The sequence below is a fragment of the Callospermophilus lateralis genome, chromosome 12, assembly GCF_048772815.1.
Source record: "Callospermophilus lateralis isolate mCalLat2 chromosome 12, mCalLat2.hap1, whole genome shotgun sequence".
Taxonomy (NCBI): Eukaryota; Metazoa; Chordata; class Mammalia; order Rodentia; family Sciuridae; genus Callospermophilus; species Callospermophilus lateralis.
The window spans coordinates 80485754-80557842 of record NC_135316.1 but is presented as its reverse complement, the minus strand read 5'-3'; the positions used below and the strand labels follow the sequence as shown (position 1 = coordinate 80557842).

General features: G+C 38.5%; 1 protein-coding gene and 1 pseudogene across 4 annotated transcripts; both read left to right on the top strand.

The window, feature by feature from the left end:
- Positions 1 to 22346: 22346 nt before the first annotated feature.
- Sertm1 (serine rich and transmembrane domain containing 1) lies at positions 22347 to 42656 on the top strand. Of its 4 annotated transcripts, none has more exons than XM_076872148.1 (2): positions 22347 to 22489; positions 39753 to 42656. In XM_076872148.1, exon 2 carries the CDS (start codon positions 39940 to 39942, stop codon positions 40261 to 40263), a length of 324 nt encoding a protein of 107 aa, XP_076728263.1. In that variant the 5' UTR covers positions 22347 to 22489; positions 39753 to 39939; the 3' UTR covers positions 40264 to 42656. The 4 variants fall into 4 exon arrangements, with proteins under 4 accessions (XP_076728263.1, XP_076728262.1, XP_076728265.1 ...); XM_076872147.1 differs by having other exon boundaries at positions 22347 to 22513; XM_076872150.1 differs by lacking the exon at positions 22347 to 22489 and adding an exon at positions 22729 to 22885.
- Positions 42657 to 63480: 20824 nt separating this feature from the next.
- Positions 63481 to 68957, top strand: LOC143411485 (proteasome subunit alpha type-2 pseudogene; annotated as a pseudogene).
- The last annotated feature ends 3132 nt before the right edge of the window (positions 68958 to 72089 follow it).

Below are 72089 nucleotides of genomic sequence, written 5' to 3'. Positions count from 1 at the left end.
GATTGACACACACATTGTCATAATGCCTCATTATTTCACCTCATCGTGTCTTTCTTGTCCTTAGAGATCTCTCTGAGCCATTCATTTGTTACCCTCCAACTTCTGCCAGGGCCTAGCATGGAAATTACCTTATAATTCATAATAAATACTTGGGAAATTTAAGCCATGCTTGGGAAATATAAAATATAAAACACATTTTCTATTAGTTACATTAAGTAAACTATAAAATCATCTTTAAACTTCTTTAAAAACAGACATTATCTATCTAGGAAGTTTTAAGTATAATACTATCTGCAGACACAAGTATATAAGGACGAGCTACAAACTTTCTCAAGTTGGAGCCTTGTAATTCTGTTATCATCTATATATATTAAATTAGAAAATATGGAAAATCTCAAATATATTTCATTAAGAAATGAATGTAGAAGTTTCAGTGATTTCTCTTATACATTGTTGGTGTCTGCAAACTGGTGCAACCAATCTGAAAAGCAGTATGGAGATTCCTTAGAAAACTTGGAATGGAACCATCATTTGACTCAACTATCCTACTCCTCAGTTTATACCCAAAGGACTTAAAACAAGCATACTGCAGTGATGCAGCCACTTCAATGTTTATAGCAGCACAGTTCACAATAGTTAAACTGTGGGACCAACCTAGATGCCCTTCAATAGATAAATGAATAAATAAAATGTGGTATATATACACAATGGAATATTACTCAGCATTAAAAGAGAATAAAATATGGCATTTGCAGATAAATGGATGGAGTTAGAGAATAGCTAAGCAAAATAAGCCAATCCCCCCCCAAAATGGGGTCAAATGTTTTCTCTTATAAGTGGATGCTGATCCACAGGGGGAGGCATGAGATGAGTGGAGGAACTTTAGATGAGGCAAAGGAGAGGGGGGAGGGAGCATGGGTGTAGGAAAGATGGTAAAATGAGACAGACATCATTGCCCTAGGTACATGTATGATTGCACAAATGGTATGACTCCATATGTAACCAGAGAAGTGAAGAATTCTGTTCCATTTGTATACAATGAATCAAAGAGCTTTCTGCTGTCATGTATAACCAACTAGAACTAACAAAAAATAAAAATTTTAAAAAGGAATTTTCAGTGATTTCTGATGTTGATTCAGGCCTTGAGAGTCAAACTATTGAATCACTCCATTGAGAAGATGTTCAGAATGATCTTCCACTGCACCTAAATAAAATAAATGACTGAATGGTTGATTAAATGGCTATATAATCACCAGGACACTATACACTACTAGTGTCCTGGTGATGAGAACCATATGCCAAAAGCCACAAGCACCGCTCTGGGATCATAAAAGTTGTGTATGAGCCAGGTGTGGTAGTGCATGCCTGTGATCCCAGTGACTCATGAGGCTGAGACAAGAAAATGAGGCCAATCTCAGCAACTTAGTGAGGACCTGAGCAACTTAAAAAGGCCCTGTCTCAAAATAAAAAATAAAAAGGGTTGGGATCTGGCTCATGGTTAAGTGCCCCTGGGTTAAATCCCCTGTGCCAAAAACAAACAAACAAACAAAAAAAAAAAAACACCAAGCTGTGCTTTATGATTTGCTCTTTCATTAGCATGTAAATCTTCTAATAGAATAAATATGTTAGGATAATTAATCACCTGTTATTAGATAGAGCTCATTAAAATATTGCTTCCCAAATTGCCTTCTTGAGAGGCACACTTTTTTAAAAAACTAATGGGGCCATGAATTGTGGTTGTGAGCTTTGTAGCATCTCCTTATAGTAATGATTATAACTTCATACAAATAAATGTGGGATGTTTCCATACATAGTAATGTTTAAATATAATTTTAAGATAAAGTCATATATCATTTAAAGTAGGACACAGATTCCTGAAAGGGAAAAAACAAAAGTGTTTTTATGGCTTCAACAAACTTCAGACATGACTCAGTATGACTTGAAAAAGAGACATCCTCTTCAGCAGGATTTGAGAGACTGGCTTGTCTGGAACTGAAATTTCTCCAAAAGTACAGCTGGGTTCACTGTAAAGCTAATGAAGCTGGTGCCTCAGTGTCCCTCCCTTGCTAAGCCACTGACCATGAGCGAGTGCCCAAACAGCTGGACTTTGGAGCATAAGAAAGAGAACCAGCCAGCTTCCTATCTGGAAGCATTTCTATGTACCCATCTCTGGTAAGTTGTCTAAAGAGATCTCTGAGTCTTCAAGGCTCATATAATTTGTTATGATCTACTCACTCATTTTAAGTAAGATCATTTGTAAATCCCACCCCCTATTCATGAATCTCCAAATCATATAAATTTCAGAATTCACAAAACCTGCCCCTGTCCCACAATAAAAAGAACTTCTTTGGAAAAGGAATTGAAATGTTTTGAGTTTCATTAGCTTCACCAAAGCCCTTGATGTAATTCGTGTTAAAGTGGGCAAATGGTCTACGTAAGTCATCATCTGGAGATTGGCGTTTAATGAAGTGAACACTAGTCTTCAGAGGCAAATGAGAGCTCTAATTTAGATGTAGCACCACAGACCCTCATAACAACAAGGGGATCGTTGCAATAAACATGACAAGGCAGAGGCTAATTCCAGTCTCATTACTAAGCAGGCTCCTTCCACAAGGCTTTGAAGGAATCAAGTAAATGTCATGGCAAAAAGGCATGATTTGCCCCAAAATCTGTCACCAAAAGCTGAATTGAGCCCTGAGAAATCTCTGCAGCCGGCCCACATCATGATGAATAATGTGGTACAGAGATTCAAACAGTGTGAGAAGAAGAAATAAAATTAAAGAATTTCAGGGGCCTCTGAACACCATGCCTCAGGCAGGCTCTACTCCACTGAGCTAATGCATCACAGCTTTAACACAGATCCAGTTCTGATCCACTGATGTTCACCAATTACCCTGAAAGAGAAAGGCTAAGAGTTCAGAACAATGTTCAAAACCCAATTAGCAAATACATTTCCCTCACTCTTCATTTCATGACTCACTAGCATGCCCTGTACTGTAGACAATTCAACAACTTTAATAACAAGGGTATGGCAGACTTCTAATGCAATCAAGATAGAGTATGTGAGGCTTTGTTTTGTTTTTGTTTACATATATATATATATATATATATATATATATATATATATATATATTTTTTTTTTTTTTAAGTTGTTGACAGACCTTTATGTATTTATTTTATTTATTTATTTATATGTGGTGCTGAGAATCCAACCCAGTGCCTCACGCATGCCAGGCAAGTACACTACCGCTGAGCCCCAACCCCAGCCCCAAGTATGTGGTTTTAAAAAATTAAAGTAACTTCTATCATCCGCACGAAATATCTTTTAATATTTAAAGTAAATATTTTCAGAAAAATTCTCCACAGAATTTAATAAGTCAGAGGATAATCTCTCCTTCAAAAAGATGTAAATCCTTCCATATTTGATAATGTTTGATAACCCGAAGGACATTATTCTAAGTTCAATCAGCAGTCACAAAGGACAAATTTTCTTCATAAAGAATCTAAAACAGTCATCTCATAAAAGAAAAGAATAGAACCATGTTTGCCAGGAGCTGAAAAGAGGGGAAAGGAGAAAATGCTAATCAACACATATAAATGATCAGTTGTGCACATTCTTTGAACTTTAAAGATTTGTTGTACAGCATGGTGCCTGTTTCATACAGTATACTGTAATGTACACTTAAAAATACGTTAGGAGGGTAGAGCTTATCATAAAATATTTTTACCATAATAACATAAAATAAAGAAGAATAAGGAGGAAGAGGAGGAGAGAGGGGGAAAGAAGAAAAGGAAAAGAAGGCAGGAAGAAGAGATATTTCCCAAGAAAAAGAATATAGTTACTTCCTCAGCTGGATGGATAGAGGCATTGGTGATTGGGAGCAGGGGTGGGGGATGGGGTGGCAAAGATGAAACAAAGGTTCAGGCTTATGAGAGATTAATTCACTTTCTCAGGAGAAATCGGCTACTAGCCAATACCTTAGGACCCCGAAGAATTCCACATGTGGCCCATGGACCTCTGAGAGTCCCTGAGACACCTTCAGGATACTCTAAAACTCAAAATAATTTTCATGATGAACTCTTTATTTGCCTTTTTTCATTGTGTTGATATTTGCATTCATGGAACAAGGACAATGGTGGGTAAAACTGTTGGTGGCTTAGCACTAGTCAAGGCGGTGGCCCGAAACTCTATAATAGTGAGTTACTAGTACATGATACATTGTGCTTCACTGTCACTCACTGGTGAGGGGTGGGGAAACATCATAGAAAAGTTTCACTTTAAAACATCCTTGATGAAGCAGTATAAATATTAACTTTATTAAATAAATATCAGCCCCTGTGTATATATCATTTTATGTATATTCTGTATTGACAAATTGAGGACTTGCAAGAAAGTATTTCTATGCCTCTGAAGTATAATGGTTCTCTCAAGGGGAAAAAAAAAGTCCCCCATGGAAAGTTCCAATCACAAAATTCCCCTTGCAGGTTGGAAGTAAAAATCAATACAATCTGTTAGGGACCAGGGAACAGTAATCTAAGAATTTAGCATCAGGTGGTCCTGACCTGGAAGAAATAAAATTAAATTGCCTCTGAAAGGATGAACCCTCAATCAAGTCCTTTAGATTTCCCCAAGAGGGAGCAAACCCCCAGAAATAAGTCAGCATAAATGAGAAATAGTAGAATAAGATTCCCATGTAATTCAGATATTTGAATTATTATCCAAGGAACTGAAATCATTAAGCATGACTGAGCAGATTAAAGCCAGAAAAAAATAGAATCTCTATAAATGAAACAAGAATATGTAAAAATAAAAACTCAGTGGATAAATTAAATGCAATACTGGATGAAGCTTATGAGAGAACATGAATAGATAATAAATTCAAAGGAATTATTTGTGGATAAAAAAGACTCAGAAAGGCAAAAATAGAAAATATTAAAGAGTTATGAAGAAATGTGAATAATAGGGATAATAGAAAAGTTTGAAAAAAGAAAAGGGAAAACATAATATTTCAAGAGATACTTACAGAGAATTTTACAGCACTGATGAAAGACATTATTTTTCAAACATAAAAATCATAAATCCCAAATAGAATTTAGAAGAAATTCATACCTAAACACATCATAATGAAATTGCAAAGTACTAAAGAGAAATAGAAGACATTAACACATCTAAAGAAGAAAGACCAAAGGTCTAAATAGCAATTAGACTTATAGCAGCATTTTCAATATCTTTAATGGAAGCCATCAAACAGAAGAATAAAATCTACAAAGTACTGGCAAAAATGTCAGGCTAGGATTATTTCTATACATATTAAAGAAGGGGGAAATTAAAACATATTTATAAAACCAAAAGTTAAAAGTTTAACACTAACTGATCCTCATAAATGAAACTCATAAAAGTTGAACTTCATTGTATTAGTTTCCTAGCCATAAACTAGGTGGCTTACAACAGAATTTTATTCTCACACTTCTGGAGGGTAAAAGTCCATACCTTTCCAAGCTGGTGTGTCAGCAATCCTTGGAATTCCATGCCATCTAAATGCAGTCATCCCTCAGTATCCATGGGGGATTTTTTAGGACCCCCTCATTGATACCAAAACCCAAAGATACTCAAATACTTTATTTAAATTGCATGGTATTTGCATATAACCTAACACATCCTCCTGTATACTTTAAGTTGTCTCTAGATTACTTGTAATGTCTAATATAATGTAAATGTTATGAAAATTGTTATACTGCATAGTTATTCTGTATAAAGGAATAATGTCAAGAAGAATTCTGAACACATTTAATATAGATGCAATTTTTCTTAGTACATTTTGTCCCCAGTTGGTTGAATCCATGTAGTCAGCACCTGTGGGTATGGGGGCAAGGGGACAATGTACATTACCCAAGTTCTGCCTTTGCTGTCACATGTCACTGTGGGTCTCTCTGTCTCTTCTAATAAAAACATCAGTCATCTTGGAACCCTCACACCAGTATGACCTCATTTTAAATTATTGCATCTAATAAGGACTCTATTTCCAAATAAGATCACATTCTAAAATACTGGGGATTAGGACTTCAATATATCTTTTTGGCAAGTGTAATTCAGCCCATAATATTCATCCATAAGAAAAATGACTTGAAAAGGAAAAACTGAAATGGAAGAAGGAATTCTGAGTGAAGAAATTGCTAAGTATGTGAGTAAAACTAAAGAAATACTGACTGCATAAAGTTATTATGAAGTAATTTCTAAACTGAGTATTAAAAATAGAACTAAATCAATAAATTGGCTAAGAAACTGAACAGACACTTCACAGAAGAATAAATACAGTTGATCAACAAATATATGAAAAAATGTTCAATATCTCTAGCAATTAGAGAAGTGCAAATAAAAACTACTCTAAGATTTCATCTCACTCCAATCAGAATGGCAATTATTAAGAATATAGACAACAATAAATGTTGGTGAAGATGTGAGGAAAAAGACATGCTTGTACATTGTCGGGCTGCAAGTTGGTGCGGCCGCTATGGAAATCAGTTTGGAGATTCCTCAGAAAACTCTGGGTCAAATGGTGGTCCCATTCCCACTCTTTGGTTTACACCCAAAGGTCTTGAAATTGACATTCTGCAGCAACACAGCATGTCAATATTTGTGGCAGCTGAATTCACAGTGGCTAGGTTGTGGAGCCAACCTGGGTGTCCTTCAATAGATGGATAGATGGGGAAAGTGTGATATGTATATTCAATGAAATATTGCTCAGCTTTAAAGAGGAATGGAATTATAGCATTTGCTAGTGGATGGATGGAGTTGGAGAATATCATGCAGGGTGGGGTGTTTTCTCTGATACACCAGTGCTAATTCACAGTGATCAGTGTGGGCACTAGGGAAGAAGAGAGTTACCTTAGATTGGGTAGACAGGGGTGAAGGGAGGGGAAAGGAGGGGATATGGGGCAGAAAGAATAGTAGAATAAACAGACATTATTACCTTATGTATATATACAACTGCATGATTGATGTGATTCTACAACATGGGGGGGGTTATACCCCATCTATGTATGATACATCAAAATACTAATTAAAACAAACTGTCATGTATAACTAATTAAAACAAACTTTTAAAATTTAAAAAATAGAACTGAACAGGAGAAAAAGCCAATGGAAAATAGGGTAAAAAAAAATCAAAGCTTATATTATCTAAGATATTCAGAAGAAGAGTAAAGATATGGAATAGTTTTAGACCTTCAGTCAGTATGCAGTTTAAAATTTTAAGAGTAATCACTGAGAAAATAGAAATTGAGGGTTTATCTTCCAAATACTAATGAAGTAAATAAGTCAATTTAAAAATGCTAATCTTAAAAGACTTAAAGAAAGGAAGAAAAATAAATGACATTAAACAACCATGATAAGAATTATAAAAATAATTCCAAATTTTCAAAAATTATGTTAAATTTAAGGCACTCAACTCTAGTTGAAAAGCAAAGATCGTCAACTAAATAAGAGTTATTACAAGACATATCTATAATAAATTATATCTAAAACAAAATTATATAGAAATCTTCAAATTAAAAGAATAAAAGAACTATATTAAAATAGTTCTGATGCAGATATATTAATATCAGAAAAAACAGATTTTTGAGGCAAAATTGTTATCAGACATAAAAAAGAGTCACTATATAATGAGAAAAAAATTAAAATTAATGAGGATAGCCAATTCTAAATTTATATGTACCCTAACAACATGGTCTCAAATATATAAAAGCTAAAATTACAAGATTTTCTACAAAAAAAAATTGTGGAGAGTTTTAAGACTTCCCTCTCAAAAAAGTAGTTGAGGCACAAAATTCATGAGTATAGATTTAGTATGAAAATACATTTTAAATTGATCTCATAGACATCTTACTAATGAAAATCACATTCTTCTTAAGTACCTGAGATGAAACATTTCCAAAATTAGTCAATTATTAGACCACAAAACAACACAACATATTCAAAGAAACAGGATCAGAAAGAACATTTCTCTCTTAACAAAGTGCAACTAATTTGGAAATCAATAATAAAATAACTTTTTAGGACCTATTTATCTGGAAATTTTTCAGTTTTTCTTCTAAAATATTAGCCGGAAATCAATAATAAAATAACTTTTTAGGACCTATTTATCTGGAAATTTTTCAGTTTTTCTTCTAAAATATTAGCCATTTTATTAAATATTTTAACGGTTGGAAGTATATGATAATAAGAATTAAATGGGGACAATATAGATTCCTGCTTCCAGGAGAGTGGAGGAGATGTGCTTTGTCTATTTCTCCTACTAAGCACAGCACAGTTGACTCCTTGGGCATCATACATAAAATGATAAATATAAGAAGAGAGAAGAAAGTAGAACAGCTTCTGAACTCAGGACTCCAGGAATGATTTTCTTTCACTTCATAACCTAAAAATCCCAAACCAGGTATTAGAGATGTACTACCAGGAAATGCTAGGGGAACAGAAACAAATGAACACAGAGACAAGAAAAGTCTGTTTTCTTTAGCCACAGGACCAGGCAAAGAGGAAACCAAGCAAGACAGAAAAGTTTTCAATGATTTCCATTCTACTCCAACCAAACATCATGAGAAAATCTTTCTGTCTGATCTCTGCAACTTTCTATGAATCTATAATCATTTCAAAATAAAAACTTTCTTAAAAAAGAGGAAAAGATAGTGATATAACAAGGAGTAACTGAATGGTTAATTTATTTTAGAAGTTAAAGATGGACTTTCTGAGAAGATAACATTTTGGTTGAGACCCACATAAGAAGAAGTTAGCCGCGCTGTGGAGATAAAGATCTAATAACGGAGGCTGAGGAAACATCTAGAGAAAAGCCCAAGATGGAAATGAGTTTGGTGTGTTGTAAGGAAAGAAGAAAGTTCAAGATAAAAGGTATACAGGGACAGGTGGAAAGTAGCATAAGATGAGTAATGTTAAAAGAAAAAAGATAGACAAATTTTGCGGGGTTTAATAGAGCAAAAAAGAATTGATGAATCAGGCAACCCTCAAAACCAAAACAGGCTCCAAGAACTCCAGTTTGGAATGTAGTCAAGCAACCTTTATGGGCAAGAAATGGAAGTGAGGAATAGAGAGAACTAGACAGGTTACAACTCAGTGTTTGCTTAATTTGGACATAATCTGATTAGTTGGCTGCCAGCTATTAACTGACGGTTAGATGCTGTCATTGGCTGACACTCAGCTATTTATTACAAAAGTATACATATAAACTAGATTTTCAGTCAATTTACCTAGTTTGTTAATGGATCAAATATAAAGGTCTCCTCAAGTCAAATTTAGTTTGACCTAACAGTAGGAATATCAAGGGGACAGGATATAGGATTTTGTATGTGTAAGAATTGTAATGCAAAAATAAATAAGTAAATAAGCAAATAAACGCCAAGAGATGCTAAATTAAAAAAAAAAAAACATTAAGTAGCTGAATGAGATAGTCTCATTTATTAAAAGTTTTCTTTAATCACTCAAGTTTCTAAGTGGAAAAGGTTTACTGTCCAAAGTGCAAGAAGAACAATTTATTGTAGGATCTCATAAGGTGGTAAGAGATGGTAAAATTATCTTTTATATTTTCCAAGTTGCCCACAGTGTGTGGCAACTTGGAAAATATAAAAGATAATTTTTAATGTATTAAATGTGAGAATCAAGGATAACTGCTTAGTTTGACTAAAAACTGGGTGGATATTCATGCCTTTAACTGGGGCTATAAATACAGGATAAAATTGAGGTATGGGAACAGAAATCCAGAGTTCTATGATAAGCAAATGGATCAAAGATTGTATAGATATAAATGAGGATTCCAAGGAGGCCCTTCTGGGGAGAAGTCACGTTTGGTATACAGATTAGAAAGTCAATACCATAATAAAAATGAAATTTCAACCCCAGGATAAAAATCATCCAATGAAGGTATCTACTGGTAGAAAAGAGAAACTAAAACTAAGCCAGAGAGAACTCCAAATTTATAGGTCAGGATGAATGGAAGAATGGTGCAGGGGATTGAGAAGGAACAGCCAGTGAGGTAGGAGGAAAACCAAGATATCATAATGCCACAGAGACCAAGATTTGCTTTTCTAGGAGCAGCTGAGCAAGTCCTGGCATATAGAGAATTATGAGTGATGATATAGGTGAAAGGGTATAAATAACGTCATGAAGCTGGGAGAGAATGGAACCCTGAGCACAAGAGGAAGCACTGGGCTCCCAGAGGAATGATGTCCACCCTGGTAAAGAGAGGGAAGGCAGAGTTTGGGGAGCAGTGCAGGCATGCTGAGAAAGTTCTTATTTTATTTCAACAGCTTTCTCAAGGAAGTGTGAGGGCAGAGTTTTAAGCTGCAAGTTGAGATGTGCAAGAAGTAGTATAGGATTTTTGAGGAGAGAAAACAAGGTGTGAAATAGTTGTTTGGAGGTGAGAGCTTGAATTTTTCAGGGAGGACTGGAGGATTGCTAGGCAGCATGGCGTGCCTTCTACGTGTTGTGATCATGGCTAGAATATGAAATCCATCAGTCTGGTGTCACTCCAGCAACCTTGAACTGCTGAGCGCAGGCATGGGGACTGGGAATATTTTGATTTAACCAAGGTTGGGTTGCTGAGTTGATTGTCTAATGAGCACAAAGACAGGACAGAGGAACAAAAGATTTGAAGGTGTTTGGAAAGAAGTGACTACCATGTCTTCAAACTCTTTTGCTTGCATAGCCCCTAAAAATAGTTCTGAAAAACTATGTGCCCTCCACACATTTTTAAGGTAACATCTACACTTTTCATTGTAAATTTAAATGTGGTAGACTTTTTGACATATAGTGTACTTTTATGTGTCACTTTTTAAGAAATGTAACCAATGAATTTAAATACCATATAATTTTGGTACCCACCATCATCCATTTAAAAATACATCTCAAAGAGCTTCTTAAATTGAAATTTTACATCTTTTTCTTTCTATTTGAGCCTGTACTTTCAGTCCACTCCCTTCACACCCACCCCCTCAACTGAATTTTATAATATATTTTTGTACTCATAAGATTTTTATTTATCACCCTCACATTCCTCTGCAACAAAAATATGTATATAAACTAAAGTTGAATGTGATTTTTATATTTGCCATGAGCATAAGGTTCTAAGTCCTAGAAATTTTCTTCTAGACCAAGTTACTATTACAATTATTATTAAGTGCTGATGATGTTGTTTACACATCTGAACCTTTTGTCAAAACATTAAAATAATAAATTTTAGTAAGTAGCTGTCAAACATAAAAACTAAGATTTTATTTAAAGTTCTTTTAACAAGAACTAGGATAGTTAAGATTAGTGAGGATACTTTTTGCCAATTATTTCATCCATGGGTACATGCTACACTTTTTGGATTAAATTACAGAAAATATAAACTAGTAACAATATTTTTACATTGTATTTACACATATGTGCTGAGAAACCACTTTCTCATACCTAAGTGGATAGGAATGGAAGATGCTTCATAGTAATGCCACTTGGCTCTGAATCCTTATGAGTTGAAAGTTTAAAAAAAAAGTGATATAAGGAATATGTTAATAATCTATCAGCTGACAACTCAATTTATTAATGGTAAGGAATTAGAAGTTGAATTTGCACAATAATTTGTTATTCAGTTAGTATCATTTATTTTCTCAATTTCTGAGATGTATACCAAAAACTTTACTAAGAGTTATCTGAATATAAATTTATACCCGCTATTCTGTCACTTAGAGGTACTTTCTTTAATCCAATCCTTATGACGAGGTGTGGAAAACAAAAGAAAGGTTATGTGAGTTCTCCCTGTATTGTTTCTTACAACTGCATGTGAATCTTATCTCAAAATAAGACTTTTAATATAAAAAATTTGATGAAAACATTCATCCAACTTACTGTATTGACAGAGTGAAAATGATTTCTTTGCCCACTCAGCCAGGTGGTCAGAGTTAGTCTCTAGTAGCCATCAGTCATATTGATAGCATGTACCTGGATACGATGTGACAACAGCACTTTCCCTTGTGGTCTTTCTCTCTGAAGCCATAACCTCAGCCTAATCATGAGAAAAACTTCAAACAAATCCAAACAAGGGACATTCTACAAAATACCCAGGCAGTACTCCTTTAACTTGACAAGGTCATCAAAACCAAGAAAGTCTGAGAAGTTATCCAAGCCAAGAACAGACTAAGGAGATAAGGTGACTAACTGCAAGGTGGTCTTCTGCATGGGCTTGTAGAACAAAAAACAAACAAACAAAAATGTTAGGTAGAAACGGAGAAAATTTGAATCTGCTATGGCCTTTGGTTAAGAATAGTACATCAATACTGGAACATTAACTTGTTCATTAATTGTGACAAACATACCCTAACAATGTAAGTTGTTACTAATAGGAGAGCTGGATATACAATATAGGAGAAATGCTGTACTGTCTTTGCAACTTTTCTGTAAACCTATTATTTTTCTCAAATTTCAGTGTTTATTTTATGTGAAGTCCTATGGCTAAGTACTTTGAAGAGCTGAGGTAAAATTTCCAAATATATAAAAATATGTATTTAATTTTCAGCATTTCTTGAAGAAACCACCTTTGCTTTGTTCTCATATGAGTTTCTCTCAGAGAAATACTTTCATTGATAACAGGCTGCAGATGAGAGTCAAAGTCATTAAACAAAAACTGTTATGTTTTCTTCTACCATACCACTTCATATCTGAATTCAGAACATACCAACATGGGGAAAATATACTACTTATGAGACCATGTTGCTCTTTAACTAAAATATATAAGAGGACAGGGAATTGAGGAAAATCCTGAGCTTTAATTAATCATCAAGAAAAATGCGCCCCCCAATAATATTTTGACATTGCTTTATTTGGCACCCTGAAGATGTCATAGTCTGGTTGAGCACATAATGGTAAGATCTGGGATGGGGAGGTCTGTACCTTTCTCTGGTAAAGCAGGAAAAGGGCACTGTAAATGACTGAGTTCTCAGGTGGATCAATTCAAGAAAAATACTTGACATGAAGGTTGAGGGTTTTCCTTACAACTGTCTTTGCACAAGTCCTTCCTTGGCCAAGTCTTGCCATACCTATGGGTAACTAGTTTAAGGACCACTGAGGTGATGAACCCTGGAATCTAACTTTGGTAAGGAGGGAAGTGGAGATGCAAGGAGATTATCAATTGAGAAAAGCCATAGGGTCACTGGTTGGGTGGGTCTGATGAAGTTGAAGAAGCACTGGTATGAAAGTACCTAGAGAAGTAGATAAATAAGGAAAGAGAATAAGAAGATGAAAAATTAAATTTTTAATTTTTTTAAGAAAGAAAATAAGAAAAGGTAAGACCAACTTGGGTGTCTGCATGCTACCTGGGGGTGGGGCACAGTGGGAAAGTGACACCACATCCAGTATCATTTTCAGGAAGATCTGAAGTGTTCACGATGACCACACGTCCTCTCAGCAAGCCTGTCTTGTTCTTGACTTGGTCCCCTAAACCAAGAAGAGTTCCTGACATGTGAAAGGTGCTCCATAAATATTTGTTTATTAAATGACTGTATTTATAAAATATAGACCATGAAGCACATTTGGGGATAATTTTCTCCACCTACCTGCCTTGCATATCAAAGCAAGAAGTGAAAATATCACTATCACTGGGTCTACTTTTATTGCATCACTTCCCCAAACATTTTAATTAGATGCACTTTGCATAGAAAGACCTCTTTGAATGTTTTAAGAACATTTTTAACATGTGAAAAATATAGTTCAATATTCAATCATAAATCTCTGAGGTATGCAGCTCCCTCCTTCCCCTCCCCTGCAGTGTTTATGAAAACGGCATGCTCTCTTATTCTGCACACACAATACACTGCTAATATTTACCGACTGAAAGAGTTAGTGTCCAATTCTGTTTTCTTCTTTCCTAGAGGTTGAGCACATTGGCTCAACATGCATATTTTCCCAGGCTGCTGATAATTCATTTATTTTTACCTGTGTGTCCAGGAGGAGCTACCTGTACAACAGCTCCTCAGTTGAAAGTCAATGCCATTTAGATATGCACTTCTGGTGAGAATCCCTTCATGAAAAGCCACAAAATAAGGCAAAGAATAGAGCAGAGATGATGAACATTTTTTCATATATTTGTTGATTGATTTGATATCCTCTTCTGAGAAGTGTCTGTTCAGGTCCTTGGCCCATTTATTGATTTGTTTTAGTGGTGCTTAGCTTTTTGAGTTCTTTATATAACCTAGAGATTAGTGCTCTATCTGATGTGTGAGGAATAAAAATTTTCTCCCAAGATGTAGGCTCTCTATTCACCTCACAGATTGTTTCTTTTGCTGAGAAGAAACTTTTTAGTTTGAGTTCATCCCATTTATTGATTCTTGGTTTTAATTCTTACACTAAAGGAGTCTTATTAAGGAAGTTGGAGCCTAATCCCACATGATGAAGATTAGGGCCTACTTTTTCTTCTAATAGATGCAGTGTCTCTGGTTTAATTCCTAGGTCCTTCATCAACTTTGAGTTGAGTTTTGTGCATGGTGAGAAATAGGGGCTTAATTTCATTTTGTTGCATGTGGATTTCCAGTTTTCCCAGCACCATTTGTTGAAGAGGCTATCTTTTCTCCAATGCATGTTTTCGGCACCTTTGTCTAATATAAGACACTTGTAATTTTGTGGGTTAGTCTCTGTGTCCTCTAAGATATCATATCACTCCAGTCAGAATGGCAGCTATCATGAAGACAAACAACAATAAGTGTTGGCGAGGATGTGGGGAAAAAGGTATACTCATACATTACTGGTGGGACTGCAAATTGGTGCAGCCAATATGGAACACAGTATGGAGGTTCCTTGGAAAACTGGGAATGAAATTACCATTTGACACAGCTATCCCCACTCCTAGGTCTATACTCAAAGGACTTAAAAACAGCATACTATAGGGACACAACCACATCAATGTTTATAACAGCACAATTCACAATAGCTAAACTGTGGAACCAACCTAGATGCCCTTCAGTAGATAAATGGATTAAAAAAATGTGGCATATATATGCAATGGAATATTACTCAGCAATAAAAGAGAATAAAATCATAGCACTTGCAGGTAAGCGGGTGGCGTTGGAGAAGATAAGGCTAAGTGAAGTTAGCCAATCCCCTCAAAAAACAAATGCTGAATATTTTCTCTGATATAAGAAGTCTGACTTATAGAGGGATATGAAGGGGGAGCATGGGAGAAATAGATGAACTCTGGATAGGGCAGAGGGGTGGGAGGGGAAGGGAGTGGGCAAGGGGTTAGCAATGATGGTGGAATGTGACGGACATCATTATCCAAAGTACATGTATGAAGACATGAATTAGTGTGAACATACTTTATATACAAACAGATATAAAAAATTGTGCTCTATATGTGTAATAAGAATTGTAATGCATTTCATTATCATGTATTTAAAAATAAAATCAATTAAAAAATAGAGCAGATGTGCTCAGCTCATAACCATCTCACTGGCACTCTTCCATTTTCATATAGATCAACTCTACTATCATTAAACTTTTGGGTTTTTAACATTTTTCCACAAGAGAATATTTTTTGTTGCACTGAAGGCTCAAAGTACATTTCTCAGTAGTATTTGAGGGTTAAATGGAGGAATCCATAGTAAAACTATTGTCAGACGATGGAAATTCTGAGTACACACATTTTGGAGAATTCAGCTTGAAGATCTCAACCCCTTTAGCTTTCACTTTTTCACTTGACCCCATATTTCCTGCTAATTCTTTCAAAGTTGGTTTTTTTCTATCCCAACACCCCAAGTTGCTCTTTTGCTTTATGAAATTGTAAACCACATCAAAGAAAACCTATCTTTGAGAAGTACCTAAGTGGCACATTATGAACTGCAAAGCTCCCACAGAGCAATTTAAAATGATGAATATCCTTTTCAAACATCCTTTTCAAAACTGCACATGGACTTCAGCCAGTCACAAGACAGCGATGTGGAGGATGCATTAAAGTCCCCATCTGCTCTTCACATTGCTCATCATTGATTTATAATCCACAGTAAGTCATCTGGCCACACAGGCATTGCAGAGACTGTTACCTTTGAGAAGATTTGTCCGTGCCTTAGTAATTTTCTCCTACCTGCACCCTGATGTGACTCATTGCTATTCCAGGAACAGTTCTTCCCACTATTCTCAAAGAAGAAGAAGAAGAAGGGGGAAAAAAACCTGTGGTACATTTTAAACTTTGAGAAAGTAAATAAAGCTCTTTAGGGATTACTTCAGACTACTGCTTTCATTAAAGGAGCTTCGACTCATCTTCGCTCCTTTCAAAAGCAGCAGTCCCTTCCTGCTTGAATTCTCATTAACAAAATCACCAATATTTTTCATAGATCAGATATCATTTGCTCACTGGGTGACATATATAGATATTTCCTTTTTCACAAGCCACAAGAGAACACACTGTTGCAGGAGATAAAAATAAAGATTAGAGTTTCAAGCAAATGACCTCAAGCCACAACTACTGCTGGTATAATTCCAAGCAGAATCTCAAAGTGGACAGATGTGATGTCCACCGGGACTCTGACCACTTTAGCCCAGCTTCCTCTCCTATAAGAGCTGAAGGGTAAAGGGAATTATGCAAGTTCACGCTCTGAAGGCAGGTTGAAAGGTAAGACTGTCTGGCATCGGTGTCCATCATGTTACAGCCACCATCTTGGCCATGTTGGACCCTGGCACTCTTCATACTGGGATGACCACTCATATACCTTATGGGAATATTCCATAAGACATTCCCTTACAATGGTCCCCAAAACCTCTCATTGTCATTTTCTTTTATCTACTATATATCCTCACCTGCCCTGTGCCCAATTTTCCTGCCCTCTAACTAGGTTCATCTGCTAAGTATCAGACATCTGGTAGTTAAAGAATCAAGTCACATGATCTGCTTAGATGCTAATGATTGGCACAAAGAGAAATATCTTTGACTCTTCATCCCCTTCAGGAATGCACTTTAGAGCTCTCTTACAAAACATTAACTTTTCAGCTTAGATGAGGGGCCCCTCCTGCTTGGAATTTGAAGAGAAGTAATATCTTGGGAAAGGCAGGCCAGTGATTCCCGAGTTACACTATTTGATGGTCATTTACTAGTTCCCAGTAATCACTGTAATCTTTGGGTCATATAGAATAAAGTTTTAGCTGGTTGCCTCAAATAACAGGAAGCAGTATGAAGAAGACATATCCAAATAAGAGCCACTGAAATTTCCAAGGAATCTATGAATAGCTAAGGTCATTCTACTTCATAGAAATGGAAATATAGTTTGGAAATATGAAAATAGTTGAGTCTTCAAGGCAGAGCTAGTGAGTGTGTTGGCTTTATGTTCCTGAAGAGCATGAATTCATCACCTCTCCTGCCATGATGTTCCTCTTGGTTTCTATTTGCCTGATGCTATTGGCCAATCACCATGCTCTCTCTCTGCTCTGCATGGACTCTGATTTCTGCTTACTCATAATTTCAGCCTTTGCACAGCTCCCATGGTCTCGGTCTTTAGCTTTTTGTTTCCAACATTTGTTCTGGATTCTAATTGTTCCATTCTAGTATTTCTAAAGCAAATGCCCCTAAAAGAGAAGTTACTTATCTGTTAATTAGCCATCTTCTTGTTGGGGAAGAAACATTTCCAGGCTTCAGCCAAAGTATTCTTCATTGCCAGCAGCAGAAATCAATTTGGCTGGATTAAGCAAAAAATAAATTTATTGAAATGATTAGAGAGATACTTAGAAAATGAATGTAAACAAATGGAGGCAGAGAAGCCAAACCACACCACTAAATCGGCTGAGGGAGAACTCTTTGCCATCAACCAACTGTAGGAGCTGTGACTTATAACTTACACCTGAACACTGGAAACCAGTGTCACTCCTTGTTCCCCTGACCATGCTTAGTCCTGGAAATTGAACATTGCTGCAATTACCACCGCAAAGACCTCTCCCCATCTGAGCTTCCCTGTATCACCAATCACCTCCCAACTCCAGGGCCAGACTTGATTGCCAAGTCTGTATTACAAGCTAAGGTGAGAGGTAAAGAGTATATGGCCTTTGGAATTTCATCAGCAAGAAATAGACTCTGTCTGCCTCTGAGTTTCAAACGGTAGGGAATATGGTAAGAGGGCTAATTGATAGAAAATCAAGAAGAAAATGCAGGAAATGATTGCACTAACTCATGATCAGCTGCCCTCCCATTACAAATCCATCTGAGCCAATACTCCTGCTTAGGAAGTCAGGATGTGGCTGCTCACTTAGAAGGACCATGGGAAGGGTGGTGATCTTGACTGGCCAGTGCAAAACTACAACATAACCAAAAAAGTGTGGGAATTTCTTTCATGTACATTAATGATTTCAAGGCTTAATTTTTCAAAATATGAATTTATGTATATGTCAGTTTTCTTTATTGGACTGTACATATTTTAGGGCAGGGACTTTGTCTTATTTGTTTTTATATCCCCAGTGCCTAAGACACTGCCCAGCATATAGCAGATACCTATTAAATAAGATTTGTGGCCAAGAAATTTTTCTGTACCATTGGATAACATAAATTTCTCCAAGCTTTTTGAAGGATCATAATTAAACAAACAAAAAATTCTTATTAACACATCAAGAAAGAGCTAAAGAAGCAAAAATGTTTTGATTTATACTCTTCCAGAGTAATTTTCTTGGATTTCCTCTACAGAGCACAGATCTTTGAAATTGTGGCTGATAGAATGAGGGAATTGCTTGATAGAAAAGAGGTTGAAGAAGAAGCGAGAAGGTAGATATTGAAAAGGAACATCAAAAGGAGGGCAGAGATGAAGGAATAAAGAAAACGAGAGAAGAGATAGTCCAAGGAGTAGTAGCAACAGAAGTTTCCTGATAATCTAGAAGAAAATTAATAAATGCAAAAAGGATTCTGAATACTGCTTTGAGAGCAGCAAGGTGACACTAATATTTTAAAGTATATACTACATGCAAACATTTACTAGAAACTGGATGGTGTGTGTGTGTGTGTGTGTGTGTGTGTGTGTGTGTGTTTAACATTTCTGGCAACCACTAATATATATGGTGGACAAAATCATTTACACTTTGTAAATGAGGAGAATGAGGCTCAGAGATGTTATATGATGGGTTTCAGTCACACAAATATTAAGCATCAGAGTTTATTGATGCTCTATATGAATCCAAATTCTACTCTTTTTTCAACAACCTATTTCTCCCTGAGTAAGACTGAAGGTGGGTGGGGAGGAATAATCCTGCTCACTAGAATCTCTGACTTCAAATTCCCCAGCCTTTGAATGGTGTCTGAGCTGCCTTTGAAAGGACCTGGGCAATGCATCTATCTATAAAAGAAAATCTGACATTTAAAAATATTTAGATGTTTGGATATGAAATTTTTAAAGGTAACAGGAAGTTTGTTTCTGATATCAGCCTAACTGACCTCAATTCCTCATTGTTCTTGGAAGCAATAAAGAAATTTTATATAGTCTCAAATAGAAGATGACATTATTATTCCACTTTAACCTAAAAAAAAAAATAAGAGGAGTTTAATTTAATCTCTGAATTTACCAAGATCTCAAAACACATTTACATGCTTTCCCTATGCCACATTTGAGTGATCAATTTTTTAAATTTTTTTAATAGTTACAGAATGACACTGCTGACTTTGACACTACCCAAAAGCCTAACATCACTAAAGTTTACCAGTGGTCATACTGGGGAGGTAGAATACCCTGACTCAAAAGCAGAAGGATTGCACAAATGCTAACACTACATCAGGTTGAATGGTCCAAAATGTACGTGTACGTAGAACCTATTAATGTGGACCTGGTGGGGAGAGAGGTCTTTGAAGATATAATTAAGAATCTCAAAATGAGATCCTGTTGGATTAGGGTGCACCTTAACTCTAATGAAAGTGTCCTTAAAGAAAAGGGAAACATATCACGAGATGATTTGAAGACAGAGAAAGGACCTGGGCAATGCATCTATCTATAGCCAAAGGGCACCAATGACTGCTAAAATCTATGGAAAGGTATATAATGGAATCTCTCAGAGCCTCCAAAAGGAACCAAGTGATGTCTTGATTTCTGCTCTAAGTCACCTAGTAATGGTTTAGATGGTCATTTGTTACAGAAGCCCTAGGAAACTAATACACTAACAGAGTTCAGAAAAATGTCAAGAAAATTCTTGCAGAACAGATAACAAAGACAAGGAAAAGAAAACTCACTTACCTTGTCTCCAAAGGTAAGACAAGGAAAATGAAACTGCTTTATATTAATCTGAATGAAAAGTCTTGTCAGGCAATGAATAGTTCTCTTTCCCTCTCTGAAACTTGCAAGACATCTGCAGGGTTTCTCTATAGACAAAATGCATTAGCATTAAGTAGGGTGTGAATGAACCAGACCATGGGGCTGAGGCTAGGAATTTTTTGGAGGGGGTGGGTACCAGGGAGGGATTGAACTCAGGGGCACTTAAACACTGAGCCACATATCCAAGCCCTTTTTGTATTTTATTTAGAGACAGGGTTTCATTGAGTTGCTTAGGGCCTCACTGGCTTTGAACTCTTGATCCTCCTGCCTCAGCCACCTGAGCCACTGGGATTACAGGCATGTGCCACTGAGCCTGGCTTGAGGCTAGGAATCTTAAGCAAATAGAAGTTTGAGGGGCTGAGTTGTGGCTCAGTGGCAGAGCATTGCCTTGAATGTGTGAGGCACTGGGTTTGATCCTCAGCACCACATGAAAGATTAAATAAATAAATTGAATTTATTATAAAAAGTTCCAATTCATTAAAAAATTTAAAAAAGAAGAAGTTTGAGGACCACTGTCTTCAAAGTCAACAGGTCTAACTGTCCTCTCATATTTCCCAGGGTTTTTCAGGCAACATGTGACAACAACCAGTACTCAAATGATTTGGGGTTGCATAGAGGACTTACGATTTTATTGTAGGTTGAAATACAACTGGTATCTAAAACACCAATGATTTCATGGGTATTGCTTACAAAGAAGATAAGTAAAAATTCAAGGTAAATTTTATTAAGTATGTAACAGAGCAGGAGGTAGTTGGATGTAACAAACCTCATGGGAACAGCACAGGTGGGGCTTAGGATGCAAATGCAAGGGTGTTGGGAGAGAAGCAGCTCTCTGAATCTAGACCTCTTGATGAAATAGCTCATTCCACCCTCCTGCATTTTAGATCAGGTTCAGAAAGTTACACATAGAAATGATGCATACACACACACACACACACACACACACACACACACACATGCTCAACTGCCCTAAAGAAGGACTGGAGAGACACAGCCTTTATTTAACAGGATGCCTCAAAGTTAAGCCAGATGTCCTTGCCTGTCTCTACCTGGAAAACAATTGATGGGCCCAAGTAACAGGAGTGGATAGTGGTGAATGGCAGTCTGTGTGCAAGTGTAAATGGTCACTGAGATTTGGGCAGCATGGGTCTATATTGATATGCTTTCCGGTCTTAGGGTGAAGACAGCAAGGAAGGTAAACCAGGGGATCAAGGAAAAGAAAACCACACTAATATTTCCCAGGGGCTCAGGTCACTTAGGCCACAGAGCCAACAGGATTATGGAATTTCAGAGAGAAAGAGACTTCAGACATCAAATGAGCCAAGACTAACATTTAAGATAAAAAACAGTAATAGATATAAAGTGTGGGGTGAAAGAGGTGATGGTCACCAAAGTGAGGCACAGTAGTTAAGGGCTTCTTTTCCAAAGGTTCCTTTATGATATGAGATTCTCTATGCCAGTTACTCATAGGGACTTTTATCACTGGCAGCCATAGAAACTGCAATCCTATTCATTCTTTTGACGTTTTGGTCGAGGAATCAGAGGGTAGCGAGGAGGGGCGCTGAATGAGGGAGGACTCAGATGAAGCTCATCATAGGATAAGGTGATGGCCCCACGCTGCACAGTCAGAGCTGGGCTTGTGATGATGCACTGTCGTTGTTTGAGGGTGGGGGCTGCGCAGGACTCATAAAAGATGCAAGAGAAGAAACTTGGCAAGAAGTGAATGTTTTCGCCTGCAGAGAGGACCCTGAGTCCCCAAGAAGCTGCACCCCCACCCCATAAACCCCCACAAAAGTTCAGCGCAGCACACCTGTCCTCCCCAGATGGGGTTCCCTGCGCAAACGCCTCCTCGCCCTCCGGGATTTTCCAGCCGTGGCGCGAGCTCCTCCCTCGCCAGAGCGGGGTGCTGTCCTAGCGCCAAGCGCCCGCCAGAGCAGCGGCTGGGGGGCGGCGGGAGTGGGCCTCGCTCACAGCCATTGGTCTAGGGGCCGGGAGGGGCGGAGGGACACGGTGAGGGCCGTGCAGAGCTAGCAGCCCCGGGCCCACTCGCGCTGCGCCCGCTGCCCGTGCGCTCCGGCCGCGCTCTGTGTCCCTGCACTCAGCATTCCCGGGGACGGCTTTGCGGGCGCGAATCTCTGAGACAGGGGCGCCGCCCCACCGGAAGCAACAAAGCCCGGCGCAGGTGGGCTCGCGTCGCGACCAGCAGGTCAGTGAGGGCCTCCCGACCCGGCCAGTGAGCTCGGGCAGAGTGGGGAATCCGAGACGCACTGGGTGCCAGAGCACGAGGGGCTCCGGACTCCTCACCTTAGGGCGGCCTTGAGTCCATTGGCCTCCGGAGACTCCTCCCAGACTCTCTCCAGGCTCCTTGAGATTTTGCACCTTTCTGGGAAACACCTCCCGAATCTATCCTTTCCGTAGCTGACTGCGTTCTTAGGGTTCCGGCGCAGCCTCTGCAGCCCAACTCTACGGGTCTCTGGGAGACTCCTCCGGTTAGAGCCAGAGCCTCGAGGGGGGCCGGCACGCAGTGTCCTTGGCCCCGGGATGACCCACCTCCTCCTCAGACCCAGGGATCAGGAAGGTCTGCCGTTACAAAAGGTTGATTTCTGTGTGCAAGTGTAGTTTTACACTTTGCGCAGTGTATTTCTAGCTGCATTTTGTTTGGCCTTTGTGATGTGTGGGGTCATTATTTTTGTGTTTGTTTTACGCTTATCTGAATTTTTAGGGTCTTCCGTCCCTTCCCTGAGAATCGCCACACTCACACTGGCCGCTGACTTTGCGCCTTACGGGTTAGTGTAAGGATTTTCACCAGTCTTCCAAGTGGCTCCAGATTCAGAGAAGTTTTTCCCAGCTTTCGTTCCCCAGCTGTGGTTTCCCCGAGTTCCCGTGAAAACCCAGCAAGTAACCGCACCAGCTATCTATCCCCTTTTCCCGGTCTGATGAGACGCTGAAATCCGGCGTTTCTCCGCCGAGGTGCGCGGATTATGGGCAATTGTTAAATTCTTATTAAGTCGGGGTATATTATGTGCTCTCCGCCAAGGAGCACAAAGACCCATTCATTCACAGAAACATCTTGTTGAGTACCAGGTTTGAGGACTGTGCCTGTGCGTTTTGCACAGCCAGATGCCCCGAGAGCTCGGGTTTGGTGTCAACTTCCAGATACAGGGTCTGTTTCTTAATGTCCTTCATTTCCTCTGCCGGTTAATTTTCCTTCGGAAAATTTTCTGCTAAAGTAAGTACTTCATTGGTTCTTTGTGCTGGGTCATGAGATCCGATGGCTAGAGGACATCTCAAAGCCTTCGCATTTTTTTTTATGGCCACACTACAGGTGAAGAGCACGGGAAATAGGCAATGGTTACTGTCCCGCGACTGACCAGAGGACCACTCCCCAAGATGTTTCTCCTAGGGTGCGCTTCACTTCAGATTTCCCAGATTCATTGTTCAGACAACAGCCTGTCCACAGGAAAAGAAGCACGATAAGAGATTGGCTTTTCGTAAAAGATTTGCCTCTTAATGCAGTTTTGCTGCTCAATGCATCCTCCTTAAAAAAAAAAAAAAAAAAAAGATAATATTTTAAGTTGTTTAATTATGCAGCTAGTCTGGGCGTTTTGCATTATTTATGATCTGACCCATAGTGGTTCTTAAATACTTTTTTGCGATTAAATATGCTTCATTTGGCTAAACAGAGAATCATCATATCCTATATTCCCACCATACGCAGGGCACGACAGCACCCTTTATAATCAGCAATTGTTGTTGATCAGTAGTGCAAGTGACTTTTTGTAAAGTGCATGTGAATGAAGCTGCTTTGTCACAGGCAGCATTGACAGCACGCCCTCAGGGCATGCCCTAGTCACCTTCAAAAGGTGTACATGGTGGAGATAGCAACCCATCTGCCAACTGAAGAAATGATCTGGAAATCCTGAGTTCTAGAAAGTGGGTGGATTATTGTGTTTGTGTGTTTTAAGTATGGATATCTTACTTATTATTCCTCTAAATCAGACAAGTGCTTTAAGAAGCTCAATACACATTCATGGTTGTCATTAAAGAAACCTGATGTAAGGTGAGGTCCATTCTCTTCACCTTGCTTCTGGTTAGTTCAGTTCACCAGATTTTACTAGATGTTTATGATATGAACACGCATATCAGGAGTTGAGAGACAAATGATGTGTGAACGCGTGTGGCAGTAAATCCATCAGAGATTTATTTGCATGTTTCTTGAATTTCTTTTTCTCTCTTTTTTTTTCTTTTTTAATGAGGGCAGATGAGGGATGGCAGAGATGATTGGTAAGCATGATTAAGCATACTCGTCATTAAGTAAACCTGGAGTTATACATTCATTACAACAATGAAAAATTAACCCATCACAGGCAAAATTCTCTGATTCAGCCTCTGTTCTAAGTCAAGTCTGAGCTCATTTAATGATAACTCTTTTCTCTGGGATTACTTTTCTCCCACGATTGTATTTTAATACTCTTTTTATATAATGATTTTATGTTTAATTCATTATTAGGGAGAAGAGACAAACGTGGAATATATTGTATTATTGTATTACTATATAAATACAAGTTATCACAGGCCTGGTTTTCATACACTTTTATTACTGTTCATAATGACAGCTAAAAGAAAAAAATAATAAAGCCTTTAATGGAATGGGCAATCCAACAAAGAATTAGCTCAAACCATAAGTGCATGAGTTTGCAGGATTCCTTTTAGCCAATGTATGTACCTAGAAGATTGATTCTAGGCAGAGGTTTAAATGAAGAAGTCCTTGGTATGCATTTGTGGCTTAACCTTTAATTTGGTTTCAGAAAATGTATCTGTGCATCTACTAGCCATTTCAGGTGTAGGATATAGGAGACTGAGCCAAATTCTGTGATCCCTTCACCTCTGATTCTGATTTTTGAGATGTGTCTGCAGAATATAGTATTCTCAAAGGCTCAGTCTCCTGACACAGACTGCCTCATTCAGGAGTTTCTTAGGTATATGGCCACACTATGTTCACACTCAGAATCAGGATATAGCCATTATTTATCCTTTGCTAAGTTGGGAAATTAAAGGGAGATAGAGAAATTCTGAGCATTCAAGTAGCCATATACACTTTAACACCGATCTCTGAGCATGAAATGGCACAATTCAGCCAAAACAGTGCCAATGTTTCAAAGCTGTCAGTTCATATCAGGAACGGTATATGTCATTAATATTTCCTGAGTTCCTAACTCTTAAATTCCCACCTATTAGTTTATATTCAGATGGAAAAGTAGTCAGTCCAGGTTTACTACTTGTCTTATGGGTTTGGTTGTTGATGCTGAAATTGTTATAGACAATAGTGAAAGGATCTGGAAAACGCAAGCCTAGAATAGTTGTTAAATGAGTCACTTATGAAGGTAACAGACCTGAATCCAACCTCTGATGGGGAACAAAAAGAGGAGTGGCTGAAAGAACTGGCTCCAAATTCAGAAACATAGGAAGATGACTTACTTACCCATAGTTAAAACATTAACTTCTGTCATGCTGGGAGCTCCCAAGGGAAGCCAAATTAGCAGCTTTCCTGATTAATTTGCTACAGTAGTCCGTATGGATTAGAAGTGTCTGGTAATTTATCAACTGCTACCCATTAAACTGATTTTGGTTCTTATTCACTTTCAGTTTCCCAGAGATCAGGATTGTAGCACCCAGATATACTCTTCTTGTCTTTTAAATCGAATGTTCAACCCCCCCCCCCATAAAATGTAGCTTTAACTCAAAGCACAATAAGTTCTATTGGAAAAACTTTCTGGCCTTAGACTGAGAGTCTTAAACTTTGAAAGAAATGGTGCAAACGAGCCATTTCAAAGATTTGTGTTAAGTATTGACAGTATAGAAGGAGAAGCAAGTAGAGGAGGAAGAGGAGGAGGAGGAGGATCACAGAGAAGGAGAGGAAAGAGTTCTGGGCTTAAAAACCAGGAGCATTTCACTGTGTATGCTATAATTAAATTTTGTTTCTATTTCTTAATGAAAATACCTTTATTATTTTTCTGATTATAAAACAGTACATGTTCTTTGTATCAAAATTTAAGTACAGAAACACACAAAACAGAATATTGACATATCCATAATACTAGCTTCTAACAAAAACATACGTTAATTAAAGCTTAGTGCATAGCCTCTTATTTTGTTTTTACATCCACAGTTGTGCATGTATATGTAGTAGGAGCTATAGTAGTCTTACAAAAGTATAATTATACTATGCAATATTCTAAAACTTACATTGTTTACCTAGCCACAACACAATAATATGTGTTAGGCATCTTTCCATAATAGAAGAATATAATCCTTTGATGCTAGTATCAGAATACTCCATTGTATGATTCTTCCAGCATTTATTTAACCAATTCACCTTCAGCATTTAGTTGCAAATACGTTGTATTTTTTACCTGTAAAAAACTTTTATTGCTAATTAACATTCATGTATAAAAGTATACAAATCATAAGGACATAAGCAGTGATTTTTATGTGCAATTTGAACACATCCAAGTCATTAGGATCCAGCTAAAAACGGAAAATATTTACCAATACCTCTGTCTTGCCCTTCATATGCCTTGGCCACCTGTCATTTCTAATAATCCTTTATGAGCTTTTTGACTTTGGTGTCCATGCTACAGGTGCTAAGTTAAGGGCACTAACTTAACGTAATATTGACTTGGAAAGAGTTCTCAGACTTTGGGAAAAACTCCTTGCCAGCAACGATGGTCTAGTACAACTAATTGGTCAAAGTTGTTCTAGTCCAAGATCTTTCGTTTTCCCCCCTTATTGCTTTATTATCCTTGTCAGATTGGATCTTAAATTAGCCCCTTGGGCCCTAATTTACATATATTTTAATGGTACTAATCAATCAAATAGAGGAAAAATTTCTGGATAACAGAAGAAACTGAATAACTTGGTTTTCATCTACTTTCCTCTTGGTGGCTATCCAATTTGCCTATGAGTATAGAGTGGATTTGAGTTTGGAAAAGGGTTATTGGGCTTCCATTTTATAAGTTTCTGACCAACTGGAGTCTTCTGCAAATCTTTTTCAAAAGCAGACAAGGCATAAACAGTGATCTTCAAAATACACTAAACTTTTTTGGCCCCTATGTCCTGCTTTTGGGGTGGATACTGGGGCTGGAAATCAGGAGATTCCACATGCTAGACAAGCAGTGAGCTTCTTTTACTTATCAAAACAGACCAAATATGGGATTTCTCTCCAAGAAGCTTCAAGTTTCTTCATTCTTTTATTCTTTCACTCATGCAACCATCCAACAAATGCTCATTGCTCATCCTTATGCTGTACTCTGTTCCAGTTTATGGATAGAAAAGTAAGTAAAATGTTAGTCCCCTTTTCTAGGAGTTCAGTCTATCCAAGTAGACAGACAGGTAAATACATATAGTAAGTATAATGAAAAGCAAGAAATGCTAGTGTTGAAAGGTATGGAGTCCTGAGAATACAGAAGAGGGAGCTAACAGTTTGCATGGAGAAAATAAGTGAAGATTATAAGATTAAATATAAGTATTTAAAAATGATTAGGATATTAAACTTTTAACAGCTTAATATGCCTGGAACATCATTCTTAAATGCAATGATAAAAATGAGATTTGAAAAGGAGCCTATAACCAGATAATAAAAGACACATAACAGAGGTCATATAGTGCAGGAGAAGTCTTCTAGATTTCTTACTCAATTTGGTAACTGTAAAACTTACATGTATACACTTCTGCATATAATGAAAATATTTTACTCCTCTGGGTGGTACATAGTTAACAAGTATTTATTGAATGCATGAATGCATGCATCAAAGAACATAGCTTTTCTTAACCAAAGGCAATAGCATTGGCCCTTAATTGTACAATGAGCTGTTTTTTCCACTGGGGTCATGAGGTAGTATCTTTATTGTTGGTCACCTATTTCCACTTGAAAGCATTATGTGCATGTTTCAGTGACATTTTGTAAAGATTATCCTTATACAGTAGCAGCTCATCATATTCCAGTTTATCAGGGAATATTTTTGTTCCATCAGTAGCTTTATCTCTTTAAACCTAATTCTCATATAAAGTGAAAATTAACCAAACATTATTTCAAATCTTCTTCCTCACCAGTGTCACAAGACATTTTATATACAATTTATGCAGCTCTCAGCTTTTCAGAATTTGACTTCTTTACAAATACTTGAAGACTCATTATAAATTCTGCTGTCTCAGTACAGTGATATTTTATGTTAGTCAGTAGAAGGTAGATTATGCTACAGTAACAAATAAGCCAGAACATTGGTGGCTTAAAACAACAGAAATTTATTCAATGCTGACATTAAGTGTCAGTGGAGTCAGCAAGGGGTAAAGGCACTCACTGTGATCATTCAAGGATGCAAAAGAAGATGGACAGGTAATTTCACAATTACTGCAGCAGAAGGAAGGGATATGCAAATCTCATACCAGCTTTTACAGATCTAGAGGTGATAAATGCCATTTTTCCTACATTTCATTAGCCACCCACCCTAAATTCAGAGAGAGTATGAATATATGATCCTACAACATGTCTAGAAGGAGGACCCTCAGAAACATTTCATGAACTGCTTCAAGGACTACAAAGGCATCCTCTTCAATTCTAGACCCCCAGAGAGAAGAAATAAAATGAATATAGAATATGGAAATACAGATTTAAATTTCATCCTTGTCTCTAGGTGGCTGAGTAACATTTGGCAGGCCTTTGTATTTGCTGAACTTTAATTTTCCCATCTTTTTAAAAAGGTGGGGGACTTGAGGCTGAGGCAGGAGGATCACGATTTCAAAGCCAGCCTCAGCAAAGTGAGGTATTAAGCAACTCATTGAGACCTTGTCTCTAAATAAAATACAAAATAGGGCTGTGGATGTGGCTCAGTGGTCCAGTGCCCCTGAGTTCAGTCCCTAGTACAAAAAAAAAAAAAGTGGGAGATAAGAATAAATAAGAGTTGCAAAGTTTAGAAAGAATGTGCATGCATGCGTGTGCGTGCGCACACCCACACCCACACCCACACCCACACACACACACACACACACACACACACATCCAGAACTGGCATATGCTTTCTATTCAATAAGTGTTGGCAGCTATTACTTATGTTGTGATTGTGGTGGTGATTGTGATTTTCTTAAACTGGTTTGTCTGGACATTCTTTCTCCTATAATGGCATCCTGTATTTGCTTTCTTCCTATCATGCCCTGAAGATAGAGTGCCATTCCACAACGACTTGGGGATGCCCACCCCCCAACACACACCCACTTTTCTCTACTTCCCACCAATTTTTTTGCCTGATGGGTCCTCACATCCCAGACCATACCATGGAAATCTACCAATGAAGAGCAGAAGTAAAAACAGTGAATGAAAAGTGAATGTGTTCTGAGCAAGTCTACTTCTACAATTGAAGAAAAACGACACACGACCTTGAGTGTTAAGGTGAAGAGCTCAACCTTGGTCAAAGAGAAAGTCAAAGTCAGTTATCTTGTATAAAAGGTTGCTCATGATTTCCTGAGCAAAACCATACTTATCTACATTTTTAGGCGAATGTGTGACTGTTTTTCTATAGGTCACCAGTGCAGTAGTCTGTTTACTACAAATAATTGTAAACTATTTTTCAATTTCACTTACTTACATTTCCAAGTTGAAATACATTCTGGGAGAATTGAGCCCACACTTGCTTATTGCTTCCATATTGTCTTTGACAGAGTCTGGTCTTGAGTTGTTGTCTAAAATGACAACAGGCTGCCGGGGGTTTGCATTCCTCCCACACTCGATAGCCTGCCATAGTGTTTTGTTCTGTGTTAGGAGGAACATGCAGACATTTTCTTTGTTAGCCAGACTTTGGAGTTTGCTGCATCTAGAGAGCATTTAGGCCAGCTACGCTGCTTTGCTCACAGCAAGAATTAGCAGGACCTCGAGAAACCCCACATGCGGGAACATGCTTTTCTGATGGACACAGCATCCTCTGTTTCCTGCCTTTCCTCATCTACCTAGAAACCCAGTACTTTTATCACCTAGAGAGAGCATAGAGATGGCATTTCCTAAAACTTCATTCTAAAATCTGACTCATCTGGTAATCATCATTTCAGGGTACCTACCTTTAAACTCCATTGTATGATTGAGGAAAAACACTACTAAAATCAATGCTCCCAGGTTTGTTTTTTTTTTTTTCACCAATATCAGCATTTTGCTGTGAATGGGTCCAATTTCTAAATGATTTATTGTTTCTATTTCAAAATATTCTGACTCTGAACTGTGTATTCATGAGTTCAAGTTTAGCCTCTTGCCATGTCAGAGAACTCACCTAAACCAGGGTAACCCAGGATGTGGTTGCTAGCTATGAGTTGTAAAAAGTGAGAGGTCTTCACTATTTGCAGACTCTTTACTTTCGTTGCCTAGATCAAGTCTCCTATTTGTATTTAATTTCAGTTGCTGTCATATCCTAGGTCTGGCTATCGTGGGCTTTCCATGAATTTTACTCCTTAGTTCTCTCCTTAGTACTTAGTTCTCTCCTTAGTTTTACTCCTTAGTACTCTCTGGACTGACAGTGCTGCCAAAGCCCCTACCTTTGGTTATTTAAGCTGCAGAAGGGATAGCCTTGGATGCTTCTCAAGCTGATTAAGAGGAACATAACTGGGTCCCTGGGTCCAGGAGTCTAATGGGAGGCGGCAGGATTGAAGTTATGAATAAGGATGACTGGTGAGTCACTGTGCCTGTCTTCAGACAGCATCTCTCATTGCCGTGGATCCAGTTTCCCGGTCATAGGAAACTTCTTCTAACTCATCCTGCAATGCTTTACCTGTGGGTTAGTGAGCATCCTGAGCTAATCAGCAAGTATTTGTACTTTTCTGGTACTACTGAAGAGTCCTGTTTTCATTCTTGTATTTCTTCAGAAGCTTCTTACATTTTGGCTGGCTTAGTGCACATTATCCAAGCATGTTTTCTTGAAATCTTTGGGGATAAATCATTTTCTCCACTTGTATGTTGAAAAATTTCAAACATACTGAAAGATGGCAAGAATATGAACAATGAACGCCTCTGTAGCCTTTGATTATATTATCAGCTGTTAACATTTTGACACTTTTGCTCTTTCATTTTTCTTGCTGTGCCTGGATGTATGTGGATGTGTATATTTTTCGTTTTGTTTTGTTAGACTGAACCATTGAGAGCTAGTTGCTTATTTTATGGCACCGTATAGTTAGCTATTTCAACATATTTGATGTTCAAAAACAAGAACATTTTCCTATATCACATTTAGGAAATTTAATACTGATTTAATACAATTATCTAATGTGTAGTCTATTTTCAAATGTTGACCTTTATAACAAAACTGTTTTTTCTTTTAACCGATCCAAGATCCACAAAGACTTTTTGCATTGCATTTAGGGGATAAATCTTAAAATCTACATCTTACTTTTTTTTTTCCCTCTGTGTATTCAGCTGACTACTAAATAATGTCCCATGTCCAAAAGTGGATGTATCTGAAACTTAGCTTGCCTAAGCCAGCAATTACTAAGCATTATTCTTTTTAAATATCTATTTTGCTGTGAAAGTGTCATCGTACTTTGAATGTCATCCATAGAAGACTGGAAGAATGAGAGAATATATTTGGCAAAATTCATATGTATATGTTATGCTAAACACTCGACTAATATTCATATGAGATGGGCAATTCAGACCCTGTAATCAACCCGGATTCTATTTGTAGTTGCATTATGAGCGATAATGGTTCATTAATTCAAGTAAACGATATGCTAGATTTAAAATGTTACTAAGTGAAAGACTCTATAAGCTTGAGTCCCTGTTAGGAAATACAGAGATATATTTGTGATATTCCAGTCCATTTTTAGGGAATAGACTCTAAAGTACCCTACTTCAAGCAAACCCATGAGTATAGTTGTCAGTGGATATAAACATAAATAATGGCCTTCTTATTGTTGTGCTAATACTGAAGTTTTTTTCAGGCCACCAATATCATGACTTCTCTCTTCAAATTGTGCCTATACACTTGATTTTATAGAGATGTAATAGTTTTTAGAATCTGGTGTATTCTTATGTGCAAAGATAATAGACCATGAACTGAGGCATGTGTGTATTTATAGAAGGAGGAAGCAGTAGAAATAAAGAAGAAAGGAAAGAGTGATGTTGGTAGAGAGGGAGTAACATCGTCTCCTATTTTCCCCTTGTTCTGAATGGCTCAATGACTGGTGGCTGCTTAGATTTAGGGTGGACTTCATCAGTGGTTATAGCACAACCAAATTTCCAAGATATTCTTTGCTCCCTTAGAACAGTTTTGGAGGCACTCAAAGAAAGCCTAAGGATAGCTAGTAGTTTCCATGTAAAGGATTGGATTTTTTTTTTGCTTTCAGGGATTTATGACAATCACAAGTAATTTGCAAGAACAAAACCTTTCCAAATATCACACTATATCAGGAAACTGTTACAAGCATATCTTGACTGGACAGAAATATTTGTAGCAGACAAATTATTTTAACTATAGAGACAAAATAAGATGCAATAGAAAAGGAACAAACATCATTCCATTGTCCCACAACAACATGGTTTAATGTGAATTTTTTAAAACATACCTAGTCTTGCTTAAAACCAAGCAAGTCTTTTTGAATGCTATGATTCTATATGAATGCTATGAATTAACTAATTCAAGCTGCTCTGAGAATAAAAAAAAATGTTTGGTGAATATACATCCCAAATATCAGCAATGATCAAAGCTGGGTGTAGGGAGAGAATGGAGCTTGAAATCCCTCATTAAATATGCCATAACATCTTGAAAGGCCAGTCTTGTTTTTTACCTTCTTTATTCCCACTGATTCATCACGACCTTCCCTGAGATTGTGAAATCATTATTTCTCTGGCTATTTGCTTTTCTGTAAATGAAGCATTTAGCCAATGACCTTTTCTTCTGCTCCCTAAAAATGACTTTTACCATTCCAATACTTTTTAACCAATTATATTCACATCCCATTCAGAGCTTCCTTTCAACCTTGAAAATGCTGCTTTTCTCATTTTGATTTAGACTAATTATGTTAGCCAAGATGAGCCCAGTCTCTCCCAAAGTGCAGGAAGTCTCCTTCTTGGTCATTTCTAAATATCATAAAAGAAAATAAAAATGCAGACTGGTGGGTGTAGCTCCATGATAGAGTTCTTGCAACATGTTTAAGACCCTGAGTTTGGTCCCCAGAACAAGAAAGAAAGAATTATAAATTGCTATGCCTGCAACTGGCTCTGTAATGATTTTATTGGTATCTGGGAAATAACCTGCTTAAATTACCTATCTTATTCTAAAATCTTATTAGTTTAAAATTCCAAGATCATATGTTTTAAAAATGATTATTCTTGCTAAGGTAGTGATTTGGACATGAAACCTTCTCATGGAATATAAATATACTACAAATTTATTAAGCATAATAGTTTGGTGCTAAGATATGGCTCAATGGTAGAGTACTTGCCGAGCATGTGTGAGGCACTGGGTTTGATCCTCAGCACCACATAAAAAATTAATAAAATAAAGGTATTGTATCCATCTACAACTAAAAAAAATATTTTTTAAAAGGAATCATAGTTTGATTTCATTTCTGAAAAACAGCATTATAAATGCAAGTCCTCATACCATTTGAGACTGAACAAGCAAAAGCCAAACCAGTTATATTCACAAATGTGTTTTTTTAAACTATTCTCAATTTACTGTTTTATGTATTGAGCAAAGTATATCTGAACATTCTGCAAATTATACCTTAGTGGATAATTAATCATTAAATAATTTGGACAAAATAAGTTGTCTGACATAAAAATATTGAGAATAAGTAGGGGTTTTTTCCCTGTTATTGCTGTTTTGCTGAAAAATTATTTTGCAAAGCTTGAGGTTATACCAGGTCATCAGAAGTCATCACCAAGAGACAGAAGATTAGATTAAATCCAAAGCAACTTAATGACCTGCCTTTAAATTTATGTTGAAAATAAGTCACTGATACCACGCTATTGCTTTGTCATCTCTCTAATTTTCACCAAAATACAATGAAAAAGTTTAGATAATATTTTCTGATCATTCATTTGAACTGTAGGTAAAGAGAACTGTTAATTTTAATTTTTCATGTTACATTATCTGTCCAGATCTATGAATTTCAATGAGCTAGTTACAACCTCCACCACTAGGCATTTCTTCTTGTAAGATGACCTTCTAGCTCCATGTGTGATAGCAGAGAGATGCAGTTTATTTTTCAAACTTTATTTTGGTTTTTCCCGGACTCATAGAAGGAATCATAATGGGAGTTCACATGAAATTCTCTCCCAAAGCACTGAACTGATAAGTAAGGGCAGTTTTAAATAGGCGAATATGTAGAGGGCTGAATCAACTTAAGAGTTAGGATAACTTAGAAGACAATAAACTTTTTTTCTTTTTTCTTTTTTTTTTACTGTTTCAAGCCCAGGGGTAAATGTTTGTCATCCCCTTCGATGAAGATGTACTTTGAGAGAGGATGGTAGGAAGGGTGTAATGTCAACACAGATTTTCTCCCATCCACCATGACTTAAAAGGCCAAAGCAGAGAAAAAGCATTAGAAGAAAAGGTAATCCTGTGAAGGCTAAGGGAATGGCTGCAAGGTCTTATAGAAACCATGCTATTTCCTAATAAGCTAAGAACAGCTGGGCTTGGATGTTACAATTTCCCTTCTGGATTCTGGAAATGGGGTGGTCTCTATGTGTTCCTCAGAGAAAGAGATCCAATAAATCATCTAAAACCATTAATTATATTATTATATCTAATTTCACATTTGTGTAGTATAAAAAGCATTTTTCCATGTCCTGTTAATTTTTTATTGCACCACTCCTCATGGTTTGGGGAAGATTACCTTTGGAGTGTGACACAGTAGGATTCATAGATGAAATGTTGATGTGACATTGTGGTTGTAACAGCTAGGTTATTCTTTAAAGAATGTTGCAAGGGGACAAAGCAGCTTGTCCCAGTTTTTTACAATAATAAAGAAAAAAACATTTATATGCTTGTTATTCACATAGAGATGTATTTGAATAAAGTTCTCATGGTCAAAATTGTTGTGCCACATTTGCAGCAGACCAATAGGCTGAGTTTTATAAACCACTATGCCGTGGAGTGCATGGGCTCTGCCCACATGCTGTCTCTCTGCCAGGGGTCTTGCAATAATAAGAGAGGACTCTGAGAAGAGAGCCAGACAACTTCTGTTCCATTTAGAAGGAATGAAAGATGAGGTACATGCTCTACAGTATGCCTCTGTTCTTGCAAAAAATTATAATCCTCATTACCACCCTGTAGGAAGGAAAATGTTATAGTCAACTTTGCATGTGGAGACAAAATACCTGACAAGAACCACTTAGAGGACAGAACTGTATTTGGGGATTCCCAGACTCAGGGTCTCAGTCCATAGACGGTCAAGTCCAATGCTATAAGCCCAAGGGGAGGCAGAACAGCATGGTAGAAGGGTGGAGGAACACTGTTCCATTCATGGAAACCAGGAAGCAGAAAGAGGGAAGGACCCGCAGTGACCCACCTCCTCTAGCCACACCCCATCTGCCTACAGTCACCACCAGTCAATTCATTCAACTAGGATGAACTGATTAGGTTGCAGCTCCCAGAATCTAATCACTTTACCTCTGAATATTCCTGCATTAACACAGGAGTTCTGGGGGGACACCTCACATCCAAATCATAACAAAAGCTTCCATCTTCCAGGAAGGATGATAACCTGGTCCTATGACATGGAACAAGATTTGCCGTATCTATGCTATCTCTCCAGGTCACCACTCACTGCTTTTTTGTAGATTTCTTCCTAACACACATTTTCATTCCAGAAGCAAACAGAAAGCTGGCTGACCATAAGCTAAAACATTTCCACAGATATTCATTTATAATGTTGTGATCCAGATGTCTCATTTTCCTTTTTTCAAAAATCACTCTTTGAGGATGGCTCAGGAAAAAAAAAAAAAAAAAAAGTCAAATCCTCGCATGGCTTCCAGTGTCACCTGAAATGAGAGTTTGTTGGCGCTGCCCCAAGATGGATCAAGGCTATGCATTTGAGATGAAGTCTTTCTTCTTCTTTTCTTTAAGCCTTATCTGGAAAAAAGAACTCAAGAAGCATCATCTTGAAATACTCATTTGATTTCATTTCCACAGTGTCACCTGTCACAATACCTAAACATGTAGAGCTTGGTTCATCCTGAGCATTAGGCAGTCACTGTCGAATAAAACATTCACCAGACAGAAAGAAGATAGGCCAATTTTTTAAGCTTCAAAAAGGAAATGAGAATTAATGTTGGCAAATTAAAATCATCTCTGACAATGCATACACTCTGTTGTTTCAGAATATAACAATGAAATGAAATTTGTGTCACTGTCATTTTAAATTAAGAAGTCTGGAAATGATATGACATCTGGAACATTGAGAAGCGATATTTAAAGGAGAGGATATTTAATTGTGAAATTTCAAATAAAGACACAAGGTTTCTCTAGTTTATATTCTACCAGTCTTCCAAAGCCAAGGAGATCGAATCCTCTCTCCAAATCTTCTTCACCTTCTGTGAACTAATTCATGTATGGTGAAGAATGTGACCCTCAGGAAGTGGAAAGTACTCTTGGATATTTACTCTGTAAAGAGATACTTTTGTCATTGCAAGCAGTCTTGGAGTCAGCTGATAGTTTTGCTACTGACTTACTGATGCCACGGTGATATTGTGCCTCCAGCCCCATCCCTAGAAAGCAAGCTCTTAACACGGGCTTACCTGGAGAGGTAGGAAAGATGAGTATTAATTATTGTTGTGTAAATGGGAAAACTGAACTCTCAAGGCTGGCTGTGGACTTGCCTAAGGTAAATGACAGATAGGAACCAATTACCCAACTCTGTGACTTCCCTCTTCCTCCCACAGTTGAGAAAACCAAGAACATGGTTCAAATATGGGTTCTGATTACTTCTCTGTCACCGACTAGCTGTGTGTCCTGAGTAAATCACAATATCTTTACACCTCAGTTTTCTCATCTGCAAAATGGCACTATGTTCAAGTCAGCTTTCCATTACTGTGACAAAATGCCTGACAAAAACAACTTAAAGGATGAAAGATTTATTCTGTTCATGATTTCAGAGGTTTCAGTCCATAGTTAGCTGGCTCCATTGCTTTGGGCCTGAGAGTGGGTCACAGCAGTATAGTGGAAGGGTGTGGCAGAGGAAAGCTACTCACCTCATATAGATAAGAAGCAGAAGAGGCTGGGGCAGTCAAAATAAACCCTTAAAAGGCACACCACCAAAGACCTGCTTATTCCAGCTAAGACCCATCTCCTAAAGTGTCCACCATCTCCTAATAGTGCCACCAGCTGGAGACCAAGCCTTCAACACATAATTTGGGGAGGAACATTCTAGATCAAAACTATAACAGGCACAATTACCACCCTACCTGCCAGAGAAACAACAGATTCATATAGTACTTACTTTCTTTCCCCATGTTAAAAAATAAAATAAAAAAGATGACATACAATTCTTACTACCAAAACAATTTAAAAATTGAGACCAGATGGTATGAGGACTGGGGTAGTCAGAAGCCTAAATCCCTGGTTTATCTTCTAATTACAAATGTAATTCATATCAAATCAATTGACATCTTTGTTTCTCTATCTCCTCTGCTACACTTTGGTTGTACCAGGACTTTTTTTTTTCCTGATTTTTGGTTGTACCAGAACATTTTTTTTTCTAACTCAGTCTATTAGGTTTCTATGCTACTTTTTTTTCCTGTACACCATGCTGCCTCTGAGACACTTTACCATGTTCACTAAAGATGAACAGCTAGAACGTTTGTGTGCAGTAAAAAGATTGGTATTGCCAAATTAGTGTAACACATTTGCAGTCCCACTGTGATTATTATTTTTTAAAAACTGGTTGTTAGAAGCTTGTAACAGCCTAATGGAATTAAAATCACCAGGCAGAGCATAATGAGGAGTAGGAGTCAAATTATTTTAGGAACTACTGAGACTTTGTCCCTGGCCTACTCCGAAGAGCTCACAAAGACTCTGTGTGACACCTGACAGGGACAGCCTTCTCTGAAGTGTCCTCCCTTCCAAGGGATCATTAGTGCTGCTCAGCTCTGGCCACAGTGGCAAATGTCAGCCACTCAAAGAATCAGCTGCTTAATTAGATTTGGAGAACAGAAGGAAAAGGCAAATTTTCAAGGTAAAATGCCAGATATTGTGTAGCAAGGGAAATCCAGGGGCAGAGTGGAGGTTTTCCATTAGCATTTCACCACCGCCTGAGGTGAGTTTTAGAATTTTACAGCAAAATGATCTAGTGCCAGGAGCCAGGAAGAGCATCTTTTCTGGACTTCAAGAGAGTTCTAGAGTTCTCCACCTGGAGGGTTGCTCTTCCCTCAGGCTGCTTAAATCATGGACTGAACACAGTGAAGAGCCTTATTTTTTTGCACCTGGCTAACAGGCATGGGCGCGCATGCACACACACACATACACACACCCAATTGTGCACTTGCTTGCACGCGTGCACACAGACACACACACACACACACACACACACACACACACACCTCATTTTGGTCCGATCTTTGCATTTCACAGACTCCTTCCACGTCCAATAGCTTCATGAGGAGATGGGGCAGGTGTTGGACCATTTTTCAAATGATAAAAGCAAAGCTCAGGAATTGTGGGAAAGTGTGCCCAGCTGCTCAAAGATGATGGGGAATTCAGGCCTCAAACCTGTCTCTTGACCCAAACCTGGTACTCTCTCTACCATTCAGAGGCAATTCAATTTGCTCTTCTTCCAGGCAGGTTAAAGTTTTGTTTTGTTTTGTTTTGTTTTGTTTAATTCAATGCCTGAGGTATCTAAAACAAATTACATGAGTACATTTAAAGAAAATAAATAGAAATATTCACTGATCTCGAGCAGACAAAATTTTTATAAAGAAATCAGCATATTGTGAACATCCACCAAAAGCACATTTGTGTGTTCAGGGTTCTTCAACATGTGCTAGAGGGAAACACTGGTCAGCAGTTGTGCTCTGGACTGCAGGATGTACAGAATTAATTTTCTGGAGGAGGGAGATTTGGAGCTTCTTGGGTTCTTGTCTCAGAGCATTCTTTTGAAGCATCTGTTGAAATCTCAGCAGATGGGGCACATCAGAAATATATTTTTCTTTATGTTTTATCTTTAGTTCCTTAAAGAAACCTGGCACCTACTGCACTGTGGGGGGAAATAAAAGTTCACTTTATAGCATCACTTGTAATATAAAGACATAAGCATTACTTATTCCTAGGGGAGTTACTTCACTGTTTTCCTTTCCTGGTCAGTTTTATAATTAAGCTTTACTGAAATAAAAACTAAAACTTCGATTTAAATGTGGTATTTCTTTTCCCAAAAATGCACTAAGTGGTTTTTGTTTGTTTTTATTTCTGCAGGTCTCGATGGACACCTGATTCCCTACTGCTGCCTTTATTTAAAAACCCAGAAGTTTTGTTGTGCTGATTTCCCAGTCTATAATTTCTGCTGTGGCCACATGCAAAAGCAATGCCAGTTACGTCCTTCTTAACCCCTGTGTGAAAATTTGACTTAAATATACCTGTTCATTCCTTCTCCTTCATAACGATGTCTGAGCCTGACTCTTCATCTGGATTTGCAGGGAGTGTGGAGAATGGAACTTTCCTTGAGCTGTTTCCCACATCGCTGTCCACATCGGTGGACCCGTCTTCAGGTCACCTGTCCAATGTCTACATCTATGTGTCCATATTCCTCAGCCTTTTAGCATTTCTGCTTTTGCTTTTAATTATTGCCCTCCAGAGGCTCAAAAACATCATCTCCTCCAGCTCCTCCTACCCCGAGTACCCAAGTGATGCTGGAAGTTCTTTCACCAACTTAGAAGTCTGTAGCATTTCCTCCCAAAGGTCCACTTTTTCAAACCTTTCATCCTGAAGAAAGTGGAAGAATCCTTAAAGCAACAGCAGTTTCAGTTTTCCTTTATGGGGAGCATTGAGTCATCAAAGAAAGGACCTCTTTGGGTTAGACCTGTTTTCCTCCTTCCTCTTTGATTTCTTTTCTGTTCCCGATGCTTTTCATTTCTGAATGGAGAAGCAGATGCTGACAGAAATGCGTGCAAACTTGGAGGTGCAGAATTTCACACAGACCGTTTGACAGATCCCGAGCTGGCTTCTTGAAGGTTGACCAGCATTTTGTTGTATGTTCACTGGGAGGCTTTCTCAGGGAATGCTGGGTATGGGCTTTTACACTTCATTTCTCTTACAAAACCACAAGATCAACTGAGTCAGCAGCACCTGGAAAAATTGAATTATTAAGAAGATATTCTCCAACTTGAAAGATAAAGCAGAGACACAAAATTTAAAAAGAAAAAGAGAAAGTGAGTCAGTCTAGAATTAATGTGTAACATTTCTAAACCGGGGATAAAAAATACACAAAATATTTTCTTTAATTTCACTTTAACAAATGAAAGTCACATTTATGGATAGATATGACATTTGGAAAAGTTTTGGAAGAGTTTGACTTTCAATAGCAAGACAAATATGCGTCATGAAGCAGTTTGTAATGTATCTGTGCCTCCTGGGCTCTTTCTTCTACTTATGTTGCAGTTATAATAGCCCTCAATTGTGGAATTCTTTATGATAATTGTTATTACTGTTACTAAGAGAAATAAAACCAGAAGAGACACCAAGGATTTTTTATTTTCTATCTATAATTTCTGTCAGTGGGAATTAAGCCTAGGGAAAATATTCATTTAGTTGTATTTATAAGTCATAACTTCTGGCAGTCATGTATGTTCCTTTATTCAGCTTCCCAGTCTTTATAATTTTAGTGCAGAATTATATTAAGGCTCCAAGGCATCAGATGTTTGTTCATTCACTTCAGGTTGCAAAACTTAGAGATTAAATTGCTGATATACATGTTTTTATATACCCTGTGAATGTTCTGTGTCTCTGATAATTAGTCATTGTATGTTAATAGACTATTCTGCATTAGGATTCCAGGATGTGTGCTTATATTAAAATTCTAGACCCTCCAGTTGTCCCTGCTGAGAGCTTTAGTTATGCCAGCAGCTGCCACACTGTGATGAGCCAAGTACCTCTGAACTTGGAGGGGGGTCCTCAAAGTGAGATGCTCATGAGCCTAGAGGCTGAATGTGGAAGAAATCAAGCTGCCCCTAAAAGCAAAACAAAGCAAATGCTACAGCTCCTTAAGAACAAGAATCTTAATTTAATTTGAAAAAATAAATGGCCCACAGCATAATCACTGAACTTGGTCTGCAGAAGCCACTGCACCAACATGCCAGTCTTGCCGTGGCAACGGAATCAACCTTTGCTCACAACATTTAATGGTCTTAAGTGGTGGAGCTTCAACACGTCCTTAGGCTGGCCTGTGTAGTCAGCACTCCACGGTCACAAGAATGGGAAGAAGGATCCACCATGTTCCGGGGTCTGTCTTTGTCACTCTGAAATGCTGAGAGATTGAGGACCGGTAAGGAGGATCAGAAGCCTTTAACTTCCTGTTCTTTTTTCAACCCATAAGCTTCACTTAAATCTAACCCTGTTTAACTACTCATATACTCCAGACACCATACAACCTGCACAGAGTTGCTGCCCTTAAATGTATAATCAGTGAAAAATTTGCCTCTGCTGCCATTGAAAGCATTATGTAGTTTAAAATTTGGACTAGAGAAACTCTGCTGTTTTAGATCAGTATTAGCATTCTCTGAGTATATGTATGTATGTACATGGATGTGTATATATAAATATATATGTACTGTGTGTATTCACCCACACCTGCAGACACACACACTCACACAAACACTCACACTTTCATATGCTCCTAGTCAAAAGTTGTGTGAAAGCCACACAGGAGTTCAGAGACACCTATGATGCCACTTTTTCTTTTCAGTTATTCTTGTGTTATTTCGTTACTGAGAGGCAAAGGGACATGGGTGAAGTGACTTTAAAAAATAAAAGGACACATGTTCCACACAGAACAGTAAAATCTGGTTGTGATCTGTCCTAAGGGGTAACTTTATAGCCTTTCCTTCTGGAAGAGATATAAAGCCTTCTGACAGCAAAACTCCTTTAAAAAACAAATCAAATCAAATCTGCAAGAACACTCCCACCCCTCTCCTGCCGCACGATTTCTTGCACTCCATGTTAAGTGGAGTAATTAGGAACAACATTCAAAATGGAAAATAGGATTTGTCATTACTAGCTTGCCAAGGTAACAGATTGTACAACTTGAGATGAATTTGTGTTGTTTAAGAAGTTCAGAAAGGTTGGAAGATGGGTTTATAAATAAAGAAGTGGAGTCCATTGAAAGCCTGGTTTCTTCTCTGATTTTTTTTTCCCTCTTGTGCGATAATCTGCTCTCTTCTCTCCTAGAGAGGACGCTTTTCCTGGAAGTTTTAAGTGTAACTATGTCTACACAGTGTGTCTATATCTAAATGTCCATAATATCATGTACGTCTTTATGTTATAGTATTATATACATCGTTCCTTTTCAGTGTGTCCTCTCTGAATAAGGTCAATAATGTTTGACTCAAATGTTGGCCTCTCCCCACTCTGCAAGGGTCGAGAAGAATCATCTGGGGGCTTGTAAAATACACTGGTTCCCAGGCTACCCCCTGCCAGACCTCCAGGATTGGAGCCAGGGAATGGGTATCTTTAAGAAGGACCCAAGTGGTGCTGCTCATGAGCAAGGCACACATAGCGGAAGCCTCAGGTTGATTGTTTGGGCATACTTGCAGGGGGGTCGGGGGGTCTTCCCTCTCAGCCACTGTCCACATAACTGCAGTTCTCCAAGGTGAGCATTCTTACTCCCAACCCCAGCTCCCAGGCCTCACTGGGACCTCTTCTGCTGGAGACTGAACTCCAGGCCACCCTCCTGGAAATGGATAACTGCTGTGTTGTGATGGATTCGGTGGAAATGGGATATGAACAAGGTCCCATCTCTTCCCTGTTTCCCCTCTTAGATTCCTCCAGCTCCACTTTTACAAGATGATGTGCATTTAGCAGACTAGAGGAGTGAGAGTAACTGAAGGGATTTATAATGAGAGAAACAAAATATTACATTGTGCTTTGAGTAAGACTATCCACTAGTCCAAAGGAAAATGAGGCAGCTAGAGTATGGAATATTCAAGGAGCAGTATGTTTCTAGACTTGTTTCCCTGCCTTGAGGTGTGCCTCCCACTTCTAATTAATGCCATTTCCCACCCTCTGTTCTCCATTAGAAAGTCCCTTAGCATCCTTTAGAGGACTTTTTGCCCATCTCTGCTCTATTTTTCTCAAAGCCCCTAGAGTGATCTTTCTTAAACCTAAATTCCTTGCTTGCGGTCCTTCGATGGATTCCTACTGCACTCAGAATAAAACTCAAGCTCTTTCTGTAATTTCTTAGCAGAACCTCAGAATTCAGAAAGCCTGAGTTATTCAGGAGAGATCTTACCAGGCTGTGTGGGAGGATGAGTCTGGGAGGAGCGTGTGTTGGAGAGGAGGCCATAACAGAAGAGTCAAGAGGGGAACTCTGGGCTCCTGGTCCAGCTATTTTCAGCAGCTGTCCATCACTGAGAGGACAATGTGCTTCTTTTGCTTCCTAGTTAGCCAATGGGTGGATCTTAAGATCAAATATGTGTCTGTGAGCATGCACTTGCACACATGTACACTAACATACTAACATACACGCGCCTTCACAAACACACTTCCCAAGAACAATTATTCTCAATGTGAAAGACACCACCTAGATTGTTAAAGTCCTCTTTCTTCAATTTAACCTTGTCCTCAATAGCAATCAGAGAACCCTAACTTTCCCTTACTTATCCTTCTACTTCAAAATACAAAAAAGGGCTGGGGATGTGGCTCAGTGGTTTAGTACCCTGAGTTCAATCCCCAATAGCCAAAAAAAAAAAAAAAAAAAAAAAAGTCCTAAGCATCTACTGCATTGTAAGAGACATTTCCCATTAGTACTGTTTTTATTGCAACAGAGCCCACTAACCCCTGTAATCACTTCTAACTATCAGGATACCTCATCAAACCATCCCAAATGTGGCTTTTCTTTATCTTTGACTGGATCCAAGCTGAGGTAGGGTATTTATCACCCCGAACATTATAAGGAGACATTATTATCAATAGGCATCTATTAAATAAATGAAGACATCCTTTGGCACTAGATAGAACAAACAGACTTAGTTCCTGCCTCATGAAGCATATAATCTGGTAAAGAAGATACTCAGAAAAACGAATGAACACCAACATGCATAATTGCAATTTCAATTAGCTCTATGAAAAGAATATGATTTTGAGATGGTAGACCAAGAGGGAAATTCATGTAAGAAATGGTGGTCAGGAAGGGCCTTTCTGATGAGATCATATGGAAGTATTTGAAGGGTTTGGGGAAGAATAATCTCTACAAAAGAACATGCAAAAACACCTCAGCTCATATGGACAAAAAAATTCAGAATGTTGGGGTGCAGAGCCTGATGATGCACAGGTAGGCAGGGCCTGGTAATTACAGAAGGAGCCTGGATTTTATTCTAAGTGCAACTGGAATCCATTGAAGGACTTTGAGCAGAGAATTTAGGTTTAAGAAAGATTACTCTAGTTGCTTTGTGAAAAATAGACCAGAGATGGACAAAAAGTCCTATTCAGATCCACCCCTGGTAGGATATAGGAGTGGGTGGAGAGTTGTTCTCCCTGCTACAAATATCTGTTCATCTTCTAGCCATGGAAACGGTCTTAGCTAAGAATGAGTTACCACACAACCCCCTCCCTCCTCCACTGGTTTCCAACAGGCACTCACCTCGCTCTTCTCTCTCTCTCTCTCTCTCTCTCTCTCTCTCTCTCTCTCTCTCCCTCCCTCCCCCTAATACACACACACACACACACACACACACACACACACACACACACCTTCCCAAATTCTTCCTCTCCTCTATTCTCTTGTCCCTATTTGGCCCTTATTTAAAGTCTTTAATTGTCTGTAAAATTGTCTGTTAAATCCCTGTAACTCTTACTCCAGAATTTTAACATGATATGTGACTAATGTTCCAATGAAGCTAATATGGCAGTAAATTTGAAGTTTTTAAAATCTTGCTTCTTTTAAAGTCCCATTTCTGAAAAAACTATCATTTTTAGGTACTATGTGGTCCATTCTGTAAGATTCTAGTCCTTTTTTTTAAGAGAGAGAATTTATATATATATATATATATATATATATATATATATATATATATATATATATATATATAAGTTTTCAGTGGACACCACATCTTTATTTTATTTTTATGTGGTGCTGAGGATTGAACCCAGTGCCCCGGGCATGCCAGGCGAGTGCGCTACCGCTTGAGCCACATCCCCAGCCCAAGATTCTAGTCCTTTTGATTCAGACAAAGCTTTGTTCAAATTCCTAAGTGATCTTAGGCAACCTCTCTGAGGCTTTATAAGTGTTGGTAATGAAGAGAATAATAACTCCTTTCAATGTTGTAAGGATTAAGTAGGAAATTAGGTGTAAACTGACAACACATTGTTTAATACAGGATGAGTAATATTACACATGCAAACGTCAAGCAAACATCATTTAGAACTTCTGATTTTGGAAAGTTCAAAATTTCCTATTCCTACCACCACTTTCTCTGCTTTCCTGTATCTAATTCCTCCTCCATTCTTCCTTTCTTCACTTAACCTAATTGCTTATACATGGAGCCCTTCTTGCTCCATTGGCATTTTCTTGCTTTGCCTATGTTCTAAATCTCTGCATGGCCTCAGCAAAGACTCGCAGGACACATGGAGAACTCAGGGCAACTGTCTCTCCAAGTAGCTCCATTAGCCAAGCCAGCCTATTCCCTTCCCATGGACTGTGGGTGTTGGGGACACAGTCATGCATCACAATGCAAGCAATAACCATGGAGACACAGAGGAAGAGCAAGGACTGCTGGTAAGCACCCTGTGGTTTCAGAAAGCATAGCAAATGCATTGGAAGGACTTGAGGTTGCAATCAAACTTGAAATCATCCAAGGAAAGTCAGAGTAGGGGAGATTGTACCTACTACTTCAGAACTATACCTAAGCATCTATCACTGTGTAAGAGACAATTTTTATTAATGCTATGTTTTAAAGCAACCGAGCCCACTAACTCCTGTGGTCACTTCTAACTGCCCAGAGGTCTCATCAAACCATTGCAAGCATGGCTTCTCTTTATCTATTTGCTCAAATTGCCCAGAGTTGACTCAATTAACTAGCACATGTGTTAGCTGGCTCAATTAAACTGCAAGCATATCACTAATTTCCAAACTAGCCTTATTGTCTTAAGAATATTTAAAGTAGTCATCATACTGCTTATTCCTAGCATTCAAAGATGTAAAATTCTTGAAGGATTTTTGCATATTGCTACTTATAGATTACCAAATTTCAAAAAAAGAAGCTTAAAATTTCTTTATAATAAAATCTACTCAACTCCAAAGCTATAGTAACTCAGTTTAGATGATTCAGAAGCTAATTCAAGATCTCTTGGTGCCTCAGTATTAGTATAAACATCATCTTTTCACTCTGTGTGAATAAATGCCAGTCCAGAGGGAATTCTGGTTAAGAATATGTCAAATTAGTTTACTAAGATGCCACTCATAAAAACATTAAAAGTATCTAAACACACTACTAGGAATAAAAACAGCCTGGTTTAGTTCAAGGTGATTCATCAAGCAGAAATAAAAATAGCAATTAATAATATTATTGCTAGAACTTATATAATCATAATTATATGTCAGAACCACTTGTGAGCACTTCACTTTACTCCATGAAGTAGGTTTTATTAATATTCTCATTTTACATATTAGGAAACAGGAAATTCACAAAAGTAAAGGTGGCAGAATGAAGGCTTCAAGACAAAAAGTCAGGTTCTAAGTTGCAAATATGCTTCACTTTTAAATTTATTTATTTTATTTATTTATTTATATATGACAGCAGAATGCATTACAATTCTTATTACATATATAGAAAAAAAATGTGGCATATGAACACAACAGAAATAGACATTTCTAATAGATATTTTTAGGGAAATGTCGACTCAAAAAGTTGGTGGCGGAATAAATGAGTAACCAAACTTTGTAATAGATCCCAGACCAGTAGAAACATGTACTTTCTGCAAATGGAGAAAAGAACATCTGGTGTTGCTTTTTTTAAGTCTAAATGTTGACACAGGTCCCACCCAACCTCCTCACTCCTTACACACCAGAGGCCAAAGCTATGCAATCTTGAACAAGGGCTCTGCTTCTGGAGTGCGGAAACTAAGGCATCTTTGCTCCCTGGGCAGCCTGGGAAACAGGAGACACATCACACAAGATACAGTTGAGACCTTTCTGAGAAGATGTCATTTGAGTTTCAAAAGAATCTCCCCCAAAGTCCCAAAATTATGGCACAAAGGATGATCTTTCAGAAGATTAGTGTGGAAATGGTTGTTGGACCTCCATTATTCAAATGCTTAGATTCAGCCAAGATAAAACTACAAATTAAAATACAGATTTCAGATTTACCTGAAAAGAGAGAGAGAAAGAAAGAGAGAAATTACATTGAATTGAACTCTCATTACTGTCTTTCACCCACTGAAGTGGTGTCTATGTGACCAATTGCAAGTTCAGAGGTAAGTTTTTTTGTTTGTTTTTCACATAATTGAAAGGAATGCACACTTCAGTGTCCTGCCAACCTAGTTTCAGCTAAAATGGTTAGAAACTGGATTAGACTGTTATTAGAACTTGCTGGATGTAGATTATCTCTACTGGAAGGAAGTATAAGGTACAGTAGACAAGCAGAGGAAGCAACCTGTCCCCACGATGAGGCTTGAGTCAGCCTTAGCCCCATGGATGGAGCTGAAGAAGGCATTTTGGTAAAACAGCCAAATCCAAAGGCATGAAGGGACGAGAAGGCTGAGCATATGGAAGGGGTTGCTGGGCACACATAGGTAGGAGATGGATTAGAGAATCAGCAAAGAACCACCTTCAAAGTGCCTCAACCCTTGACACCTGTTGCAGCACCTTAAATCCCAGTGTCCTTACATCTGAACTTCCAGAGCTTAGCTAGATACTCCATGCAGCACTGTGACAGGATGGGATCTGAAACCCAAGATGGAGGACGAGTGGCTCCCTCTCTCTACCTCACCTCCATTTGTGAGGATCTGAGTGGACGCTTCCTGTTAATGATCCCAAGATGATACAATGGATAGAAAGCAGGGGTCTCCACCAGCTGGGTCAGCCGGGTCTCCACCAGCAGGACTGCACAGGCAGACCTTGTGTCTTGCATAGATTTGGGCATTATCCTGAGGCAGCCCTCCTAAACAGGGGAATATCGTGATCACAGACTTCACATGTCTATTTGAATGTAAAAGAAAAGTGTGTCATGAGCTTTAAAGGCTTTTTTTTTTTTTTTTCCAGTTCTTGGGCACACAAGGTGGCTTAGTAATGTCTGTAGAATAAACAAAATACTAAAAGACAGGCCAACCATGCAGGAACAAATTCCCTCTGCTCCCAGAAGGACAGCATTGGAACTCACTGACTCACAATTCCAGTAGCGCCATCTAAAAAATCAATGGAAACCATGTGAATCAGAGGCCCTCTGAGGATCTTTCCAACGTGCCTGTGTCATTGTGGCAGCTGGAGAAATATTTATTTGCTTAGAAAAGTGAGTGGAAAGTCACACCGGAAGACACATCACCTCAGGGATCACTGTTTGATAAAGCAAGGCATACCACATGCCCTGAAAAGGTCCATGAGGGCACAAAGAAAGTGGTTATAAGCCAAAGAACCAAAAATTACTGAATAGGAAAAAGGATCTTATTTGGCTCATGAAACTTGGCCTCTCTGAGACCAAACCTCTGTACTCTGCTAGTGCAGCTCTCAATCTGCTGTTCATATAAATATCAAAGTATTTCAAGCTTATTTGGACTCTTTGCTTCAGTGATCCTGCAGACAATTTATCCTACACAGCTTACTAGGCCGAATGAAATCCACAGTTCTGCCTAAATTCTTTTTCCCCTTTAGAGATTTTTGCCACCTCCTGCTTTGGGCTTCCTCCAACTTGTAAGAATAAATTGTTCTACTCCCCTTTCTCCACTTCCTTCTGATACCTTCCTTTATAATCCCCAAATGTTCTTCTCCAGGATTTTCATCAGGCTTGTCAACTTTATCCGGGAAAAGCAGACCTCTCACTTAAGGACATGTCCATATCAAAGTACCCTGTGCTCAGAGTCAGCCACCCCTTGACTTTTTCTTCTGAGTCCTGGACTCCTGAAAACTATCTTACATGGTAACCTCAGCAAAGCTAAGATCCTAGAGACATTTGTACTCAGATCGATGAAACTTTCTCTAGAGAATTTGTTTTTCAATTTGCCATGAAAAAGTTCTGAAAGAGGATTTATGAAACAAATGTGCTTTGAAGCTTTGAATCTGATAAATTTCTGTAGAATGCATTAGAATGATCATATTTGCTTTGACAATGGTTTGGCATACTGCTATAGCACTACCTCTGCTCCAAAATATAAATAAACTATGGAGTGATGTTTCACTCTAATCCTGATACCAGTCTTTTTTTCCCTACTTGAATGCTACAATCATTATTTCAAATTTGTTTTGAGGTGCTAGGGATTGAATCCGGGACTTTGCCCATACCAGGTAAGGTTCTGCCACTAACCGATAATGGCAACCCCAGTGTCTCAAATTTTACACAATAATTTAGTAAAAAACAAAAAACAACAACAACAAAAACAATGTCCCATATGAAGAGCTGCATATTTATTTATTTGGTGCCAGGAGTTGAACCTAGGGGCACTTTACTACTGAACCATATCCCCAGCCACAATATATATATTTTTTTAAATTTTAAGACGAGTTAATTACTTAAGTCCTCACTCAGTTGCTGAGGCTGGCTTTGAACTTGCGATCCTCCTGCCTCAGCCTCTGGAGCTGCTGGGATTACAGGCACATGCTACCACACCAGGCTAGAGTTGCATTTTTTAAGTGTGTTTATTTCCTTATAATACGTGGCTGAACTTCCCTGGTCCTAAGTTATGTTTGGAGAGAGCAAGTGGGAAGGATGGCAAGACCTGGGGAAACATGGCTTAGAGTCACCAGGAGCAGGCAGAGTGATTACAGAGGGTTCTTAGGTGGACACTTGAGTGAGCCAACGCCAGTGCCCACAGCAGCATTAGGGGTCTGAGCTATCACTCTCCTCTGAGCCTCCTCAGCTGGACTTTGTGAGAGTTGCCTGCTCTTCTCAGCCTCCAGCAGTCTGGTGTCTACACAAGTGCACCGCATGCATATGGTGACAGAAATTGCCATGCTCTTTATCTTTAAATCCAGCATCCACATCTGTGTCCTTGCCCTGTCTGAACTCCCTGTGGTATTTGACAAACTGTTGAATATCCCTCCTTAAAACTCTCCCTTCCCCTTGTCAGAAGTCCCCTTATACTCACCTGGCATTGTTCTGGTCACTCCTTTCTGGTACCTTTCTCTGCATCTTTTTTATTTTCCAACTTTTCTTTTAAATATAAGAACATCTGCCTCACAGGTATTTGTGCTCAGTCTTTTCTTTCCACTGCACACCATCACTCCTCTGGCCTCATTTCCATCTACTTGCTATTTTCTCTCAACTGACCAAGACTCTTAACTACCTTCTGCCCCAAATTTAGCATCCCCCAAACTATATTGCTTATCTTCCTATCCTATGGCCCCTAACCTGCTCCCCCTCTTGCTGGCTCCCCTTTACTTGACTCTACCTGCCATCCCAACCTATATTCAATCACCAAGTCTGGACCCCCTAAAATTTATTCACTTACACTATTACCATATTTCAGGCCACTTAACTAATATCCTCAACCAGCCTTGGGACTTCCACTTTCATCCCCCTCCAATTCTTTATTCAAAGATTCAAAGTAATCTTTCTAAAATTAAAATCTGACCCACCATTTTACCACCCCCAGTGACTTTCCATTAAGTGCAGAATAAAGATACAGTTTCTCTAGTGGTTATAAGGACTTTGGATACTCCCCCTCAGTCCTTTATCTCTTATCACTATTCCACCTTTCTCTGTCTCCCCACCTCTTGCTTGCATAGATGGCCTTTACCTGGGCCACCAGTTTCTCTCCCATCCCTAATACCTGGCTAGCCCAAGGCTATCTTTGCATTTCCTTAGATGTCAACTCCTCCCTGGTGTTTTCCATGACCATCCCAGGCAAGGCGTCTCCTGTGGGTTTCACCAGCCCTGGCAGGAAGAATGCTCACCACTCTGGTGGTTCATCTGTGTCTCCTCACACAGGATGCTCTGACCTTTTTGCAGGCAAGTCTGCAGATTATCCTCACAGGCCAGGCACAAAAGCCTCCCCCAATAAAGAGTCCACAAACTATTGACTGACAATTTAAGGAAACAGAAGTAAATTTTCCTTGTGCATATCAATATACACAATTCATTTACAGTAACGAATCAAATAAAATTCACTTCTCTCGGTGGGGGGTATTGGGGATTGAACCCAGGGGTACTTTACCAGTGAGCTAAGTCCCCAGCCCTTTTTTATTTTTTATTCTGAGATAGTATCTTGTAAGTTGTTTATGACCTTACTTACTAAGTTGCTGAGGCTGCCCTTGAATTTGTGATCCTCCTGCCTCAGCCTCCTGAGTTGCTGAGATTACAGGCATGCTCCATGGTGCCTGGCTAAAATTCACTTTCAAATGTTTGTTTGTGAGCTGCACAATACCTCATAAAACAAATGAAAACAGAAAGAAAATCTTAGTTTAAGTGGTTTTTCTAGGTTATTTAGTTGCAGAAAGCTCAGTGCCACCCCTTTTAGTGTTTGCATGTCTGGATCTAAGGATTTAGCCTGTTCCTTTTAGGTTTTTGTGAGGCAAAAACACCCCACCCTGCCCTGCTGTGAACAGCATGTGCTCCCACTGTTACTAATTTGTTCACAGACCCTCTCTCTCTCTCTCTCTCACTGTTGAAGCTCTCTGTGAGTCAGCAGCTTGCAGCCTTTCTCCTTCAACAACTTAGACCTTTGTATGCAAAGCAGACTGTGGGCAGCTTCCCACTGTATACCACTAGGTAATTCAGTTAGAGAAACACTGAAGACTCTTCACAGTCAGAAGGCACTTGCTTACAAGCGGCAGGTTTTTTTTGTTTTTTTTTTTTTAAAAAAAGGTGAGATCACAGTTCAACTATGCTTGGCCATGTTGTCATAGTGAATGCTGAACTGCAGCAAACAAGTCCTCATAAAGGAACTGTGCTGTTTAGTACTCAGTGTTCTGATTTTCCTCCAATAGGATAAAGATGATATTTTCCTTAGAAATATCCTAGATCTTGTCATTCAATATAATGCAAATGTAATAAAAATATAAGACTCTGTTAAAGATATGAAATCCTTTGTGTTCAACAAGATGCACATGGAAAACTGCTGAATTTGGGAATTTGGGATTTCAGATTATGTTCTGAATGCATTAATAGGTTGTAGAGATGATCTGTCTCTAATGCATGTGAAGAATCACCCTATATAAGACTGTGAATGAATGTTTACTGTATCACTATACAGAGTCTATCCTGAATTTTTACTTCTTCATACTTCCTTACAGAATGAATAAGAAGATGACAAGATTGACAGCCTCAAATAATTTTAAATCCTTATCTGGAGAGTTGACAAATTTTAGGTCTGCACTATAATAATATAAGTTCTATGATTTACTGCACAATTACCCAGCATTGACTATTAGGAAAGTGCAGACTCTGACCTTGTGTTACTGCTAGTCTAATGAAGGTGAGGAGGAGGGGAAGCAAAAGAAAAAACAAACAAATGTGTGCTGGGTATCTTCTGGGTGTCAGATGCTACATGAAATGTTACATATCATTTCTTTAATCTTCATAATAATCTCATATGATTGGTATTATCCTCTCTAAAAGAAAGAAAGGTTCAGAGAGATCCATTCTCCAAAATTACATAAGTGGTAACTTGCTACAGAGCAATGTGACGAGAGCTTCAAAAGCCTGAGAAGGGGTCAGGTCTAAGTAACTGAGTGAAAAGAAATAGAAAGGTAGAAGGAGCTTGGTTGGCTAGACAGAATGAGTATGGCCATCCCAATTTTGATATCTCTGAAACTCATTCCTGAGAACACGTCTTACATGGCTAAAAATATGGGTCTGGGTGTCAGAAAGAGCTGGAGTGAAAATATAAATAAGATCCTTTGGGATTATGCACAAACTCAGGTAAAAAGGCTGAGGATTGGATATGGGGGTTAAAACAAACCACAGAAAAAAAAGCAATTCATGAGAGACACATGAAAGAAGAGGAGTTTACCAAGACAGAGAAGGAGCAGGAAGACACGGTACCATGGGGTAAAAGCTACAAGTAAGATTGGGTGTCAAAGGAAAGCTATGTTGAACTTTCCTGCTAATGTGGGATGGCTGGGGTTGATTTTGGGCTGAAGAGAAACAGCCCAGTGGAGTGGAGAGTAGTAGATGGGCCTGAAGGGGATAGTCTTCTCCTACAAGATGGCAGATCTGGATTTGTCTTCTCACCCTTTTACCCCAGATCTAGCGTAGCACTATACATAGAGCCTCAGAAATGACTGTTGAGTGACTGACTGAATAACTTAATTAATCAATGCTTAAAGTGTGAGGTCCAAAACAAGAGGTAAAGAAATAAGTTCAGAAGATGCTCGGCTCTGGACAAAAGGAAGGGGATCATCTCTTCCTGAGACAACAGAAACCATGCCATGCACACTACTCAAAATAAAGGAGGCACTTGGATGTTGGTGGGTGAAATGAATGAATGTATTTAAAGCATTATCAAAATATAGCTCATTGGTTTTCCTCAATTTCACAGTTAGAAGGCTTTATTAAAAAAATAAGTGGAGCACACTATGTTGAACATGAGTTATCAACAATGATTTTATAGTAGATATGCTAAAATGGCCTTCTCCTGATTTTTAACTACAAATGGCATAAGCCTCTTGCTGTTAATAGTTTGATATTACATGCTTTATAAAGAAAATGGGTTTCTGAGCATTGTGGAAATCAGATTTATTTAAAATATGACAAATATTCTCATGCTGCTGTAATATAGGATACATTCATGGATAAATAAAAGTTGAGATGCATAAACTAAGAATGAAATGTGGAAATTAACCCTTCTAACTTGGTGTTAATCCAATGGGAGAGGATCCATAGGAAGAAAACAGACAAAATGTTAAAAACCTCTTTTTAAAAAAATAATCATACAGGACTTTAGTCCTACAGCTATGTTGAAAGAAATAGAAATGTGTAGAGAATTTAGAAATGGAACCCAAGGGCTTATCTTTTCCATTCATTTCTCCAAGAGCCATCAGAGGCAGTATTATGACCCTGGCCCCAGATAAGAGCAGAGTCTGTCCAGAGTGTATGACCTCTGTCACAGAAATGCTGCCTGTCTTATTTCCCTCTGGATCTGAGTTTTCCTTTCTGATTGGTAAGTCTGCATTTCCACACATACTGGTTTCCACATTCCAGATGAAATATCATGGGCTCCCTGTCCAGACTTTCATTGATCAGAATACGAAACCAGCCACTTTCCAAGGCTGAGAAGGCTGAGATGACTATCAGGGAACACTGGAGAATTGTGTATCTTCCCAGATTGTTCAGTGGATAAACTTGTTCCATTTTTTTCCTAGATTGCTAATCAGGCAAAGTTCTCCAAGTTCCTCCCTCCTCAAATTTCTCAAGATTTGATGTTCAGATAATAAATGATGATTTTTTTTTCTTTTTCTCTCCATTCCCATTGTCTCTGTTTGGTCAGCTAGAATCAAATAACTGAACAACCTGGAGATCAGCAGCGATCTCCCTATATCTCACTATTTTGAACTGTACTGCCAGATACGTTTCTGAATATAGTCATCATTTATCATTTTAAGGCCCTGTTGGGAAACATACAAAGGTACCTATTTCCTTCTACATCAAGTCTGAATTTATTCACACAGCTTTTTTTAAAAATAATTTTTTAGTTGTAGTTGGACACAATGCATTTATTTTACTTATTTTTATGTGGTGCTGAGGAGTGAACCTAGAGCCTTGCACATGCTAGACGAGTGCTCTACCACTGAGCCACAACCCCAAGCCCCATTCACAAAGCTTTTAAGGTCTTCAGAATTGGGCTCCAGTTCTACCTCTTTATGCTTCTGCCCTCCAAGGCATGCTCCTCATGAATAGAACCATCTCTTTTCTGTACAAAGTTATTCTCATCTCTTCTCTACCGCCTGTCCTTGATATTTCCTAACTCCTCCAACAGTGGGAACACCTTCCTTCCACTTCCAACCCCTTCCCAAATTCCTCCCCACTTCCAGAGAGTACTCGGAGTCTTCCTGCTGTTGCTGACAGCTCTCTTTCTGACCATGGCAGAGTCAAAACCAGGTAACATAATAAATTGCTGTAGACTATAGTTTTCCTACTGTTAAACTAACTAGAAGAGTACAAAGATTCTCAATCCATAGAAAAGATAAATTCCCAACCCACAGAAAAGATAAATGTTTGAGATGGAAATTTCATTACACTGATTTAATCCATGCACACTTTATACATGTATCAAATTATCACACTGTACCTCATAAATATGTACAAATAACATGTGTTAATTAAAAATAAAAGTTAAGCTGGGTACAGTGCCACATGTCTGTAACCCAGCTACTCAGCAGGCTCAGGCAGAAGTATTGGCACATTCAAGGCCAGTCTGGGCAACTTGGGGATCCTGTCTCAAAAAATAAAACAATTTTTCATAAGGGCTGGGGACATAGCTCAGTGGTAGAGCACTTGCCTGGCATGCATGAGGCCCTGGGCTCAACCTTCAATACTGAAAAATAAATAAATAAAAATAAACTAGGTAAATGGGGGTTGGGGATAAACTTAGTTGTTCTTACTGGGTCTTCCTTGGGAATTTGTCTTAAGAAACTCAATATTCCCTACCTTACCTAGGGAGGGAAAAAGCAAGTCACATACATAACTGCTGGATCTTATCCTAGAATAAGTCTCAATTGCAGAGGAAGTAACTTTCCTTTTGCTCTGAGGCCCCAGTGTTTCTCAGGTTGAACATCAGCAACCTGAGAGTCATACTAACATTCTTTCTACAAACCCAATCCTCACATACACCCTTAACAAATGCAAATCTATATTGGTTGATTCAGAGAGAAGCTTCAATTAATTCATTCAGCGTTATCCAAAATGTAATGTTTGCCTCTGGCAGGTTTTTGCTGCTTTCTCAGGAATGTGCAATTGGTTTGGAATCTGTGCCCTATTTGGAGTGTGATAAAAAGCTAAAGAGAATAATTGATGGGGAAACTTATGGCTGCATCAACATTAAGACTTGATCATCCTGATTACTTACTTTATGTCAGCTGCTAGCCTGGACTAAACACACTGTGTTCGTCTGACCTGAAAGTGTTTTCACGACTACAAAGGTACTTACATTTAGTACCTGTTTTAATACTTTTGGCTCATTCAAGAGAGATATGGCTGAGGAGACCAGAACTTGGGATTCTTGGCTTAGCTCTTCAAGACCTCAGGAGCTTCCAGAAGGTCCAGGCCTTTCCTGGACTCTCCAAAATCTTTCTTCGATCATTTCCAGTATTAGAATTAGCTTCTCCCTGGATTTTTATTCTAAATGTTAATTATACATTAACAGAAGAACCAGAAATAAATAGCATTTATATTTTTGGTTTTCTGTGATTATTTATGTCTCTGTCTTCAGAATGAAATCATTTCCTTCCTGCCTAATCAGGGATGAATTTGGGTTACAGAGTATAGCTGTGGACCTAAACTAGATTTCAAAAAGGAAAAATAATTTCACAGCTGACTATGCATGGCTCCATTGCTATTACCAGTTCATCTTAACTGAATATAGTCCCTGTGCTTCTGGGTGAACCACACATTTATTCTTCAAGACCAAGTTCAGATGTATTTCTCTTCATGAAGCCGCTCCACTGGAGTTTAGCATTCCTACTTCATATTCCAACAGCATTTTTTTTTTAATTCTTGAAGTTACAGATGTTTATTGAGCACCTACTTCCCAGTGTCTCATGTCCTTTCCATAATGTACATTATGGACATTACCTGTTGACCTGTCTGTCCTCTCGTGCTCATCTTCCAAGAGGAAATGCTATGTTTTACTCCTTTGCATACCCGCCTCCTCAATGTCTGCCACACAGCAGAGATCCAGTGGAACAATTTACACCACAAACATAAGAAGGCTTGTGGCTCCTGAGCGGTGTTGATTAACTTCACTAAAGATGGGCAGGTTGATTCTTCTGGGCTGAGTTTTTGAAGTGGAAGGGTTTATTTGGACATCTGGCCATGGACAATTTCAGGAATGGAATGTACAGAGAAATCGGTTGGTGACCTAAAAATTTGAGCCTTCAACAGAAACCATCATCATAGTTCCCAAGTTTGCCTTCTATTCCCTCTGTTACCTGTGCCTCCAACCTATCCAGGAATTCTTCATTTCTTGCCTGAATTTACTAATAACCTCTAAATTGGTCTCCCTAACTCTATTTTAGGATTCGTTCCTTTTAGTCTACTGTCTTACATCTCTAGCATGGCCTCCAGCTTGATTTTTGTAAAAACAAATCCAATATTTGTTTATTTAAAATCCTTTAGGTACCTAAAATCTTTCAATGATCACTTACACCCACAAGTGTGTGCACGTGCACACATCACAGCAAGGATTTCAGAATGAAGTGGAATCTGTGCCCTATTTGAAGTGTGATAAAAAGCTAAAGAGAATAATTGATGAGGAAACTTATGGCTGAAATAACATTAAGACTTGATCATCCTGATTCCTAGATCATCCAAGGATCTCACTCACACTTCATTCTGAAGTGATGAGTCCATCGTCCATTCATGCTCTAGCCCTTCCTTTCCTGTCACCATCCCCCTCCACACACACCTTTCTCTCCTATTGTATTCATTTACTGGAAGTTCTCTGAGTGTTCCAATCCATAAGAGTATTGAACCTTGTATTTGATGTTCCTTGTATTTGATGCTCCTTCCCTACTTTATATTTCTCTCCACAGCACATATCACCTCTGATATGCTATATAATTTACCTATTTTGTTTATCTTCTGTCTCCTTCACTACATGTAACTGCACGAGAGAAAGAATATAAAAGCCTGAATTTTTCTGAACTCTTTTGAATTTTCCTGGTCTCAGAAGTATTTTTCTGTTCTGCTCAACCATAAGATGAGGCTGACTTACTAAGAAACTTCCACTTGTACTATTCCCAGAGAAATTGCAGGAGTCCTTCCACTTTTATTCATATCTAGCAATATCACCAACAGCCTAATAGGGCGATGCTCAAAACTTTGCTGTGGCCTTTGTTGTCAGAATGTCTGCGACCTGTCCTCACACTGCTACCTGTCCAAACACTTTCACTGCGTAATCATTTTGAGACAGCTACTTCACAGGCTGTCTTCCTTGCTGCCCACCAAGTCAGTAGAAGAAAAGTTTTCCTCCTTTTTTCAATGTGCACTTGCTTCAACATATTTTATCAGTTTTATTCAGTGCTAGCTTCTGAAAGTCTAGAATAGTGCCTGACACACAGCATGTGTCCATTAAACATGTGCTGAATAAGTGAATTTATATCTTCAATGTTCAGTATAATACTTGTGCATTAGAGAACCACAATACATGTTTTTAAAATGTGTTTTAGTTGTAAATGGACACAATAACTTTATTTATTTTTTTATGTGGTGCTGAGGATCGAACTCAGTGCCTCACATGTGATAGGCAAGTGCTCTACCACTGAGCTACAACCCAACCTTACAATACATGCTAACTGAATAAATTAATGGAGTGTTGAAAGGAGTTGAGATGCAGAATGACACAAAAGAACAAAGTATTTAAAAGTGTCATTCTACGAATGGATAAAAAAAATGTGGCATTTATATACAATGGAGCATTACTCTGCATTAAAAATGACAAAATCATAGAATTTGGAGGGAAATGGATGGCATTAGAGCAGATTATGCTAAGTGAAGCTAGCCAATCCCTTAAAAACAAATGCCAAATGTCTTCTTTGATATAAGGAGAGTAGCTAAGAACAGAGTAGGGACGAAGAGCATGAGAAGAAGATTAACATTAAACAGGGATGAGAGGTGGGAGGGAAAAGGAGAGAGAAGGGAAATTGCATGTAAATGGAAGGAGACCCTCAGGGGTATACAAAATTACATACAAGAGGAAGTGAGGGGAAAGGGGGAAAAATATAAGGGGGAGAAATGAATTACAGTAGAGGGGGTAGAGAGAGAAGAGGGGAGGGGAGGGGGGAGGGGGGATAGTAGAGGATAGGAAAGGCAGCAGAATACAACAGACACCAGAATGGCAATATGTAAATCAATGGTTGTGCAACTGATGTGATTCTGCAATCTGTATATGGGGTAAAAATGGGAGCTCATATCCCACTTGAATCAAAGTGTGAAATATGATATATCAAGAACTATGTAATGTTTTGAACAACCAACAATAAAAATTAATTAAAAAAATAAAAATAAAAATAAATAAATAAATAAAAGTGTCATTCTAGGTTCTACCTTCTTTCTCATGGTCTATGTCTAATCAATCACTGAGCTGCCAGTTCACATCTTAAAAACCTTTTTGGTATTTTCTTTTCCACTACTTCTACTATTCCATGCAGGCCCTTGCTCTCCCTGTCCTGGACTATTATCGTCTTCTGGTTCCCATGCTTTCAGACTTGGTCTCCTCCAACTGATCCTTCTCTCATTAGTGATGCTTCTGAAATGCTTTTGATTGATGAATCCCATTCCCAGAGGGATGAAGTTTGGATTGCTTTGCAAGAACAAGTACCTCCATGACCTGGCCTCTTTTCAGCCCCTTTTCTACTTGATACTCCTCCTACCTTAACCCACCTGTGCTCGGCACACTTGCCATTCAAACTGTAGCTGTTCTTCAAACACATCTCTCAAGCTTCTGTATCTCTGTTCTTTCCTTGGAATAGCCCTCATCTACTTTTTATACATGACATCTTTTAATTGCCCTTCAGAATTTACCTTAAATATGACTTATCCCTTGAAATCCTCTTTAATTCCCAAGTAAACTTTGTTGTTTCTTCCCATACCTCTCAAAGCACTTATCAATCTATATATTATCATGTGTCTTCCTTCTGTGAGTTCTTTGTAGGCAGAGATGATGTCTTAATCACTTTTATATACCCACAGCTTAGCTCCATGGTTGCCATCCAATTGGGGCATAGTAAGCATAAAATATGTATATATGCACATATATATTGATATCTCAGTGTGCAAGTTCTTAATAAATAAATTTATATACAATAAACAAGTTATTGGTAGTAAATAACATACACATATACATGTGTATATAATTTTACATGTAAATGTATATGTGTGTTTACTACCAAGAGCCTGCACATTAATCTGTACATATTGAAATCCTTAATGGAAACTATTTAGCTTATTCGTGTTTACAAAGTCCATCTAGTATATTTCACATTTTAATGACGATTATGAAGTCTTAGTTGACCCTTTTTTGTGGGTTTCCTGGCAAGGGGTCAAGTATTTTAAGTATTTTAGTAGGTTAAACCTTGTGTTTTTATATTAAAATACCCTTTTCTAGGCTGACCTTATTTTAACCCGTGTTTTTCTCCTTCTGCATTAAGCACAGTTTACGTAAATTGTAGGAAGCCAGGTTTTATAATGGATTCAAAAAGATACATTAATGTTCCTCATTTATTCATTCTATAAAGTAATATCAATGCTTCAGCAATTCTCTTTGAGTTGTCACTGCAACTGGGTTCATGGTTATCCTGAAAGGAAAGGTGAGATTCCAGTATGCTCTTTTTCTAAATTACAGAAGAATAGGCTTAGGGATTTTTAAAATCCCTTCAGTCTTTCTTCAGAAGCTGTTATTAGGATGAAGAGTAACACCTTCTTGGCACCATTTTTAGTAGTTCCTGCAACTATCACTATCCCTTCTTCCTGCTTAAAAAGTAAAATGGGAAATAAGATAATATAATTAAAAAAAAAAAAAAGAAGAAGAAGCTGGTTGCGGTGGTGCATGCCTGTAATCCCAGCAGCTCAGGAGGCAGAGACAGGAGGATGGCAAGTTCAAAGTCAGCCTCAGTAAAAGCAAGGAGCTAAGAAACTCAGTGAGACCCTATCTACAAAATAGGGCTGGGATGTGCTCAGTGGTCAAGTGCCCCTGAGTTCAATCCCAGGTACCAAAAAAAAAAAAAAGGAAACTGACTTGAGGATAATTTACCAAAAGGGAACTGATAATATTAAGCAATCTAGATAGAATTACATTATGATCCAGAGAGTTATCTGTGAAAGCAGAGTCAAGAAATAAGACAGAATTATATTCAGGAAGGAAACAAAGTTTGAAACGCAGAAGATACAGAATAGGGCCTAAGTGACAGAGCAAGGCAAGGGCTCTGATGGGCAATGAAGACGGTCACTTTAAGCACCAAGAAACAAAGCACTGAGTGGGGCAGGTGAGCCTTGGCTGTTCAGGAAATTGTCATGAACACTCCTTGTTCAGGGTCCTGCCTGGACACATTTCTTAAAGTACCATGCCACGTTCATCACCATCTGTGCACTCAGGGTAGCATGACAGTCAGAACAAGGTCAACATTTCTCCAGGTTTCTTTAGTAGAACTTGTACAGCTTCTGCGGGTGCTTTTGAGATAAAACACATCTCCCTGTTAGACCTCTTCCACAGTTTAAGTATGGCCAGACCTCTGCAGACCTGGATAGCCAGGTTCAGGTGGTTTACTACCACTCCACTTCCATAACTATTGCTCAGGACCTAGGGGAACTCATGGCCCAGGAAAGGTTCCAGCTGTTCCAAGCCTAGGAAGGCAGAACAAAATGCCAGATGGATAAATTTTCATAGAGATGGGAAACAGCCAATGGCAGCCCCTGGCATGAGACCAGGGAAGCCAGTTCTTCAGTTTCCAGCAGGGCCCCATGATATAAATTAGAGAGTGGAAACTCCCATGATTCCTACACACCAGGGGTTTCCTTGCAGGTACTCCTGTCCTGCAACTATCATCTGGTTTCTGCGGAACAAAAGTGAAACTTGGCCAGGCATGGTGTGCATACCTGTAATCCCAGCTACTTGGGAGGTGGAGGCAGGAGAACCCCAAGTTTGATGCCAGCCTCAGCAACTTTTGAGATCCTGCCTCAAAATGTAAAATTAAAAGAGCTCAGTGGTATAAGTCTTGCCTAATATGCAAGGCCCTGGGTTCAATTCCCAGCCCCCCCTCCCCCCCCCCCCCGAACAAACAAACAAAACCCCAAGAGTGAGGCTCATTAAAGGGATTATAGAATGTGTGACATGGGGCAGAAATGTCTAATACCCTGTGCACCTGAAATGTGAGGGCCTAGGGCTCATTAAAAAAGTTAAAACTTATTACAGTAAGCTTCACTGGTGGGAAACCTCAAGGTCAAGGCGTCCAGTGAAATGCCCCCAATCAAAGTGCCAAAGATTGAAGCCCTTGATTTCTAACTCTTCATTCATGCTTACCTTGGACACCAACAAAATTAATATCTTCGAATAAACATAGTCTAATCAAGATTGAAATAACTTCTCTTAGTTAGCAGTGTGCAAATTCATCATGTCCAATCTTCACTATAATTTTCCCTTCATGAACCCCGTACCACAATCCTGTCTCCATTCTAGCTCTTTTAGTTTAGTTCTTATAAGATCACTTTTTTTTCCTTTAGCTTCCTGAGACAAAAGTCAATAGAAAAGGACATGTATCTAGGAATGGAAAAGGTTAGCACTGAAAAAACTGGCTGAGGGTAATGAATATTTAAAAGCCAAAAGATAATTAATGAGGATTCCTGCTTTTGAAGCCTCATTTTCCAGTCCAAAGCAGGAAAGCAACAAACTTAAGTTAAAATTCTCTGAATATCATCATTTTTAACCTGCCAGACATTGACAGTTGGCTAAGGCTATATATGTGGTGGTTCTTCATCTTCCCATAAGAAATAACTTCAGGGCTTCCTGATCTTGGGATCTCCGTAAAGGCAGATGAAGCCATGGCCATTTTAAATTGCCACAGTGATATTCCTAGTCACCTTCAAATCACAGATGAGTGGGCCAATGAACAAGATCATCCCAAGGTCAAAATATGAATCTGGAGAAGTTTGTGGGCCTTTTTAGTATGCTGATCTTCACCAAACTCTCCTTGGCTCCTGAGTCCGATCCTTTCACCAGCCTCTCATGGATCTTACCTGTCCTGCAGGTATGTTCTTGCCAAGTTTTCCAAGGGCAGGAGTTAACTAACCCGGTAAATTGTCTTAATCTTCACTAGAAGATAAACAGAGGAAGCAATAAGAACTCTCATAATACCATGATTTTTGGAGCTAATTTTGTAACAGTGGCCTCCCAGAGGCAATACCTCCAACAAGTAATTCTGGGTCAGAAAAATTTCCAGTTCTTCACAGGGATAAAGAACCAATACAGATATGATAGAATATATCCTTTCAGGCAGAAAGGTCCTTGCCAAGTTCCCCAGAGGCATCTGATACTCTGTGTATATGTGGAAATCCTTCAGCAGTAAGGAATTGTGGACCACTCACTCCTTCACCCTGTCATTTGACAAATAGTAATGGGAAGCCTACCATGTGAGGACCTGTCCTACGTGATAGAAATACAAAGGAAATCAAAATAGATATGTCTCTGCCCTCACCCTACCTGCCTATAGTTACTACCCAGTTAATTCCTATCAGAATTTAGCACATTTGACAAACAGAAACAGAGAGGCTGGAGCTTGCTATCAATGGAAAATATGTTAGCGAGAGAAGCAGGGAGACAGAACATGTCAATAGTAAATTGTATTAGAATGTAAGCCTTGGAGTTTATTCAAAGCAAAATGAAAAATTATCAAAAGAATTGAATAAGAGATTAGGCTAGCAGCTTTGGAAAATGGATTGTAGGTGGATGTTTTAGTCAGCTTTTGCATCATTGTGTCCAAAATACCTGACAAAAACAATGTAGAGAAGGAAAAGTTTATTTTGGCTCATGATTTCAGAGGTTCAGACATGATAATAAGGTAGCATAGAGAGCTGTGCTCACCAGGGAAAAATATAAACCCCAAAGGCATGCCTCCAGCCACACCCTACCTGCCTACAGTTGCCACCCAGTTAATCCCTATCAGAGGATTAATGCACTGATTAGGTTAAGGCTCTCATTACCCAATCATTTCACCTCTAAACTTTCTTGCATTGTCTCCCACATAGGCTTTTGGGGGATACCTCATATCTAAATCAAGACAGTGAACAAGAATGACCAGAAGAGCCAAGCTATTAAAACAGGTGAGGCAAGAGATGATGGTAGCCTGAAATTCGGTGGAAACACTGGATAGATGAGAGAAAGGTTTTGGAGTTAGAAACAACAGGACTTGATGCATTGGAGGTGTGGGTTGAAGAAGGGAAAGGAATCACAGATGACTGACAGGGACTCTCCTGTGCTTATAACTCCTGATATTCTCTCGAGCTCTTCAGAACCCACAGGCCTTGGGAGCCTGTAGTTGGAAGTTCTTGTCTGGATCCATTAGAGGCTTCCTTCTCCATGAGCAAAACCACTAAAGAGACTGATTTCAAATTTTCAACAGGGATTGGGAACTTCTTCTGAGAAGGCAGACAAAAATCAAAAAGCTCCTCCCTGTGCCAACTGCATTGACATTAACATGAGAAACTGATGCATTGCTTTGCATTGCTTCAGTGGAAGATTCCTACTAAACAACCCATAGCAGTTATCAAAAGATTTAAGAAAGATGTCAAAGAAGTCCAGTAAAATATTGGTGACTAAGAATTCTGATTGTACAGCTAGGCATAGTTTATTTTTCTCTGCAAACTTTGGTACTTCATGATTGTTTTTTGTCTTTAATGCGACATATGCCTATGAATGGGCTTAAATATAGTTACAAATAAACATGGATTCTTTTCCAGTAGTTATCATAATCACTATCTGGTACATCTCTGAAAGCAATCCCTGATGTATTTTCCCCCATTCCCTCTTAAAACAATGCTATTGCCAAAGTTCAGTGAATTAAGAAATCATAACTTATTTGGAAACCATTTTTAATATTTTACTTCTCTGAAAACATTTAAATAAAATCTATTTATATACTGCAGATAGTATTTCAATATCATTACAATAAGGTAGTAACTACTACTGGTCAAGAGAGGGAGGGATGAGTGTAGAAAGGTTGTCACATGCCCTGCTGTCTTTGGACCTATGACAAGGCAACATTTCATGGTGGTGAATGCATGATGGAGAAAAGCTGCTCACCTAGTGTCCAGGGAGAAAAAAAGAGAAGAAGAAGAGCCTGGGGTCTCCAAATCCCCTTTAAGAACACTCTCCTGATTACCTAACTTCTTCCCATAGGTACAACTTCTCATAGGTTTCACCACCTCCCAACAGAGCCACATAAGGGACTAAAGCTTTAACACATGGGCCTTTGGGAGACTTTCCAGATTCAAACTATGATAATAGCTTTCTCAGTCATATGATTCGGCAAATTCAAATCTATCTGATTCTCAGCTTCAACATCACTCTATCAGGACCTGGGGGTGAAGAAGGCATTTCCTGTCTAACACAAAATTCCTCATTACATTTCCTTCTAGCCCCCTGTGCATTCCTTCATTGTATCCACCCAAACTATTATTGTGCAGATATTATTGGAGATTTAGGGGGTGGGCACTGATGTTACATAGTGATCATCTCCCCAACTAGACTACAAATCCGAAGAGGAAAAATTATTTACCTCATACCCTGGCACTAACATAGTGTCTGGTATGCAACGTGGTTCAATAAATCTTTGTGGAGTGAATAACTTAAGATACAAATGCTAAAAAACACTTCAAGGTGGCTGAGGGTCAGACAGCAGCTGCCTTGTGAGATTAAAGGAGGGAAACATCAACCTGGATTTGGAATGGTTGCTATCAATGTCCTAAGGAGAAGAGCTGAGATGAAGGTGAACCTAGAAGGAAGAACAGGATTTGTTCCAGATGTCATGGGGGAAGAAAATATCCCTGGTGGGAGGAATTGGATAATGTGCATGGCAAATTGAGGAGACATAAGGACAATGGTGTGGTTGAAAGTGAGGATCTGGAGGGAACTAGTAGGATTAAGAAATTGGTCTAATTTAGGCAAAGAGCATAACATTTGTCTCTAGATCCCATTAAAGGTTTTTGAGCCAAGTAGGGTTATGTGTACAAATCTGAGTTTTTAGCATTCGAACTACAAAACAGATGAAATAAAGGGTTTAATTCCCATAATGAAGATCTTTTGACTTTTCTCATTTTAAAAAAAATTACTTTGGATAAGTTAAAATTTTTGTTTATAACTAAAATAGTTTGGTTACCACTTAACTAAAACAATTTACTAAGAAGAAGCAAATAATAATAATAATAATAATAATAATAATAATAATAGACTAATAATAATTAAAGAGTAGAAAGAATAAGTTTTAGCCACTGCTAACTAAAGATCATTTAAAAGCTAAGAAAAATAGTACTTCAATCCTGAGGCATGAAAACTGACATCTGTGATTTGGTTTACAAATTTTTACTTTACACAAAACTTTTCAGGACCACATCTGCTGCTTTTGGTAAAATGTCTTTCAGATTCTAACAGCTCTGTAGAGGAATATTCCAGAATATCTTTATTTTCATCAATATAGTCAATCAGTGACTCTGCTAATGGAAAAATAGACATTTAGCTCAGTGTTCAGCTGAGGACCTGGCCCTTCAAATGAAATTGATGTGTGCCATCCAGCTCCCTCCCTATCTCCCCAGGCTCAATGGATTTAGCTTCTACTTGTTGATTTCTCTTCTGCATCTCTTACTGCCCTGCAGAGTTGTCTATTCTTCACACCACTACATTTCCCCAAATGTAAAATAGGCAGCAAATTTTATTTTAAGAGCTGGTGAATTGATAATATATGAGAAAGAAATTATTAACATCCATGAAATTTGACATTCCCATTGCCTAAGACAAAACCTTTGATGGTTCCCTATATAGGCACACTGACTCCTAAACATGCTCTTGAATCTCAGACCAACGCCCTCTTGAAGAGTAATTCTCCTTTCCAAACTCCATAAAATGCTGCTTCATCCCACTTTGGAGAAATCACATCTTTTGCCAAGAGCTCAGACCCACCTAGAAGTGCTCACTTCTACCATTTCCTCAAATTTAAGTTATTTAGGCTTAGTGACAGCCCCACTAAGAACAACTAAATCTGATCTTTCATGCTATGGAAATAATCATTAAGCTACCACTTCTCCAAAATGCTTTGAACCATAAGGGTCTGGGATTTTGGAATTTTCTTCATATTTTTTAACATTAACATATATATAAAGAGATACTTCGGGGATGGAACCACAGTCCAAACCCAAAATTCCTTTACCTATACTAGTACTATCTATATAGTCACTATAGTCACACTCAAATGGTCTTTAGTAAATTACATTACAACCTATGCCTTCTTTGTAGATTAGCCTCTTGCAGATTTTAAAATATTATAAATTTCTGAAAATTCAATGCAAATTAATTTCAAACTAAAATTTTTAACCTACAAAAGTGCATAACTTCTTGAAGTCCATTAGAAAATGTTGAGAACTTTGCTAGAATCACAGCAACATGATTGATAGGTGTAGTAAATACAGTTACCCAATGAAAATTGATAAGACGATGGACATAAGAGACAAATCCATAGAAAACATTCACATTCAACTACTTGGAGAGTCCTGAGCAAAAGCTGAAGACATTTTGCAAAAAATGACCCTCTTTATGTTTATGCTTTGAAAGTCAAACTTGAAGGGAAGCAAGTTATATTTATGGGCATGTGATGCTGTTAGAATATTCACATCTAAAAAAGTCAACAATTGGGCTCTCCGGGTAGGATGACAAGCACAGATACAGCTTTTTGCTGACTACATTCAGCCCATCTGGTAAACTTGTCCAGATTGAATATGCTTTGGCTGCTGTAGCTGGAGGAGCCCCTTCAGTGGGAATTAAAGCTGCAAATGGTGTGGTATTAGCAACTGAGAAGAAACCGAAACCCACTCTGTATGATGAGCAAAGTGTACACAAAGTGGAACCAATTACCAAACATATAGGTTTGATCTAGTGGCATGGATTACATGCCAAATTACAGAATGCTTGTGCACAGAGCTCAAAAACTTACTCAGCAATATTATCTTGTTTACCAAGAACCCATTCCCACTGCTCAGCAGGTACAGAGGGTAGCTTCTATGATGCAAGAATACACCCAGGCAGGTGGTGGTCATCCATTTGGAGTTTCTTATTTGTGGATGGAAGGAGGGATGACCATATTTATTTCAGTCAGATCCATCAGACTTTGCCTGGAAGGCCACAGTCATGGGAAAAAACTATGTGATTGGAAAAACATTCCTTGAGAAAAGATACCATGAAGATTTGGAACTTGAAGATGCCATTCATACAAACTTCTTAACCCTAAAGGAAAGTTTTGAAGGGCAAATGATAGAAGATTACATTGAAGTTGGAATCTGCAATGAAGCTGGATTTAGGCAGCTTGCTCCAACTGAAGTTAAGGATTACTTGGCTGCCATAGCATAATAATGAAGTGATTGAGCAATCCAGAATTTCAGATAATCTATCTTCTTAAACATGTTTAAAGAATGTTTCAGTTTGCAGAGTTTGTGCATCTTATTTCTGCATGGTTTAATGAACTGATTTTTTTCAAATGACACAAATCATAATAAACTCTTAATTTTTTTAAAAAAAATGTCAACAATGATTCATTCTCTACCATCCTAAAAATTAGCATATAGTTCGAGGGTCCCTCTCAAAACTCACATTTTGAAGCCCTAATCCCAATGTGACTATATTTGGAGATAGATCTTCATGGAGGTGATTGATGTTGAAGGAAGACATAAAGGTAGGGCCCTCATCCAATGGGACTGTTGTTCTTACCAGAGGAGGAAGAGACAGAAAGGTCACAGAGTGAAGGCCATGTAAGGACATAGCAAAAAGGCATCAAATGCAAACCAGAAAGAGTAGTCTCCCCAGAAGACCACCCTGCCAGCACCCAGATCTTAAAGTTCCAGCTTTCAGAGCTAGGTTGTGATATTCTGTTTTGGAAACCCAAGAAGACTAAAAGAGGATACTATTGAATTATTTGACAAGGGGCCACTCTTACCAGGTAGGAGTTATAATGGAAAGTTACATTTTACTGAGGGTTTCCTGCCCCAGGAACTGATGAACATTTAAAAGATGTGATCTAATTTCATACCCATATGCTTCAGAAAGTAACATTACTTTCTCCATTTACAGGTTAGGAAACAGAAGCAAAGGAAGGTCACCATCAGTCACTTGCCCAAGAATGCCAAATGTGCTAGTCAGCTTTCCATCATTCCAATAAAATACCTAAGATAATAACATATGAAAAGAAAGGTTCGTTTGTGCTCACAATGTGAAAAATTGGTTGGTCCTTTTGATTTGGACCTGTGGAAAGGCAGCACGTCATGGCAGGACCATGAGACAGAGCAAAAACCACTCACTTCATCATGAGCTAGAGCAAAAAGATTGAGGAGAGGGCGAGGGTACCTTAGGGGGCACACCTCCAATGACCAAAGGCCACCAAAGGCCTCCCACTATTTCCTACTTCTTAAAGATTCTATAACATCCTGATAAAGAGCAGTAGTGTAGCACTTGCCTAGCATGTATATGGTCCCAGGATCAACTCCCAGCACTGAAAAAAAAAAAAAAAAAAAAGAACAAAACAAACAAATAAATACCACCTATTTATTTTCTAATAGTATTTGTGGATCGGCAATCTAGGCACAGTATAACAGGATCCTTTGCACAAGAATGCGATTCAGGTGTCAGCTGGGGCTATGTTCTCATCAGAGACCACTCAACAGGAAAAGATTTTCATCTAAGCTCCTTCAGGAACTAAGGTCTCCATGTCCTTGTTGGCCAGGCACTACTTGAACTCCTGGAAGCTGCCCAGCTCCTTTTCATGAGCCTCCTACAAGTGCTCTCAAAATATGGCAGCTTGCTTCCTCAAGGTCAGCAGGGAGAATAGAATCTCTGTTGTAGTCTGCTGAGATGGAGGCTTATACAACATAAAGCAACGTAGGTGTGAGTCACCTCACTTTACTGTAAAATCTAACCTAATCAAAGTAGTGACATCTTATCATCTTTTCCTTATTCCATGGGACCTGACTCATTAGGGTATGTTTGCCACTCAGGTGATTTTAATGGCAGCAAAGATTAAACCACTGCTCTAAAGCATTCTGCTCTATTTCTTTCGTGCTGCAAACACTACATATTTGAAATTCATAATTTTTACCCTTATTCCTTACCTCTCAATTTTAAATGGCATGGAAAATGAATAGAAAATAAAAACACTACCTCCTCTAGTTATGATTATATACCTGAAATTGCCAATATTCAACCATGTTTGGCCGACAAAAACAGTAGGTTCATAAGGTTCAACTTAACATTATCCTTCCCTGATAAACCATGTGCCTGAAAATGCCTAGATGAGATCAAAGATTCATTTAGAAAAAGTCTGAGGCACTTCACAAATCATAACCTATTCTCAATGAATGGCACAACTATGGCGATTCCTTAACAAATCAAAAAATATGACATTCCATCTATAAAGTATAATCACATTTTCAAAATGGATTTCAGTGAGACTGAAAACTTTACTATAACTATTCTGTCATGAATCTAAAACACTGTGCTGCAGAGGCAAATTTTAAATGATTTTCAACTTGAGATGTTTACAAAGATAATGTACCATGAGTTAAGGACTACTTGAGTAGAAATTATAATAATTGGCTAAAAGAAGCTTCAGTGTGGTCTGAACAAAAAACATGAATTTAGATTAAGCATTTTCATTAACGGAGTACTGAACCATATCTGCTATGGAAGTTGTCTGGGGTGGGTGGACATTCTCATTCCAGGCACTTCCTGAGTCTGAGCAGTGGAGGTCTCCATCTGGGGGAAGTTGAATTGGAAGATGGCAACTCTAACTTACTTAGGTGGCAATTTGCCTTGAGATTTCTATTTAAAGTGGTCTCCCAGACTCTCTCCTGGGAAGAATTACAGGTGGCTAATTCATCACTCGTAGGCTTGACTGGAATATCAGAATTAATGGATATGTTACAAGTTCAATTTCAAAAAATAAAAGCCTCATTTTGAAAATATGACTATATTGGGGCATAATTTTATATATATATACACATACACACACACACACATATGTTTTAGCTTTTGTGTCACTGTGACCAAAAGACCTGATAAGTACAACTTAGGGGAGGAAAAATTTATTTTGGCTCACAGTTTCAGAGGTTCAGTCCATGTTCTGCTGACTCCATAGGCTGGGCCCAAGGTGAGGCAGAACATCTTGGTGGAGGAAAATGGCAGAGTAAAACTGCTCCACTTGTGGCATCCAGGAAGCAGAGAGCGAGATTGAGCTGTCAAGGGCAACATATAAACTCCCAAACCCCAGTCACCTACTTTCCCCAGCCACATCCTGTCTACCTACACTTATGCTCAGTTAATCCATACCAGTGGATCAATCCACTGATTAGGTTAAAGCTCTCATAACCTAATCATTTTACCTCCCAAAATTCTTGCATTGTCTCACACATGAGCTATGGAGAGACACCTCATATCCAAACCATTAAAATCTCTAAGGATGTTTCCTTTGCCTGGTGAAAGACACGACTTTCT

Coding starts and splice junctions, on each gene's coding strand:
- Sertm1 (XM_076872148.1), top strand. CDS start 39,940: ATGTCTGAGCCTGACTCTTCATCTGGATTTGCAGGGAGTGTGGAGAAT.